Source organism: Plecotus auritus (assembly GCF_963455305.1).
Source record: "Plecotus auritus genome assembly, chromosome: 2".
NCBI classification, from domain to species: Eukaryota; Metazoa; Chordata; class Mammalia; order Chiroptera; family Vespertilionidae; genus Plecotus; species Plecotus auritus.
The window spans coordinates 142,935,770-143,007,858 of NC_137771.1; the positions used below are offsets into that span (position 1 = coordinate 142,935,770).

The 72,089-nt window shown below is 37.2% G+C and overlaps 1 pseudogene across 1 annotated transcript; it reads right to left on the bottom strand.

The window, feature by feature from the left end:
- Window positions 1-10,093: 10,093 nt before the first annotated feature.
- Window positions 10,094-12,530, bottom strand: LOC308241219 (heat shock cognate 71 kDa protein-like; annotated as a pseudogene). The gene is made up of 3 exons: window positions 12,492-12,530; window positions 11,439-11,702; window positions 10,094-11,187 (listed from the first exon to the last, which is right to left on the bottom strand). The product of its transcript is annotated as a heat shock cognate 71 kDa protein-like (transcript).
- Window positions 12,531-72,089: the final 59,559 nt, after the last annotated feature.

A 72,089-nucleotide genomic window follows, 5' to 3' on the forward strand; every position in this document is an offset into this window, starting at 1 on the left:
TTGTGATAGAAACAACCTTCTCCAGACAATAAGTTTTCTTGGGGGTTGTGATCCTTGTAGATAACTCTGTCTAAGGTATTAGACCCTTACTTTTCTGGGAAATAGTTATGGAAACCCCAAGAGAAAGAGAAAGTGGCATATCATAGAGGTCAACAGCAGATTGGAGATAGCTCATATCATTGTTAAGACTCACTCTAACTTAAAATATTCTAGCATTTAAAAAAAATAGGTCAACTGATTTTTAAAAAAATACATGGCAAATTTCCACAAACTTTCTATACTTTTTCTCAATCTTTGCCAACACCTTAGTGTTTATGCAATAGAAATTATAATATTTACAGTAGAAAGGAACCTAACAAGTCATATCATACTGATTTGATTTTAAAAATTACATTGCCTTTTTAAAAAAATATATTTTATTGATTTTTTACAGAGAGGAAGGGAAAAGGATAGAGAGTTAGAAACATCGATGAGAGAGAAACATCGACCAGCTGCCTCCTGCACACCTCCTACTGGGGATATGCCTGCAACCAAGGTACATGCCCTTGACTGGATTCGAACCTGGGACCTCTCAGTCCGCAGGCCGATGCTCTATCCACTGAGCCAAACGTTGCCTTGTATTATAAAGATGCAAATAACATTTATCATAAACTTTGTAAAGAATTTAGTTGTATCTATAATTAGTTGGTACTTGTATATGATGAATTACTACCAATGAAAAAATTAGTTTGGGAATTACGTATTCTTTAGGAAGTAAAAATCTTCCACAATAAGAATACAATTTTAATGAGAGATATTTAGCAATATACATTTTTGCTAAAGAATGAGTGTGAGAAAAATTGATTAAACAATTAATGTGAATTAAAATAAAATTTAGTACAAGTACATTTAAAACACTGAGTAAAAATCATATAGTATAAATCAATAAAGATTTAAATAATTCAATGTTAAAGGTATATGTCAACAAACTACTAAGTATAGTACTAATAATAGTTAATTGCCAAGGAGAAAGATGACCTAGTAGACATCAATCTCTTTGAAAGCATTTTAGTTTTTCACAAATCATACAGCTAAAAAATAAAAACTTTGGAAGTATATATTTATGGCATAGATTATGATGATGATTTCACATGTATGTACATATCTTCAAACTCATCAAGTTTTATACATAAAATATGTACAAATTTTTGTATGTCAATCATAGTCTCATAAAAGTTTTTTTTTTTTTAAAACCTGGTGGTGGTTGAAACAGTTAACCCTCTCCAGACACATATATCACATAGTTATTTTTTTCACTAATAAGAGATTATTTAGAATCATAAAACATGAATTGTATTTGAAACTTGATGTAAATATTTTTCTGTGCACAGTTTGAGTATCCTGCAAATTATGGAACATATCTCTGTGCATGAGAACATTTCAGTATTTATCTAAAGAACCTGAATTTTCAACAAAATAGTGAGCAAATCACCTGGTAAATGTTATTTTAAACAAATGGTACATATTGGCAAATAACATTTATTGAGGTATCAGATTAATGTTACTACTTATAATTTAGTTTTGTCTCAATTCTCAGGATTTTCAAAATTTTCTCCTTTGGTAAGTTAGAACATTTTTCAAAATACAGTCTTATTGATTTCAGAGAGGGAGAGATAGAAACATCAATGATGAGAGAGAATCATTGTTTGCTTGCCTTCTGCACGCCTCGCCCACCCTCCACCCCCCCACCCAGGGATTGAGCTGCAACTGGGGCAAGTGCCCTGACCTGGAATCAAACCATGACCTTTGTAGGTCAACGCTCAACCACTGAGCCATGCCAGCTGGGCTGACATGTTTGCTTTTTTAAAAAAGAAATGTAAACTATTGGACAAAATTCTGTGCCTAAATCTCTGTGGCTACCTCTACTCTCATGATCCAGCCTTCCAGATGCTCACAGCCTGTCTTCTCTTGGTAAGTTGGGACATTTAACAACACAGAAAAAATGAATGTTTATAAAACATAAAATCAACATTAAAATGCTTTTATGAACATAACACTAAAAATTAGTATACAAACAGATAAATATAGTAAAATCCACAAATATATTCTAAGAAAATAATGGATATCCTATCTAATAAAGAGGAAATATACTTATTGACTGCCCCACCCTCAAAGATGGCAGTGCCCACAGCCACAAGATGGCGGCACCCAGTCCCCTCAGCCCCATGAGGGCGGTAGGCACACGGCAAGGCCAGGTGGGCCCAGCCGCTCCATGCGCCTGCCTCCGGAGTCCCCCAGTCCTCTCAGCCCCCCAGACACCCAGGGCTGCCCGAGGCTCAGGTAACCAGGGCTGGCTGAGGCTTGCGCTGCCGGCAGTGGCGGCAGCAGAGGTGTGATTGGACATCGCCTTCCCCTGATCACTGGGTTGCCTCCCGCCCCTAAAGGCTCCTGGACTGTGAGAGGGGGCAGGCTGGGCTGAGGGACCCCCTTCCAGTGCATGAATTTTCACACACTGGGCCTCTAATAGATAAATCAAAAGTTATTTTTGAGCATAAATCTTAGTACTGCTACCTTAAATGAAGAAATGATAAAAATGTTCCTTCCTCTTGATTTATAACAAGAAAATTGTCATTTTTATAGTAAAAAAATCTAAAAATAATTACTATTGCATATATTTTGTTAAATATAATTACTACCAGAAAAGTTATGAAACATAGTAATAAAAATAATTACATGTAATATTACCACACATAGTCTTAAAAAGTGTCAATTGTAAGTTATCAACTGTAATTAAAACATGTGATATAATATATATATATATATATATATATATATATATGGCCTTAATATGCAATTAGACCGAATGGCGGAACAACCAAACAACTAAACAACTGGTCACTATGACATGCGCTGACCACCAGGGGGCGCACACAGAATATGGCAGGCATTGGCAGCAGGTGGCAGAGTGCAAAACATGGTGGGCGTTGGCCGCAGCAGGATGGTGGAGCAGGTAAGCAGGGGCACCAGACCAAGGTGGGGCACTCGTCACTGTCACCTGGGCGAGCCTCTAGTGATTACTGAAAATTCTGTGCTCCCACGCGCCGTGGTCCCACCCAGTGCTTTCACCTGCTGCTGGCGCCGGCCCTACTTGCACCCGCTGCCAGCACCTGAGTCACCGCTCACACCCGCTACCAGTGCCTGGCGCCGGTCCCTATTGCTTGGCACTGTCAGTGGGTGTGAGCCGTGGCTGCTGGCCCTGATCGCCCCTCAGGTCTTCTCCACCTCCCCCTGCTACTGAGGGGTGATCATGCTGGCAGCCACCTCTTGCACCCGCAGCTGGCGCCGGAGCCACCTTTCACACCTGCTGCTGGTGCCTGGCGCCAGTCCAGATCACTAGGCTTCTCCACCTCCCCCTGCTCCTGAGGGGTGATTGGGAGAGCAGCCACTGCTTGCACCCTCTGATGGTGCCAGCCTCACTTGCACCCGCTGCTGGCGCCAGCCCCAATCGCTTTGCGCCGTCAGCGGGTGCAGTGGGGCTGGTGTTGTCAGCATGTGGGAGAGGCGGTGGTGGGAGCAGGCCTGCCGGCAGACAGAGGAACAGGGGCTGTGGCGAGAGGAGCCAGGCGGGAGTGTGGAGGATGGGCTGAGATTCGCCCCTGTGTCCACTGCAGCCTCGAGGCCCACAGTTCCTTCAAGGTGCATGAATTCATGCACTGGGCCCATAATCTATAATAATAAAAGTGTAATATGCTAATTAGACCGAACGTCCTTCCTTCTGGGAGTCATTCTGGACATCCTCCCAGATGAACTCGGGGCCAGAGTGAAACAGCCCGGGTCCTGGGCACCTGCAGGCAGTGGCTGGAGCAAAGCAGCCTGGGTCCCAAGTGCTAGAGGGGAGGCGATGCCAGCAGCCAGGGGAAGAAAGGCCTACTCTTGCATGAATTTCCACGCATCGGGCCTCTAATCTACACTAATAAAAGAGAAACATGCAAATTGACCTTACCTCATAACACCTACCAGCCACGCCCACCAGCCAATCAGGAGCGAGTATGAAAATTAACCCAACAAAGATGGTGGCGGCCACGGAGCTGGAGCGAGCAGGAGGCTTGGGTTGCCCCCGGCAATGGAGGAAGCCAAGCTTCCCACCCACCCTGGCCAGCCCTGGCCTCCACTCAAGGCTACAAAGTCAATTATAGAAGATAAATAAATCCCAGATACCTGCTTCCAGCTGGCCCTGGCCTCCATTCAAGGAGGCACTGAAAAAAAAAAAAAAAAAAAAAGAAAGGGCTGGGAGCCTGGATCACTGGGGTGTGTGACCAGCTTGAAAACAGCCCTCAGCTCCTCACCCAGGCTGGCCACACCCTCATGGGGTGAGGGTCCCCACTGGGGGGCTTGACCACCCTGAAAATGGCCCTCAGCCCCTCACCCAGGCCCCACGCCCCAAGGGAACCCCCAGCCTGATCCGGGACACCCTTCAGGGCAAACCAGATGGCCCCCACCCGTGCACCAGGCCTCTATCTATACTAATAAAAGGGTAATATGCTAATTAGACTGGGAGACCTTTCAGGAGACTTTCTGGACGTTCTTCTGGACAAAGCCATGGTGGTGGGACTGAGGTAGAGGCAGTTAGAGGCCAAGAGGGGAGGGCAGTTGTGAGTGATCAGGCTGGTGGGGGATGGGGCCGTTGGTGGTAAGCAGACCAGCAGGGGGGCCAGTTGGGGGCGAGAAGGACATCAGTGGGGGTCAGTTGGAGGTGATCAGGATAGCAGGGGGGGGAAGTTTGGAGTGAGCAGGCCAGCAAGGGGGTAGTTGGGGGCAAGCAGGCCAGTGGGGAGGGGAGGTGGGGGTGAGCAGGCCAGCAGGGGGGACAGTTGGGGGTGAGCACACTGGCACGGGGGATAATTGGGGGTGATCAGGCTGGTGGGGGGCATTTGGGGGTGAGCAGGCCAGTGGCAGGGGGCAGTTGGGGGCGACAGGCCAGCAGGCAGAGTGGTTAGGGGCAATCAGGCAGGCAGGCAGGCAGGTGAGCGGTTAGGAGCCAGCAGTCCCGGATTATGAGAGGGATGTCCGACTGCCAGTTAAGGTCCAATCCCTGTAAACCGGCAGTAAGACATCCTTCGAGGGGTCCCAGATTGGAGAGGGTGCAGGCCGGGCTGAGGGACACCCCTCCCCCCCATTCACAAATTTTGTGCACAGGGCCACTAGAATATATATAAACACACACACATGTTTATTTTAAATTGATCATTTTTTATATTTTATATTATAGTGGCATTTCTCTTTGAAACATAGTATCAAAAATATGACCATCCTATATAATAAAAGCCCAGCGACAGTTACGGTGTAACAACCAATGACCAGACCACCAGCCAGTAGCTATGACAAGTACTAACCCATACCTTGCTGTCAGAGCCCTGACAGCCCTGAGTCCCATTCACCCACACTCCTGACCCTGACAAGAGGGAGGAGGAAGCCGGATACCCACACCCCGGACCCTCACAGCAGGGAGGTGGGAGCCCCATTCCTCCCAGAATCGGCCGTGGTCAGCTTGCTGTTGGCACCCTGACAGCACTGAATCCTGTTCATCTGCATCCCAAACCCTGTCAGCAGGGAGGCAGGAGCCCCATTCCTTGCAGAATCGGCCTTGGTCAGCAGATCAGAGGATTCTGCTTATAGTGAATGGTTAGTAAAACTTGGAGATGGCAAACTTGATAGCAGTTTTCATTTAGGAATGGATATTATTGAAATCTCCTGTGAAATGATTTGTAACAGATCTATTATTAAAGCTACCTTTGGAAATAGTATATCTATAGATAATATTAAAAATATATATAAACATGTAATTCTTTGTCCTAAAAATTAGCACATTCATAAATTAAATGAAGAAATTTTGGATATACTCAATAGAGATTTTCATACTTACTTGAGTGATGATTCAACGGATGATGCTGAAAAGGAAACTTTTCTCATTAAATTTCTTAATGGTATTACACCTTTGGGAATGCCGTGTCATAAATAAAAATTGAAAGTAGGTGCAATCATAATGCTACTGAAAAATCTTAATAGTAAATGGGGTCTTTGTAATGGTACTAGATTTATTATGAAAAGATTGTGACCTAACATAATTGAAGCTGAAGTATTAACAGGATCTGCAGGAGAGGTTGTTCTGATTCCAAGAATTGCTTTGTCCCCATCAGACACTGGCCTCCCATTTAAATTAATTCAAAGACAGTTTCCTGTGATGCCAGCATTTGCAATGACAATTAATAAATCACAAGGACAAACTCTAGACAGAGTAGGAATATTCCTACCTGAACCCATTTTCAGACATGGTCAGTTATATGTTGCTTTCTCTTGAGTTCAAAGAGTGTGTGACATTAAAGTTAAAGTTGTAAATACTTCATCACAAGGGAAATTAGTCAAGCACTCTGAAAGTGTTTTCACTCTTAATGTGGTATACTAGTACAGGGAGATATTAGAATAAGTTTAATCAATCTATCAGTCATTTTTGCATCAATTTTGTTTTTATATCATGTTTTGTTGTTTTTATATCATGTTTTTGTTGTTATTGTTTATTTATTAATAAATTTATATATTATTTTATTATACATTTTACTATTTTTCTTTAATCTCTTACACTTCTATTATAGTGAAAGAGTGATATTAAAATATTTTTTCTAACTAATTCCCTTTCAATGTGCACAAATTCATGCACCAGGCCACTAGTACTTATAAATATACCTACACAGTGCTATTTTAATATTTGTTTAATAAATAGTAAATTTATTCAACTAATTCTGTTTTCTATTCTTACATTCTTTTGTTTTCACTACTCTCCTATCTAATAAAGAGGGAATATGCTAATTGACCCTCACACCGTCACAAAGATGGCGGCACCCACAGCCAATAAGGAGGGAATATGCTAATTGACTGCCCCACCCTCAAAGATGGAGGCGTCCACAGCCAATAAGGAGGGAATATGCTAATTGACTGCCATGCCCTCAAAGATGGTGGCGCCCACAACCACAAGATGGCAGCGCCCAGTCTCCTCAGCCCTGCCAGGGCGCCTGCCTCTGGAGTCCCCCAGTCCCCTCAGCCCCCCAGCTGCCCAGGGCTGGCCCAAGGCACAGGCAAGCCTCAGATGGCGGTTGCCCAGCCGCCCAGGGTGGACCTAAGGTGCAGGCAAGCCTCGGATGGCAGCTGCCCAGCTGCCCAGGGCTGCCCCGAGGTACAGGCAAGCCTTGGATGGCGGCGGCTGCCCAGCCATCCAGGGCCACCTGAGGCTCAGGTAACCAGGGCTGGCCGAGGCTTGCGCTGCCAGCAGTGGCAGCAGCAGGGGTGTGATGGGGCATCGCCTTCCCCTGATTACTGGGTTGCCTCCCACCCCTGAGGGCTCCCCAACTGTGAGAGGGGGCAGGCCAGGATGAGGGACCCCCCTCCCGCAAGTGCATGAATTTTCATGCGCCGAACCTCTAGTTAAAAATAATTATTCTTTGAGACAGCGTGGAGGGACCTGGAGAGTATTATGCTAAGTGAAATGAGTCAGTCAGAGAAATATAAGTACCACATGATCTCACTTATATGTGGAATCTAATAGACAAAATAAATCCAGAGACATGGAAGCAGGCAACAGCCTGAGAATCCTCAGAGTAGGTTGTGGCAATGAGATCAACCAAAGAACTTACACGCATAACCAATAGACACAGACAATAGTGGGTGAAGGTTTGGAGGGGGAGTGGGAAAGAGAGGGGACAATGGGCAAAAAAGGGGGACATCTGTAATAATTTCTATAATAAAGATATTTTTTTTAAAAAAAGTAATAGTATCACAGCTAAACTGTGATTGTTGACATTCATTACTTTTTTCCTAGGATGTTAATCTAAAGCAAAGGAAGTAGTTGATAGAGTGGAATTATCATATTTTTATTGTGTTCATGTGTGTGAGAGAAAGAGAGTGCAAGAGAGAGATAGGAAGATAGTGAGAGTAAAAAAGACAAATAGAAACAGAAGAGATAAAGACAGAGAGAAACATATTATTTTATTTGAGCCCTAAATTATTTATCTAAAATATTTTTCTTTATCACTTTATTTTATGAAATAGGGCTAAGTGATTGATCATTAAATTTATGAAAATGTAATTTTTCTTTTAAAATATTTGATTTGTGGGAATACAGAATACAGATTTTTAAAAATAGATTTTATACATTTGTGTTTTGGCAGTTTTTCAAAATTTATCTTCTGTTGGAATTATTTTTTTCTGAAAATAAAAGTAGACATCTGGCTATGGAAGCTGTCTTTGTAAATAAGTACATTAAAATGTACTGACTTTGAAGGCTTGTGAGTAATTATAGGATTAATGGTAGTAATTATTTTAAAACAAAGAACTGATATTTATTATGCTTGTTACATGAGATATTCTGGTCCATTATTAGTATCTTAACAAGCATGATTTTATACTACTGCACATTAAAAGGAAAAGTGACACTTTTGCAAGTTAATTCTGTCATCTAAAAAAACTTGTAATGGGTTACACTGTTATGTAAGCATTGTGTTATTTATAACTCTGTAGAGTTATTTTATCATACAATAGGAATTAAGATTTATACTTTTCCATATGTAAAACAGAATCCTTCTATAGTTATTTAGCACATAACCACACAGATTGCATATATGGTGGTGTTTCCATAGATTATAATAGACCTGAAAATTTCCCATCACCTGGTGAACTTGTAGCAGTGGTAACATGATAGCCCAAATGCATTACTCACATAATTGTAGTGATGTCGGTATAAATAAATCTACTGTGCTGCTAGTAATATGAAAGTATCGCACATAAAATTACATATAGTACATAATACTTGATAAAGATAATAAATGCCTGTTATTGGTTTATGTATTTACTATACTATTAACCATTGTTTTTGAGTGAACTCTTTTAACTTATTAAAAACAAGTTTGCTGTAAGACAGTGTGATATATTACCCTGGAAGCATCCTCATACATAGGAGACAGATTTACCATGTCTCTTGTTCCATAATTTTCTCTTGTGTTTGATTCAATCTGTTGTTTTGTCCATCGTGGCTCTTGAAATCTACTGATAATGTTGCCACTAAGAAGCCACATGAAGTGATTAATCTGTAAACAAAATTAAAAGTGATTAAGGATTATGAAGGCAGTAAATCAGTAATAGTTATTGCTCACCAGTCAGGCATGTCCCATTCCATCATAGCTACAATCATGAAGAGCAAGAACAAAGTAATGAAAGCTGTTAGGGATCTGCTTTATTGAAGGCAACAAGACTAACAAAACTTCTTTTAAAAAACTTATATCAGACATGGAAAAACTTCTAATTATTCCGGATTGAAGACTAGACACAAAAGTGTATTACTCTCAGTGCCCTGACAATCACGACCAAAGTACAGTGCTTGTCTGTGATGTTTAAAGAAAAGGCTGGACCTGACTATGATGTTGAATTTACTGCAGCTTTGAGGTGATTTGAGTGATTTAAACAATTCAAGAATTGTTACTTAGTACATGATGTGACAAGTAAATGGTGAGTCTGTGAGTGCTGACGTAACAATTTTTAGAAATTCTAGATATGTTGATTATGGAGGAATATTTCTTGCCAGAGCAAATATTCAATATGGGTGAAACAGATGACTGAAAGGTCTTTCACCCATAAGGATGCCAAGTCAGTGCCAGGTTTCAAGGCCTTTAAGGACAGGATAACAGTCTTGCTTGTGGACAAAGTTGAAATCTAAAATTTGAAATCCTTTCTGATCTGTCTCCGTGAGAACCCCGGGTCTTCAAGCACATCAATAAGCACACACTGCCAGTGAACAGCAGGAGCACGAAGAAGTCATGAATGACCCAAGCTCTCTTCCAAGAAGCCCTTTTGAGTTGACATGTCAGGTAAATGGCAAAATACTATTTGGAGAATGACATACTTTCATTTTTTTATTTTTTAAAATATTTTTATTAAATATATGTTGCCAATTTTAAATAGTTTTATTTAAGACGTCGCATTTTCCACTTTACAATACAGTTATAAAATGCATTATATTTCCTTTCCCTGTGCACAGTCCATATTCAAGTATCAAGAATGCCCAGTTATTTACTATACAGCAGCTCAACTTTTAAAACTGCCATGGAATTTGCTACAAATTTGGGTCCTTCAATATTTTGTGGAACAATGCTAGATCTATGCTCAAAGCTGGCTTAATCAACCTCTTCAATGGTGGGCCCAGAGGAGGCACCGCCAGATGGAGGAGCTCCGCCCCCAGGGAAGCCCCCATGCCTCCTGCACTCTGGTACAACTTGGTAATGATGGGGTTGCAGACCTTTTCCAACTCTTTCTGCTGGTGATCAAATTCTTCCTTTTCTGCAGTCTGGTTCTTATCAAGCCAGTTGATGATTTCATTGCACTTGTCCAGAATCTTCTGTTTGTCCTCATCATTGATCTTGCCTTGAAGTTTTTCATCTTCAACAGTTGCTTTCATGTTGAATGCATAGGATTCAAGTGAATTCTTGGAAGACACCTTGTCCCGCTGCTTCTCATCTTCAGCTTTGTACTTCTCAGCTTCTTGAACCATGCACTCGATGTCTTCCTTGCTCAGATGACCCTTGTCATTAGTGATGGTAATCTTGTTCTTTTCCCTGTACTCTTATCCACAGCAGAGACATTGAGGATGCCATTGGCATCAATATCAAAAGTGACTTAAATCTGAGGAACACCACGAGGTGCAGGAGGTATGCCTGTGAGTTCAAACTTGCCAAGCAGGTTGTTGTCCTTGGTCATGGCATGCTCACCTTCATAAACCTGGATGAGCACGCCTGGCTGGTTGTCAGAGTAGGTGGTGAAGGTCTGCGTCTGCTTGGTGGGGATGGTGGTGTTGCGCTTGATCTGGACCGTCATGACGCCGCCAGCCATCTCAGTGCCAAGGGAAAGAGGTGTGACATCCAGCAACAGCAGATCTTGGACACTTTCAGATTTGTCTCCAGAGAGAATGGCTGCCTGGACAGCTGCACCATAAGCGACAGCCTCATCAGGGTTGATGCTCTCATTAAACTCTTTTCCATTGAAGAAGTCCTGGAGGAGTTTCTGAATCTTGGGGATACATGTAGAGCCACCCACCAGGACAATATCATAGATCTGGGACTTGTCAAGGTTGGCATCCCGAAGGGCTTTCTCTACAGGGAGAATGACATACTTTTAAATTTTTTCTTATTATTGATAATTCTCCCTAAAATCCTCCTTTTATTGGTAATTTTTAGGTTAATATCTAAGTAGTGTTCTTTTCCCTCCAAAAACTACCTCTTTGATCCAACAAAGGGATTAAGAAGTTATAGCAGATTTTGAGGCCTCCTATCTGAGCAGGACCTTTGCCTGGGCTTTTGATGCAACGGAGGAAAACACCGAGAAGACACTGATACAATTCTGGAAGGATTACAACATCTGACTGCATCAAGAACCTTGCTTGGGCTCGGAGTGACGTCACCACAGAGTGTATAAATATCACCTGGAAGAAGACATCCAAGAGGTTTGTCCATGACTTCAAAGGGTTTTCCCAAGATGAGGAGGTTGCAAAAATCAGCAAGGCTGTGGTTGAGATAGCAAACAACTTTAACCTGGGTGTAGATGAAGATGACATTGAATAGTTCCTTCAGGGGCTTAATCACAAGGAACAACAACAGCCTGTAACTATTGGAATCTTTAGGTGGATTCTGAAAAATTTAATAATGGAGAGTTGTTGGAACTGGAACAGGAACACATAGCTGTAGACAAGAGAAAAGGAAACTGCAGGAGAAGGAAAAGAAGAACCCTCAAAAAATTCACAGTAAAGGTTTAGCAGACACTTTTTGAGACCTCAACAAAATTCTTAAAGTTTGAAAACATGGACCCCAACACCGAAAGGTATTCATTACTAGAAAGGGATGTTCATGGTGTATTATCTTCTTACAAGCAAATCTATGATTTAAAAAAGGAACAAACCAAACAAACTATTGTGAACATATTTCTGAAAACAGTGAGACCTCCTCTAGGAGGCAGGTCCTCCAGAAGGTATTCCAGAAGAGAGCATTATCTTAGGAAATGACAGCTCCATGAACATTATTGTTGTGAAGACATTTCAGTGAGACAATATGTGGAGGTGAAAGAGATATTGGTCATATTGACTCTGTGTAGGCTTAGGCTAATGTGTGTGTTTGTGCCTCAGTTTTTAACAAAAAAAGTTTAAAAATAAAAAATTTAAAACAGATAAAACTTATAAAATAAGAATGTAAGGAATGAAAATATTTTTGTCCAGCTGCACAATGTTTGTTTTGAGCTAAGTGTTATTATTAGAGTCAAAAAGTTTCTAAAGTAAAAATGTTATAGTAAGCTAAAGTTAATTTGTTATTGAAAAAAGAAACTTTTAAAATAAATTTTTGTAGCCTAAGAATACACTAAATGTTTATAAATTTTACAATAGTGTAAAATATGTAGGCTTTTACATTCACATACCACTTACTCACTGACTCATGTGGAACAACTTCTAGTTCTATAAGCTCCATTCATGGTAAGTGCCCTGTAGAGGTGGACCATTATTTACCTTGTACACTGTATTTTTACTGTACCTTTTCTGTTTAGATACACAAATACTCACCTTTGTGTTACAATTGCCTACAATATTCAGTACAGAAACATGCTGTACAGGTTTGCAGTATGGGAACAATAGGTTATACCATATAGGTTAGGTGTGTAGTAAGGCTATAAAACCTAATTAATTTTGTGTAAAGGCACTCTGTTATGTTTGCACAACCATAAAATAACATAATAATGTTTTTCTCAGAATGTATCCCTGTTGTTAAGTAATGAATGGTATAAGTTCTCTCTAAAATTTGAACATTTGTTCAAACCCATTAGAAATAACAGTACTTTACTCAATTATTCATTATTTACTTGGATGTTATTGAAAAGCTTTACTGTATTTTCAAATACTGGAATAGAAACAGGGACATTAGATGAATGGAACAGTAGAAAATTACATTTGTTTTGTGCTTCCAACTCAAGTGACTATAACACACACACATAAAAATGCCATTAATGAGATATTGACTATCAGGAATAAATTAGCATTTTCACCTACCTCTAAGGATATTCCATTGATTGACAAATCAACCAACGAGGACTGCTTTCATCATTAACCATTTCTTTTTAGTAACAGGGCTCCTAGACATTTTTGAGCTATATAGATTTAAAAGGAAGAACCATGGAATTTTATGAAGCAGAAAGAGCACTAAATAATTTGTAAGGAGAATTGAAGTCATTCCAGCTGTGTTCCATATGAGGTTTATGATGTTGGCCTCAATTCATGCATTTTTTTTTGCAGTAATTAAGCTAACATATTAAATAGAAAACCTAATATCTCTGTAGTTATGATGATATAGTGAATGTGAAGCTTTAAAATGTTATGCAGTATTATAATTTATTTCTATGTGTATAGGTACACCTTAAATCTTAGGGGTTTTTGGCAATGTCATTTTTTTATGTTCAATAATAAGCATAATGACTATTAAAATTCATAATAATAGTAGTTAAAAATTATTGTCACACTGTCTATCCAGCTAACAAAGTCTTCCAAATTTAAAGAAATTTCATTCTTACAAACCCATGGCAATATGATGCCATCAAATATAGTTTTGTTGATTCATTATGTGTTCTTACCAATTAAATTAATCATTCATTGTCTAACCTGTCATTGTGGAATGGCAAAAATCACCATTTAATTTTAATAGATGTTTAAGTCAAAAAGGTCATACTAACTTTAAATCAATTTAAAACACATCCACTCTCCAAATAATTCAATAGAAAATTCTGCATGATTATCATTAGACATAAAATGTTTGAGTGAATACTGTAATGTTTTTATATATTTCTTAGCCCTATAAATACAGAACTATAAAATATATTTTAAAACAAATTGGAAATGTTAAAGTAGCAATTTAACATCTGAGACTAAAAGAAAAATGTTACCAAAATCTGTGCCACATGTCCTCCAGAGATAGCATCAAAATACAAAAAGACTTTTTTTCCCATAGCCCCTAAACATCATTATTCTATTATCATTTGTATGTATTTTATAAACATATTTATTTTATTTTCAGTTATGTAAAAATATCAATATCCCTTGACCATGTCAACATAATATATCCATTCTGCACCAAATTCATTTTTAAATTGTATTTCAAAAACAAAACAAAACAGAAACAAAAACAACAACAACAAAACACAATGAATGTAAGTATCAACCTCCAAAATCTAGAATGCATTCATTATCATATTACAGGGGTAGGGGAATAAAAATTTGTTTCTGTAAGTTCTAATTGTTCTACCTATTTAATATTTTGTTTTACTAAATATTTTTGTTGGCTCAATATAAATTAATTCAAGCCAAATGATAAGCATTTAATTTTGACTTCTAAATAAAAAACGCAAATCAGTTTTTATTAAAATTTTCTGTAAATCAATAAGAATGTCCAAACATGCAGGAAAAATTAGCAATATGAAAACATATTTGACTATTCTTATTTATTAAAATGAAAATAATCCATATGTACAATGCTAATTTCTGTTATATATGTATACATGAACATGTATACACATAGACATAAAGTACACTTATATATGCATTATTAACTCATAATATTTATGTAAAATACTTTTATATTTCATAAATTATAAGGCAAAATACTGGTAATTTAACTACTTAGTTCCTATTATGATTCTCTTTTTAACAGTTTTTCTTCCCCTCAAATCTTAAATGCTTGAATATTTCTGCAATTATATCTAACAACACAGCAATAGGCTCTTAAGTGTTGTCTTCTTTAAAATTAATAAAGAAAAATTAAGTGAAAAATGTTCATGGGGCTAAAGTGTGAAGCAGTAAGAAACACCTCTTCTTTTTCATAGTACCCTATGTAATAAAAGCGTAGTATGCAAATTGTCCCCTGGACCGGGAGTTCATCCTGGAGTTTGACCAGGGGGTAAGGCCAGCCAGTGGAAGGGAGGGAGGCCCCAGCTGGTAGCTGGCAGCCACTAGGGACCCTACCAAGTGCACGAATTTCATGCACTGTGCCTATAGTAATTTGTATTTGTTAAACTTCATGCCAAAGTTGAGGCACATGTAAAAGTTTGTGTTTTGGCTAAGCAAAAACATACTGATTGCAAAAAGACTACTGTTCCTCACAGTAATTTTTAATAGTATCTATCTTTTGGATGGTAAGATATACAGATCTCAGAAAATTTTCATCAGAGATGTTTTTTACATTTAATGCCTATAGTCTGACAATTTAATTATCTGTTAAAGACTTTCTGATTAAAACCTGAATAAAATATAAGATAAAACATACCCAATTATGCTTCTTTTTAAATCATTTAAATTCACATGTCATGAGTTAAAAGTTCCTTTTAACCTCATGAATATATGTCAGCTTCTCAGAGACAATTTCAGAATACTTATGATTAAATTCACACTTTAAATAATCTAGTAGTATATATAAATTTCTAGTAGTATATTTAAGTTAAAATTTTGACATGATATATTTCTTGTCACATGTTTCTTTTGGTTTGGAAGAGGATTTATCTTATCAGAAAGGTAGGGAAAAGTACATGAGAAAATTCCATTTTTTCTAATCATGCCATTTCATGTTATGTTTAAAGTACTTAAAAATTATATTTAGCAAAATAAACAAGAAACAATTTGCTACTTATATAGAAGTCAGACTTAAAATTTAGGAAAATATCCCTTTCTAAGTAATCTGAAAATATATATATGAATAATTTAATCCCATAACCATTATGTCAGAATATAAAACAATTATTTGAATCTTTACTACACCTATTTTAAACTAAATTTAGTCACATGCCCTAATCTCACTTTGTTTAAATTCATCTGGCTTGAACAAAGGAGAACAACTTTTGTAAAAAAGATATTATTATAGGAAGGAAGGATGAATAGGTAAAGTACAGATAATTTTTAGGGGGGGTGTAAGTGCTCTGTATGACACTATAATGAAGAACACATGTCATTATATGTTTTTTCAAACCCATAGACATTCAACACTACCAAGAGTAATCCCTAGTGTAAACTATGGAATATGGATTTTGAGTTATTATGGTATGTCAATGTAGGTTAATCAGTTGTAACAAGTGTTCCCCTTTGGTGGTGGATGTTGGTAATTGGGGAGCTTATGGATGTGTAGGAACAGGGGGTACATGTGAAGTCTCTGTACCCTCTTCTCAATTTTGCTGTGACCCTAAACCCACTCTAAAAAGTCATTTAAAAATAATCCATATACAGTATAAAAAGAAATATATCTAAAGGAATAATTATCAAAATATTAGTAGTTGTGTCCTGGCCAGTGTGGCTCAGTTGGTTGGAGCATCATCCCATGCACTGAAGAGTCACAGGTTCAATTCTGGGTCAGGGCATATACCCAGGCTGCAGGTCCGATCCCTGGTCAAGGGTGCATACAGGAGCAACCAACTGATGTTTCTTTCATCAATGTTTCTCTCTCTCTCAACCTCTCCCTTACTCTCTCTCTAAAATCAATGAAACAATATCCTTAGGTGATATTTATATGTTATATAATCCCATTTATATATATATATATATATATATATATATATATATATATATATACACACACACACACACAAGTAGTTCTTATCATGGCTCTCTCTTTCAATAATTTTCTTCCCTTCAAATCCTAAATGCTTGAATATTTCTATGAGAAATAAAATATATATAACCAAAGTCAAAAGCTTAAATTATTTAATGATTATACAATTAATAAAGATAAATTATCACTCCCCCAAAAAAGATTTATTATAATGGATAATTCCTGTTACTGAAAGGTTTATCTATGTCATTTCCTATATTAGAATATATAGGAATGTCAGATCTCATGCTAGTCTACTGTGTCAAAAAGGCCACATTATTTGTTTTATTGAGAAATGTATTTACTATCCAAAGTATATTTATGAGGTTTCTATACACAGTTAGTAAAAATATTTGACAAAACTCATAATTAGTATTTCAAAAAATTTTCTCTTTGATCTTAAAATATGTACTTTTCAAGGAATTGTTTCACTTGCAGTGTTGATCAGACATAAATGTTAAGATAACTCATCATTTGAGGTATATATTTATTTCCATTTAAATAGTAATAAGAATACCATTTCATTATTTCATACTTTCTTTGTTGCTTAGGTTTTATAAACTTGTTTGTGAAATGTTGAACATAAACACATGCTCATATGTTTCATCTCATTTTCTAATGAAGACACAGAAAAAGCTGCAGTGCCTTGTATTGACACTTATGTACAGATCACGGGATAATTACTAACATGATACTGTGGCATCATCATAATTGTAAATTCCTGAAATATCTCAAATTATTTTGAACACATGTCATCAGACAGCTCTTTTGTGATATGGCCTTTATGGAAGCATTATTTGAAAATAAAGACCAGACTAAAAAACTTCTATATAAGAAAAGAAACAATCAAAAATGAAAAGGCAACCTACAGAATGGGAGAACACATTTGTCACACATATATTGGGCAAGGGTGTAAGGGTTTAGTATCCACAGTATGTGAATGTAATGTGGATAATGCATAAAACTGTGTAACAAAAAATCTAATGAAAATTAGACAAAGGAACTAAATATACATTTTTCCAAAGAAGACATCCTATTGGCCAACAGGTACATGAAAAGATATTCAATATCACTAATCATCAACAAAATACCAAACAAAACCACAATAAGATGTTACCTCACACCCATTAGAATAGCTGCATTAAAAAGACAAGAAATAACAAGTGTTGACAAGAATGTGGAGGTAAGGGAACCTTTGTACACTGTTGGTGAGAATTTAAATTGATTCACCCACAATGGAAAACAGTACGGAAGTTCTTCAAAAAATTAAAAATACAACTAACTACCATATAATCCAGCAATTCTCATTGCTCTTTATCCTCAAATGCTGTATAGGAAATGCCCTAAAGCAGTGGTCGGCAAACTGCGGCTCGTGAGCCACATGTAGCTCTTTGGCCCCTTGAGTGTGGCTCTTCCACAAAATACCACAGCCTGAGCGAGTCTATTTTGAAGAAGTGGTGTTAGAAAAAGTTTAAGTTTAAAAAATTTGGCTCTCAAAAGAAATTTCAATCGTTGTACTGTTGATATTTGGCTCTGTTGACTAATGAGTTTGCCGACCACTGACCTAAAGTAATACCAACTTCTGGTACTCATTCCTTTTCCTAGGCTCTTCCCCTTGAATGTGGGTGGAATCTGTGGTGATTTCTAACTAGGTGATATGGCAAAGATGATGGAAGTGCACTCCCATGATTATGCTAAATATGTACATTTTTACATTGGTAGTAGATTCACTTGTATTATAGATTTTCTCCCTTGCCAGTTTTGTAGAAACAATTTTCTTTGTCATGAGAGTGCCTAGGGAGAGGCCATGTGGCAAAACACACACACAAACACACACACACAAAACAAAGAAACAGACACACACACAATAAACGTACACACACACACGCAAAACAAACAAACAAACAAACAAACACACACACACACACAAAAAAAACACACACCACAAAACAAAACAAAAACCTGGTGGTTTCTGATTGCTGAAGATGCCTTCTAGGTGCAGAGAGCACTCTGCAGCCAAAATTCAGCAAGAACTAGCACCCTCAGGCCTGAAGCTACAGTTAAAGTAATTCTCTCAGCAATTCAAGTGAGCTTGGAGGTAGATCCTCTGCTAGTCAAGCCTCTAAATGAAAGGCTGACATCTTGGTTGCAGTCTTATGAGATGCAGAAGACTGAAGCAAATCATGCCCAGACTCTTCACTCACAGAAACTGTGAGATAATAGCTATATTGTCTTAAGGCATCATTTGTAGTAATTTGTAGGACAAATATAGAAAACTAATACAAATGCTGTTTCTCACATATTTGTATTATTCAATTTTTCTCCTAGTATTTTTATTCTGTGTATTTTACTTTTTTTCTACCTGCTTGTCTAAGCAAATTTAAATTTTCTTGGATTTAAATCAGTTATTTCAATGAAATATTTTCTTTGCATTAAATTTATTTCCTAAAGATATTGATGAATGATTTTTAAACTTTTACTTCTCAAATAATTTTACCAACATGGTAACACAGCATGACTTCCTATTTCAGTGCAACCTCCAGTCACCTATATATGTAGCTTACTTTCTGCTCTGCTGATCAGTCTTCTAAAGTAATCTAATTTTCTGCTTTGGTGAATAAGCGAACTAAACAAAATCTCTCCTTCCCAGACAAGCTTTAAAAAAGCAGCATTCCTGATGGAATGTAATCAAAAGTTCAACTATTACCCAAAAGGGTGGGAAAGTAACTACATTTTTAGATTTATTCATTCTACTTATGTCACCTTTCATAACAATTTATTACAAAAAGTGATAATGGAAGAAATGATGCTTGAACATGTACCTTCTTTATAACTTGTATTAAAATCTACCTGAAATAATTGGGACCACAAAAGTCTGTCACTTTTTAAGTCAAACACTAATTATAGTCAATGCTTTTTCTTTAATTTTGTGATCTAGAAAATATAGCACAAAATACGAATATGAATTCATTATACGGGTACATGAAATGATCTAGAAAACATGAACAGGGCATAATAATCACCCTGAGGAAGTTTACAGATTAAGAGAAAAACCATGACACAATAATGGCAAAATGTACAGCAAAAGCGGAAGCCTCAAAGAAGATATGAACAAAATTTTCCAAGATTAAAAATAAACCTAATTTACAGATAAAATCATACTATAAAAATATAATAGCAATAAAAATTGTTAGAGAAATAGGAATACACTCTAAGTAAATGTAAAATTTTTTTCAGCCTAAGAACCATCTTATCTTTATGCAAAAATAATGTTGAGATCTATATGGTAATGGCACTATGTATATCATAAAACCTTAATTGTGGGTGTGTGTGCATGTTTTAATTTCAGGTTTGTAATATACAACTCTATTTAAAAAATAACCAATTTTTTGGTTGACAATAACAATTTAAATTATTTTTAGTAAATTGCCAAAATATAATTTAAAATATTATATTGAGATAATAAAGAGGCATACATAGTTGATAATTCCTCTACAGTAATTATCAGTAATATCTACCACTATTATCTATCAATATCCAAGGACTATTTTAATTGATAAAATGTTCCTATTACTAATTAACAAGTATTTCATCCAACTTTATATATGCTTATTGATTAAAATTAAGTTGTTTACTGGTGATATTTATTTATCTCCAAAAAGGTTTATTAGAATCATGATTTATGTTTATTTTAAATAACATTGGACAGACTATTTTAAAAGTTATTTAAAATCATTTGTATGTGAGCAAAGATTTCCATCCCTTTAGGCTTTCCAGCTTTTAGGACTATAATACGGTTGTTATTAAATTAGGAAAGCTTCCTTAATTCAAAATGATTGTATTATATAGTACTTATGTTCTGAAATAGAATTGTCTTCCACCCCTTTCCAACACACATGCAGATACTGTACATATGTCTTTTAATATTGGTGGTTTTTTCAACTTATTTTTCAAGTATCTGGATGCCTGTGTTTGTGTGCAGGTAGACAATGAAATTTGGACCATGAGAAGTTAACATATTCAAATCAAAACCTAAATGTTTTTATCTCTATTACATTTAATCCCAATGAGAGGGACTATTTTTTTGCAGGTTCATAAAACATTTATTCTTTAATACTTATCATATATAGTAAGTGAAAACAAGGAAATCCAAAATAATCCATATTTTTAAACTGTATTTAAATAAAACATATATATGTATGTTTCAATAAAACATACACAGGGACAATGTTTGGCCAGTTAAACATCAAAATGTTATTAGTGGTTACCTGTGAGTGATAAAATTTTAGATTTTTTTTTTATTGTTTACACTATTACAGATGTTCCCCATTCCTTCCCCACCCCCCTCCGCCCATCTCCACTGTCTTTGCCCACTCCCTGGGGCTTTACCACACTATTGTCTGTGTCCCTGGGCTTTGCATACATGTTCTTTGGCTAATCTCTTCACCTTTTTTTTACCCAGTCCCTACACTCTCCTCTCCTCTGAGATCTGTCAGTCGGTTCCCTGTACCCATGCCTCTGGTTCTATTTTGTTTGTCAGTTTATTTTGTTCTTTTGATTCCACATATAAGTGAGATATACGGTATTTGTCTTTCTCTGACTGACTTATTTCACTTAGCTGGGGATGCTAGTTTTTAACCTATGTGGTGTTATTGTTTTTTATTACAGCCATTCCAGTGGGTATGGAATAGTATCTCATTGTTATTATGATTTATATTTCTCTTATATTGACACTCTTCTGTCAAAAGAGGTGATGCAGGTGCCCTCACCTTGAACTTTTGCAATGAAGTTGAGAAATAAAATGTGGCAGGTAAGACACTGAATGATTTACAAATATAGGTCACTTGATTATCTCTCCACTTGATTGTCTCTCTTGGGACACATGTCATGGGTGCTCTGAGATGACATATAAAAAATACCAGTATTTAGAACAGTGGTCAGCAAACTCATTAGTCAACAGAGCCCAATATCAACAGTACAACGATTGAAATTTCTTTTGAGAGCCAAATTTTTTAAACTTAAACTTCTTCTAACGCCACTTCTTCAAAATAGACTCGCCCAGGCCGTGGTATTTTTCGAGCCACAGTTTGCCGACCACTGATTTAGAAGATACCATGCTGGAGATAACACTTTGAGACACCACATAGTGATTGAAAGAGTTGCCTAAGGAGCAACAGCTGTGTCAGGCCTCAGATTTTTTAAACTTCCTTGCATCAATGTCAGATATGTGAGGCAAGTAGCCTTCAAATATTTCAACCTCACACTTGGAGATGTCCAATTGAGTCACTAGGCATTAAAAGTAGGGTGGAGTCATCCTTACTGTGTCAAGTAAAAGTTCTAACTCATAAACTCATGATATAATGTGTTGTATTATACAGTTACAATTTGGATTAAGATATTACACAGAATACAAATTATTTTCATCATAAATCTAAAATAAATATAATAAAACTATTTGTTAAATTTAAAACAAATATTTGGGGAATATTGGTACTAAATTAGAAATTAGTAGACATAGTTATAGTATGGTTACTATCATTGAGTAACTTGTGACCTTGTACAAGTCATTTAATTTGGAAGATTTTGCTATCCTATCTAATAAAAGAGTAATATGCAAATTAACCATCACTCCGCTACACCCACAAGCCACGCCCACCAGCCAATCAGGAGCGAATATGCAAATAAACCCAACCAAGATGGCTGCAGCCACAGAGAGCAGGAGGGAGGCTTGGGTTTCCCTGGCAATGGAGGAAGCCAAGCTTTCTGCCTGCCCTTGCGGGCCCAGGCCTCCACTCAATGCTACAAAGTTTCAATTATAGAAGATAAATAAATACCAACAGAAATGGCGGCAGCCACGGAGCTGGAGAGAGCAGGAGGCTAGGGTTGCCCGCGGCGATGGAGGAAGCCAAGCTTCTGCAGCCCTGGCCTGCTTTGGCCTCCACTTAAGGCTACAAAGTTCAATTATAGAAGATACATAAATCCCACCAGAAATAGCTGCTGCCATGGAGCGAGCAGAAGGCTTGGCTCTACTCCAGGCTACAAAGTTTCAATTGTAGAAGATAAATAAACCCCAGATACCAGGGCCTCTGCTTGGGTTACCAGGGGGCGTGGCCGGCCTGCAAACCACCACAGGCCCCTCGCCCAGGCCACCCAACACCCCAAGGGAACCCCCACCCTGATCCAGGACACCCTTCAAGGCAAATCAGCTGGCCCCCACCCATGCACCAGGCCTCTATCTTATCTAATAAAAGAGTAATATGCAGATTGACCATCACTCCAACACACAAGATGGCTGCCCCCATGTGGACGAAGATCCTGCCCCCATGTGGACACAAGATGGCCACCACAAGATGGCCAGCAAGGGAGGGCAGTTGGGAGGAACCAGGCCTGCAAGGAAGCACAGTTGTGGGCGATCAGGCCAGCAGGGGAGGGCAGTTGGGAGGGACCAGGCCTGCAAGGGAGGGCAGTTGGGGGTGATCAAGCCTGCTGGGGAGGGCAGTTAGGGGTGACCAGGCTGGCAGAGGAGGGAAGTTGGGGGTGACTGGTTCTGCAGGGAAGGGCAGTTGTGGGGGACCCAGGCCTGCAGGGGAGAGCAGTTGGGGGGTACCAGGCCTGCAGGGCAGGGCAGTTAGGGGTGACCAGGCCTGTAGGGGAGGGAAGTTAGGGGTGATCAGGCTAGCAGGGGAGCAGTTAGGCATCAATCAGGCTGGCAGGGGAGTGGTTAGGGGGTGATCAGGCTGGCAGGCAGAAGCGGTTAGGGGCAATCAGGAAAGCAAGTAGGCAAGCAGTTGGGAGCCAGCAGTCTTGGATTGTGAGAGGGATGTTCAACTGCCCGTTTAGGCCCAATCCCGGGCCTAAACGGGCAGTCGGACATCCCTCTCGGGGTCCCAATTTGGAAAGGGTACAGGCTGGGCTGAGGGACACCTCCCCTCCCCCCCGTGCACGAATTTCATGCACAGGGCCTCTAGTATTCTCTATAAAAGGGAAAAAATAAACTAAACAACAGTACAGCTAATTCCTAGAACCCCTTGTATAATGAAACATTTAAAAGCTTTTCCAAGGTTAACATTGTACATAGCCAAATATGGAACAGGACACTGCAAAACATGAATATTATTTGATAAGAATATGTGATTGCCAAAAGAAGAAGTAATTGATTTATAATTATGGCAACTGGCAATTATAAAAAAACCCCACTTAGGTTAATTGATTTTAAATAAAGTCATAATTATATAACTGAAGAACTTGTTTCAGCTACAGAGATCCCTAAGACCATGCCTATGTCCATATCACTAGTGCAAATGGGCATTTTAATACGAAGAATCAGAAGATCCAGATTAATGCTAGATTACATCCTTTATATGATTCATGCAAAGAAGACAGACTAGGGTTGCCCTCAATGGAGGTGTTTTTGCCTAAAGGGTAGAAAAACATTCCAGAAAACTATTTATTCTACAGAATAAGTCTAGGTGGTTCTGTTAGTGGCAGAAAAATGGCACAAGGTGTTACCTTGGTTTGGCAAGCTCAGTTCTTGAGTTCTGGCTAAGACAAGAATTCAGAACCAAGACTCCAATGATAAGATAAAGTTTATTTAGAAAGTCACAGAGAAGAAATGAGTCATAGTAAAAATGGGCTTAGGAAACAAGTTACATCAAAACAGGGTCCTTGGAGCTTAGGAGGGAGAGAGAGAGAGAGAGAGAGAGAGAGAGAGAGAGGCCTTGAAAGATGAAAGAGGGAGGAGAGTAGTTTTGGGCATGCTTCAGGGGAGAGAGACAGAGACAAAGGGATGGAGAGCCCTTGGAAAAGAAGGAAAGTGGGGGGGTGGAGAAAGGGTCAGGCATGCCCCATAGAGAAAGTCAGGCTGGGTCTTCCAACCTGAGGCTTTTATCTGAGCTTTCAGGAGAGGATCTCAAAAGAATATTCATCAATTTCCCCCATGTGTCTCCTCAGGATAGTAGTCTCCATTTATTGGTCAGCACCAGGGAAGAGAGTCATTGGTCACTGCAGCTGGTCCTGATGTCAGTGGCTCCTTTGGTTTTGCTGCTATTCTGGGCCTGGATGTCATCTCCAGGGACTAAAGCTTAAGGGAGTGGTCATGCAAGGGCTTATAGTTTTGCTTGTAGTTCTGCCCTGGTGACCCTCTGCACCTGGTCCCTGGTCCCTGCACTGCTCATGGCATCTAACTCCCTGCTACAGTTCAAACTGAGTGTCCCATTGTTAGGAAAAGGAGTTTCAATGCAACTTATAGTATTTTACTTAAACATCTACAAATTTAGCCTTCATGGCATAGTAGCACCTCTCAGTTATGGGACATCAAACCTTGCCTCATTATAGTGAAGGTATGCAATTATTCAATTATTGATAGGAGTTCCTTTATAGAATCTTTTGGGGAAAGCACATTAGGTAACAACAAAAATAGGAGTACAAAATGTTGGGAGGAAGGGGATAAAGTCAAGAAAGTTCTTTTCATTTTCAACATAATCTATTGTTTTCAGTTCGAAACTGTTCTCTTGGGAAATTTTTTCTAGATAGGCTTGATTACATGTGATTATTAGAAACATTTGCAACTGATATCAACTAATTTGTTATAAATTCAACTCATGATTATTGAATCCGATATAGATAAACATTCTCTGATCCTCAAGTCAAAGCTTGTGATTTAACAAATATAATGTATGCATGTGGAGGAAATTGAATATAACATTTGAAATTAATACTTTACTGTCGTTATGACAGTATTTTTTTTCTTGTCCATGAGATAGGAGCCATTTTATCCTTGAGATATCTATAATCAACATAAATTTTATAAAACTATTCTAAGTACTTGACATGATATTTTATTTAAAACACTTTTATTATTCTAGAACTAATGCATGGCTGTTCACAATTATGCTTAGAGCTCTAGAGAGTAGAATGATTAAACTACCTATTTCAGATGTCTATTATAGTTTTGCTTGTCTGAAGCATACTAATCAATCATGGCAACCTTTTCTACTGAGGTTTAAAGAGGCTTCACATATTTCTCAACACACCACGCTGGGCAATTGCTATCAACCTATCCAAGCTAGTACTGGAAATGAAATATATTTCTCCATGCCTAGGCTAGAGCTACAAAATCTCAGTTAATAGCTAATCTCCTGATTTAACAATACAGATACAGGATATGTAAAAAAAAAAGGCATAAAAAAGCAAATTTGATAGCCTGTCTACTTCCTAACATGAATGATTCAATACACAAATTGTTCAAATTTTGGGAATATAATTCCATCAACTTTTGTTTTAAGTTCTCTTTTCTCAGGGTCACATAATAGTATTGCAATTTCCTGTCTCTTTGGAATTTGGTCTTACACATATGACTTGATTTGCCAATGAAATGCAAGCATACGTAGTATATATCTCTGAGCAAGTAATCCCCCAGCCACACACACACACCCTGGTCAGTCTTCAATTACTTGTTGAGATGAAGCTTCCATCAGATTACCATGAGAGCTCCTTCTGTCATACTTTGGGAGGAGTAGAAGAGAAACAAAAACTTACTGTTTTATGCCATTGAGACTGGAGATCATTTGTCAAGGATAATAAGTTAACAAGAAGTCTATCATAACTACTCCAGTAACTGGTGACTAGGAGTTCATTGCTGCCATTAAAACAATAACATTTATAACTAAGGCATGACATAGGTGGCTTGTAAGAAACAGAAAGATGGCAATTCAGAACACCCAGTGGGGAAATGCTTCAAGTGTCACCAGTAACTTTGAAGTAGAATGTATGATTAATTAATTAACATTTTTAGGGAAAGAGATTAGAAAACAGAATTCTTAAGCATATTTCTTGTTTATGTCAACTATATTTGCAATCTATTAGAAAAGAGATTACCAAAGTAGGGTGAGACTTGCAGAAGTTAAAGTGATGCTATCTGTGAATTCACTCTCTTGCATAAAAAATAAGATAACAAATACTGCCAAGTTATGATTATCAAACACTTCAAAACTTTTGAAATTAACAAAAGGCACAAAATAAAACTGAAAAGCATTTGTTTGAGAAATAACGACTAAATCCTGGGAAAAGCAGTGTGCCTTTGGTATTTTTCAAGGAGTTATTCCCATCTCCCATCCCCAACTCCATGAGGGCTGGCTGACATACAGACAACAGAAGGAACTTGCCTGTTTTGGAGCTTGGTTAAAAGCCCATCCTCAGAAACAGGTAATATTTTGAACTTTGAAAAGTCCCACTCCCAATCTTGTTGCTTTTTGATCTTATTCCAAGCTCAACTCTCAGGCAAAAAAACCCAGGGGCTTATTGAAAACAACTCTGATTAGCTAGAATAGTTAACATCACAGCTGAAAACTCTTTGTTAACCTTTTCTGTGATTGGTTATTACAATGAGGGTTTCCAGATGGCAGAGATTGGTGAAAAGTGTTTTTCTTACATCATTTTAGGAAGATGACAAGTTTCCTTTATGATTGTCAGAGGCATTTACAAGAAAAATCAAAACAAAACGTAGGTTAAACTTCATTTACATTTATGAAATAACGTAGATTTAGTTTTGCTTACATATCTTAAATGGTTTTTGTCTGCCTAAGAAATTCTCAAGTCCAGTGTTTATTTGCTATTTCATTTTAACAGTGCTTATAAAAAATCATTTCCTAAATGTTAGTTTACGTAGTACTTTTATTTTCACTTGATGCTTGTTTTAGTAAGTTGTATTTCTCAAGAAATTTGTTCATGTCAAATATACAATTACTGCCCTGGTCCAGTGACTCAGTTGATTGGAGCATCTATCAAAGGTAATGGCTTTGATTCCCAGTTAGGTACACACCCAGGTTTTGATCTCTAATTGGGACAGGTGGGGGAGGCAACCTGTAAAATGTTTCTCTCTCTCTCTCTCTCTCTCTCTCTCTCTCTCTCTCTCTCTCTCTTTCTTCTTCTTCTCCTTCTCCTCCTCCTCCTCCTTCTTTTTCTCCTTCTCTCTAAAATTAAAAAAATTAGTCTTTTTAAAAAATACATTTTTATTGATTTCAGAAAGAGGAAGGAGAGGGAGAGAAAGATAGAAACATCAATGATGAGAGAGAGTCACTGATCAGCTGCCCTCTGCATGCCTCCAACTGGGGATCAAGCCTACAACCCAGGCATGTGCCCTGACTAGGAATCAAACCATAACCTCCTGGTTCATGGATCAATTCTCAATTACTGAGCCACACCAACCAGGCTGTCTAGACAGTCTTGATCCAGATGTGGATTCTATTTAAAAAAAAAACACACACACACACAAATAATGACTAATTTGTGATTATTGATAACCAAGTCATTTGGTTAAATGAGTAAGTGTAGACTATGTAGTGCTCATTTACATTACACACCAAAGTTGAAAGAAAGGTAATTTATAGTCAAGAGCATAATTTGTCAACAGCGTTTTAACTTCAGTAAATTTAAAAGAACTCTCTCTTTGAAAAGATTTTATAATTTAAAAACTTGTTATAAACAGTCTTACAACATGAGGAAGGACTTTCTTGGAAAATTTCCAAAGAATCTATTCTCATAGCTTGTTGACATAAACACCAATGAAAGGAATATTCTATACTGAATAAGTATATTCCAGTGGATACCTGATTGTAATAGATGAAAAATATTCCTGTCGCCCTAACCGGTTTGGCTCAGTGGATAGATCATCAGCCTGCTGACTCAAGGGTCCGAGGTTCAATTCCGGTCAAGGGCATGTACCTTGGTTGCGGGCACATACCCAGGAGGGAGTGTGCAGGAGGCAGCTGATTGATATTTATCTCTCATCTATGTTCCTAACTCTCTATCCCTCTCTCTCTGTAAAAAATTAATAAAATATATTTTAAAAAAACATACCTGCCAACTTTCAATATTTCAGGCTTCAAGAATGCTAATTACTAGAATTTGTATTTGTTATTTTTGTATAATAGAAGCTATAATTTTATATTCAGTTGCATAGCTAGGAAATAAGAAGACTCATACCAACCTATATAATTATGATTCACACACACAAAATCTTTTATCCAAAAGTACTAATAATATCTTTTTGAGGACAGTCTCACACCTTAAAATGTTGTTTTGAATTTTCATAACTACTTATTTCTTATAAATTATCAATAGTGAGGCTTTAGCTGGTTTGATATTGCACAAGTGATGCCAGGAAAAGAGTATAGGCCTTTAAAGTGGCATTTCCCAAGAGTCTGCTAAAAATATAACAGGTATAGTAGATAAAGCTAATGATCCATCCAATGCGGTATTTTCTATTTTATAGTCACTAAAGGTATTTTAATTGTTTTATGAGCTCTAAGCTAAATGATCTTCCATGAGTATCTGCTATGGTAACAATCTCTCATCTCATAAGGCAGGACTAATGTGCATTAATGACAATCATATGTCCAGGATAGATGACAAATTCATTTATTCAATGAAGATCTTCTAGTTCAGATTATTTCTCTCTAATAATATTTAATTTTATAAGAACTCATTTCTAGTCAGCAACATTATGTTTAAACTAATGGGTTTTCTTTAAATATTTCCTTCAAGTTACTACTATTTATTAGGCATGTGTAACTTTCATTGTTTGCAATTTTATTACAATAATTATATTTGTTAAAGTCTCCTACCTTAGTTTATATTTGTCAGTTGAAGGTCTCTTTTAGAAGGGCTTCATAACAATGTTTTTTTTTGGCAGTTTCATTCCAATGAAATGTACACTTTTCTCTATTATAAACATTATTGACTATAAAATGAACTATTACTCAAACTTTAAAATAATGGACTTTTTGAGAAGTAAGTTTAAAGTAACAAGGTCCAAAAACATAGGAATGGTTAGATAAATAGATGCTTTGATGATAGATAGATGGCAGATGATAGATAGATAGATAGATAGATAGATGATAGATATTTAGATAGATAGATAGATAGATAGATAGATAGATAGATAGATAGATAATAGATAAATGAGAGAAAAAAAGGGGGAAAGGGAGAGAGGATGGAAGGAAAGAAGGGAGGGAGGGAGGAAAAAGAAATGTAGGAAGCAAGGATGAAAGGAGGGAAGGAGGAAATAAAATTCACCATGAAATAAATTGTAATTGTGTTCAGGTAATAGGTAATAAAATATCATAATTCTGCTTTTATTTTTATCTTGATATGTTCTCAAATTGGATATCATCAGCATTTTTATAATTTGTAATTTAAAATTAATGCTAAAAAAAGCATTTTTAGATATTAGGGCAAAAAATTAAAAGTATATGGCATATAAGTATGATTCAGATAGTTAAATTTTATTTAAAATAACTTTAAAAATAACTAATGTTCAACATTGGGAGGTCAAAAGTAAACTGAAACACTTTTATGTTGGAGTGTAGAATAAAATAAGCTAAAATCATTAACTTACCTTACAAAAACAATTACTGTTCATATTAGGTTCTATTTCTCCAAAGGGAATAACCAAAGAAATTTTTAGAGATTTAAAAAAAAAAAAAATCTGATGAATCTAGGGTTCAGACATCCAGATGCTAAGATAAATCCATTAGGAAGTATTGTTTGACCATAACTACAAATAAACTCCTACCCTCAGCTTTCTAATTTAAAAAAATGAAGAAATTGGAGCATATGACTAATGTTCTTATCAGCACCACTGTCTCATCAGCAGCCATTCTCAACATTCTATGCTTTTAGTCTGGTGGTGATGGGCTAATATCATCTTGAAAATATCTCAAAGTAAAATTTTATAAAGAATAAAAACATCTACACAGTACTGTGAAAACCCATCTACTGTAAAGACAACTTCAATATTTCACCCTGTAGAAACTGTGTATTTTGACTAAAACAAACATTAAATTTAATGAGAGAATGTCAGTATCCATGCTGTGGTGAAAACTGATGATGCTTACACCAACTGGGAGAATGATGGACAGTACACATTATTATAATATTTGTTTTGATGTTAAATATTCAGTTTAACTCTTTAAATTAGGTCAGAGACAACAATTTATGCACACCCATGTTTCTCTGTTCTGTCTGTCATTATCTCTACATTTTAATGTTTGGCATCCAGCATTTAACTGAATTTCTAAAAGGGAATAATTAATCATGAGATAGGTTTTAACCAGGTTTTCAGGTTTAAACTCATTTATGCCATATCTACTTGAAAGCAAAAGATTATACCTGACTGGAAAATGAGCTATGCTATTATCTCATTAGAGTATTATGCAGTTAGGTGTCATTCTCTTGAAACAGCAGGGATTCCTTCAAACATATGTTCATGATTAATATAAAGTTCTGTTTAGCGTGGAAGCTGTGAATAACACATTAGTACTCCTTTCTTCATAAAATATTTCTATTTTAATATTTAGGATTAAAGAATATTTTATTTCAGGAGATTGCATTTTTATTAAAGTACATTGTTTGATATAATTGAGAATTTTTAGTGGAAGGGCGAGGAACTTTTGCCCTGGTTTCTAAATATAGAGGTAAAAGTATAAATAGAATCGATTAGGCCAATTCCTTTCCATCAGATGATCTAGCTGTATTTACCTTACACGTGTGTGTGTGAAGCCTGGAGGGAAGGTTTAGCTGCCCTATGCCTTTCCAAATTAACTGTGGAGGACAGGAATGAACCCTAAGGTGATGAAATTACAAATAAATTGCATATGAAATGTTAAATTTTGAAACATATTCTACCCCTCTTCTTGCACTTACTTATCAAAAAGAAGCACAGAGGGAATTTTGTTTGAATGTGAAAAGTTTAAAATTGCAATTCCTTCCTTCCCCTGGCTTCACTCCCAGCCACCCAGGAGCCGGCAAGTCCCCGCTCCCCGCTCGCCGGGCAGCTGGCAAGTCCCCACTCTGTGGCCGCCGGGGAGCCGGCACCTCCTCGATCCCAGGCCGCCTGGAGCTGCAAGTCCTCACTTCTGTCTGAAGCACCACTACAGTAGCTTCCTCCGCAGCCCCCTTTCCCCTCATAGCAGGCTTCACTCCACTCTGCTCCTCGCCTGCATATGCAAATTAACCTCCATCTTTGTTGGGTTAATTTGCATACTCACTCTGATTGGCTGTGGGCGTAGCGGAGTGATGGTTAATTTGCATGTTTCTCTTTTATTAGGTAAGATAGTAAACTTAACAAATACACAAAATAAAATAGGGAACCTGGCCAGCATGGCTCAGTAGTTGTATGTTGACCTGAGAACTGGGAGGTCACGGTTCGATTCCTGGTCAAGGCCATGCCCAGGTTGTGGGCTTGATCCCCAGTGTGGCATGCAGAAGGCAGCTGATCAATGATTCTCTCTCATCATTGATGTCTCCCACTGAAGTCAGTAAAAACATATATTTTTTAAAATAGAGGAAATAAGTAACAATATGACCAATAGCCAAACTTGGTTATTAACATTTTGTTAAATGCCTTATCACTATATTTTATGACTTACTTTGGGAATTTATTTTTTTCATTTATAAAAATACTCTTATTCAGTTGATGACATTTTACAGTCTGTTTGTTATAATTTACCATAAACATGCCCACTTCTTAAAACATTTTCTGTAAGATGTCTGCAAAATATTCCATGAAAGTGATATTAAAATTTTTACTTAAAGATTTATGACATGTTTTTAAATATTTAGACATTTCTATTTACTCACTACTAAAATATAATATAACTTTAATATCTCTGATTAATACTCTAGATTAATTTGTAAGTAGTATGACTGTGTCAAAGACATACAGATATTTGATGATTTTGATATATATCTGCATTAATTTTTAGAACATACATTAGTCTCACATTGACATTTGATTTTATGCTTTCAATTTGTAGGGGACATCAATGTCATGGATTGTATAAGAGCTTCAATCTCTCCTGCCTGCCAATCAAATGAATGTCCAAAGGCCACATATTCTCGAGAATTAAATTAAATTTAATCAATGAGATCTGGTATAAATTATAATCCCCAGTTCACATTTTAGATTTAGTGCTGAAAGAAAATAGCTAATTAAAATGATTTCATTAGACAGATTCTGGAACAGTTAAAAAGTCTGAACAAAATAGTTATTCCATGGCCAGGAAAATAAATTCATGAGCATGTCCCAGATAAAACCACTGCTCAAAAATCTACTGTACTAATTTACAGTATAATTGTCCAAAGAAAAATGTGCAAGATTAAAGAAAAAATTTTAAATTATTAAATGAGTAAATTTATATTAAAACTTAATGAAACATTAATAATGAGGTGGGTTTTTTTGGAGGCAAGGGCAAAGGGGAACTAAAATACAAAACAATAATAAGGGTAAAGTATTCTGCAAACATTTTCCCAGAGTAGGATAGTGGTTTTGGTTGAATTTGGAGATTGTTAAGTGAACATTTTAAATTTGTTTCAGCTACTGAAAAATAGCAGGGATAAGATATAGTGCTTGCTTTCCCCAGGCCTTAACATGACTCTCCTCTTTCTTTCATGAGGTTTTCCTTGAAGTATTCCCTCACCATTTTAACTTTAAATTTTCACCACTTTCCACCAGAGTCTTCTTTAGCTACTTTATTTCTTTTCATAGCACTTGCAACCACCTTAACTTATATCTCATATTTAATGGTTTTCTCCACCATGAGAATGCTCTTGATTTTCTCATGTTGCTCCTTATTTTCACTACTTACAACGCTTCAGGGCAAACAAAATGTTCAGAGTTAGTTTGCTATTGAGACAAAGGATGCATGCATGATTAAACAATCAATTTTCTCTTTAATAATATTAATTATTTGCTTTTTATCTCTGGTTTCTGTATTTCCCCCCTCAAATTTGCATTTATAATGCAGAATCAGGATTCAGCAGTGTTAATTTGGTTGAAGTCTTTTTTTGTTTTATTTGCAATATCAAGGTTTATTTTTCTTGCTTTGTATTATAAAGTCTCTCAGCTGACTATTTTAAATCTAATTTCGATTTTTAACCATATCCAATATCACAAAATTAATTCTCTCCATTAAATACTAGGAATAATTCTTGCAAATACTTTATTTCCAAATATCCTAGCTAATAAAGAGGAAATATGCTAATTGACCATCACACCCTCACAAAGATGGAAGCGCCCAATAAGGAGGGAATATGCTAATTGAATGACATGCCCTAAAAAATGGCAATGCCCACAGCCACAAGATGGTGGCACCCAGTCCCTTCAGCCCCACCAGGGCAGCAGGCGTGCGGCACAGCTGGGCCTGCTGCCAGGCAGGTCCAGCCGGTCTGCACACCTGCCTCCAGAGTCCCTCAGTCCCCTCAGCCCCCTAGCCACCCAGGGCCAGCCCAAGGTGCAGGCAAGCCTCAGATGGCGGCTGCCCAGACACGCAGGGCCGCCCAAGGCTCAGGTAACCAGGGCTGGCCAAGGCTTGTGCTGCTGGCAGTGGCAGCAGCAGGGGTTTGAAGGGGCATCGCCTTACCCTGATCGCCGGGTCACCTCCTGCACCTGAGGGCTCCTGGACTGTGAGAGGGGGCAGGCCTGGCTGAGGGACTGCCCTTCCAGTGCATGAATTTTCATGCACCGGGCCTCTAGTTTTGAATGAATTCTTAATACTTCAAACTTAGATTTTTCATAAAATCAATAATTTTTTGTAGGCTGATGTATTATTTTTTTTTGGGGGGGAGCTGATGTTTTGTTGATAATTTTCCCCTTTCTAAAAGTGATGCACAAATAATTTTACATTAAAGATTAAAAAATTATCAACATCACTAATTATCAGAGAGATGTTAATTAAAACCACAATGAGCTATCACCTACACCTGTCAGAATGACTATCCTATCTAATAAAGAGGGAATATACAAATTGACTGTCACGCCATCACAAAGATGGCTGCACCCACAGCAGAGGCTGAGTTCCCGTAAGGAACCTTAACGAGCAATCAGCAGGGACCTGAGGCTGCGTGGCGCTAGGCCATGGCAGGGGACCTGAGGCTGCACCCCTGCCTGGTGGGGCTTGATAGGAGACCTTAGGTCATGCCCCCAGCCCCAGCACCAGGCCAGGGGACCTCAGGCTGTGCCCCCCACCCAGCAGGGTTTGACGGGGGACCTGAGGCTGCTCACCCTGCCCCAGTGCTGGGCCAGGGGACCTGAGGCCGCACCCCCTGCCTCAGCACCTGGCCAGGGGACTTGAGGCCATGCCCCCCACCCAGCAGAGCTTTACAGGGGAGCTCAGGCCATGCCCCCTGCCTAGCGGGGCTTGATGGGGAACCTCAAGGTACGCCCCCACCTCGGTTCTTGACCAGAGGACCTCAGGCTGTGCCCCCTACCCCAGCTCCAGAAGACCTGGGCCTGTACCGCCCCTCCCAGCAGAGCTAGATGGGAGCCCTGAGGCTGTGCCCCCTACCTGGAAGGGCTTGATGGGGGACCTGAGGCTGCACCCCCCACCCGGCGGGGCTTGATGGGGGACCTGGGGCTGCACCCCCCCCCCTGCCTGGCACCAAGCCAGGGGACCTGAGGGTGCACTGGGGACCTGAGCCTGCGTCCCCCACCTGGCGCTGGGTCAGGGGACCTGAGGCTGTGCCCCTTGCCCAGTAGGGCTTGATGGGAGACCTGAGGCTGCTTCCCATGCCCAGCAAGGCTTGACCGGGGACCTGAGGCTGTGTCCCCCACCCGGTGCCAGGCCCTGGGACCTGAGGCTGCACCCCCTGCCCGGCAGAGCTTGACAACGGTGGGGACAGCCGGGTCTGGATCTTTCCCAATGGGGGTGAGGCTGGCTGGGTCTGGGTCTCACCCAAGGTCGGCGGGGACTTGACTCTGGGTCCCATGGCGCAACCCAGACTCTGACAGGAGGAAGGTTTTCATATACATTTTACTAATTTTCTTTCATTTCTGACACTTCTATTATAGATAAAGGGAAAATAGCAATATTAAAATATTTCCTCTAATCCCCTTTTAATGTGCTCGAATTTTGTGCACTGGGCCACTAGTCTATAGATATAAAAGCCTAAGCGACCAGCTGACCAGATGGTAGCTATGACATGCACTGACCACCAGAGGGCAGATGCTCAATGCAGGAGCAGAAACCACAGGCATGTAAACATGGAACAGACTGATGAATCTCAGAGGGCAGGGAGAACAGACTTATGAATCTGAGAGGGACTGCTGGGGTCCCTCAGCCTTGCCTCTTGCAATCCGGGACCCCTCAGGGGATGTCGGACTGCCGGTTTCACCCCGATCCCCGCAGGCCAGGCCAAGGGACCCCAGCGGTGCATGAATATGATGCATTAATGAAAGGCATCCATGAGGAAAAAAGGCCAACATTAAACTAATTTTCCTTATAAAGTTGACAACAAACTTATCTGATGTTAGAGAGATGCTGTGTTTGCAAAGTCGTGTTCTCACTGTAAGAGTGCAAATAGTGAATAGCAAATTATTATTTCTGATGTTTGCTGGGCCTGAAGCAGTAATTTAAATTTTCTAAGGTCATTGCTATGCAAGATTTTGGACATTATTCTAAGAAATTGAACCTTGAACTTGGTTCTATTGCAGGGGTGGGCAAACTTTTTGACTTGAGGGCCACAATGGGTTCTTAAACTGGACCGGAGGGCCGGAACAAAAGCATGGATGGAGTGTTTGTGTGAACTAATATAAATTCAAAGTAAAGGAGCGAAGGGGAGAGCAAGAGAACCGGATAGAACAGCCGGATCTGGCCCGCGGGCCATAGTTTGCCCACGGCTGTTCTATTGCCTTCATAATTCTCTGAGATACCCAATGAGATGTTTCTCCTTAATTAGTGTCAGCTTCTTTCACTTGTATCTATAAATAAAATCCTAAAAAAAAATATGTTCTTTCATTTTTCATATACTTCTGTATTTTGGAATATGTTTTCTGACACTTATGTCTGATGAATAACTAATTTTATTAATGATTACTATTATTATTTCAAAAATACTGGTGGGAATATAAAATTCAGAGTTTTTCACTTTATTTTTATTATTGCCACTATTACAGATGTCCTCATTTCCCCCCACCCTCTTTGCCCAGCCCCCACCACCCCTTCACACTCTGAATTGCTTGTGGAATTACTGAAGTGTGAAAAAGTGAACTGTACCATAACTACACTCCTAATTAAAAATGAACAAAGGAGATTAATATGAACACAATGATTGGAAAATATTTTCAGTAGTATCCTCTAAATGGCTAATCAGAGAGAAAGTGGAGGTGATAGCAAGTTGGAAGAGTTGCTCAGAGTGATTATTAATATCACATGTTTCTGTTTATTTGTTCCTCTGTTACCCAGTCAAATATAAATCCATGAAGACATTATATATGTACACACACACACACACACACACACACACACACACACACACACACACATATACGAACTTTGTATCACATTTGTATACATTATGCTGGGTACATTGCAATCACTTCAGTGTTTGTTACATGAATGAAAACAAATATGTTCTAGACCCTTATCCAGAGTGCTTAATTGTAGGCACTTAATTGTAGGCACTTCTATGATGAATAACTTATTTAAAGTGCCAGGTGTTTCCATATTGAAACCTTTGGTATAGAACAGCTTACAGCAGAACAGACAGAGAGATGCTTTCAAGGCTAGCTCTGAGCAACTGTTAGCCACAGTAATTGCTTTGTGAAATAGTACAGAACCAGTTTATTTTAGATGTGCAACCGACAGCACTTTACTCTTCTCCTGGAGTATTGCAAGATAACAAAGAGATTTTGACGACCTGAGAAAAATAAAAAGTAACAGCAATGCAACAGAGTGGGGAAACATTTTTAAAGAAACATTTCAAATAAAATAAAAAGAGAAGAATGTCAAAACATTTTCCTATTATAACCAGTTCAAATTAAGAAAGTTATATCAATAAAGGAAAACATGAAATATTTATATTTATTTGTAAAGTACAAATTGCAGTCTAATGCACGAACAGTGGCATTCAGTCCCATAGACAGAGCATTGGAATGATATTCCCTGATTCTGAGCAAGAACAACGATTAACTTTATTTTTTATTGCAGTACAATTGACATACAATATAATATTAGTTTAGGTGCACACCATAATATCAAGATCTGTATATATTACAAAATGATCACCATAATGAATCTTGTTATTATCTGTCACCATACAAATTTAATACACTATTATTCACTATATTCCCCATGCTGTATTTATATGCCCATGACATTTATTTTGTATTTGGAAGTTTGTGTCTCTTGATTCCCTTCACCTATTTTTTTTTTTTTAATCCTGGAGGATATTTTTCCATGGATTTTTTTAGAGAGCGTGAAAGAGGGAGAGGAAGGGAGGAGAGAGAGAGACATCCATGTGAGAGAGACACATCAATTGGTTGCTCCCCGCACATGCCCCAATAAGGGCCAGGGAACGAACCTGCAACCCACCGGGATACATACTCTTGACTGGGAATGGAACCTGTGATCCATTGGTTGGTAGGCCAATGCTCTAACCATCTAGCAATACCTGCCAGGGTCCCCCATCACCCATTTTTCCCACAAGCTCCAACCTCCCTCCCCTCCTCTCTGGCAAGCACCAAAGTATATTCTGTATCTAGGAGTCTGGTTTTGTTTAGTTTAGTTTTTTAGATTCCATATATAAGAGAAATCATGCAGCATTTGTCTCTCTGTTTGATTTATTTTACTTTGCATATTCCCTCCAGGTCCATCCATATTATCACAAATGGCAAGATTTCATTCTTACTTATGCCCTAGTAGTATTCTGTTATATGTATATATCACATTGTTATCCATTCATCCATTGATGGGCAAAGGTTCTTTTCTCCCCATATATTTGTTACTAGAGGCCTGGTGCATGAAATTCGTGCATTGCGGGGGGTGAGGGGGTTCCCTCAGCCCAGCCTGCACCCTCTCCAATCTGGGACCCCTTGGGGGATGTCTGACTGCTGGTTCAGATCCTGGGGATCAGGCCTAAATCAGCAGTCGGACATCCCTCTCACAATCCTGGACCGCTGGCTCCTAATCACTCATCTGCCTGCCTGCCTGGTTGACCCTAACTGCCCCCCCACTGGCCTGATTGCCCCTCACTGCCTCTGCGTGCCGGCCTGATCGCCCCTAACTGCCCCCCTTGCCAGCCTGATTGCCCCTAACTGCCCTCTGCTACTGGCCATGTTGTCCCCAACTGCCCCCTCCCTGCCGGCCTGGTCGCTCCTAACTGCCCTCCCCCGCCAGCATGGTCACTCCTTACTGCCCCCCTGCCAGCCTGGTCACCTCCAACTGTACCCCTGCCGGCCTAGTCTCCCCTCACTGCCCCCTTGCCAGCCTAATCGCCTCCAACTGCCCCCCCCCCGCTGGCCGGGTCACCCCCAACTGCACCCCCCCACTGGCCTGTTCACTCTTAACTGCCCCCCCGCTGGCCTGGTTACCCCTAACTGCCCCCCCGACTGGCCTGGTCGCCTCTTACTGCCCCCCCTGCTGGCCTGGTCACCCCTAACTGCCCTCTTGCTGGCGTGGTTGCCCCCAACTGCCCCCGCCCCGCTGTCCTGGTTGCCCCTCACAGACCGCCTGCTGGCCTGGTCGCCCTACACAGCCTGCTGTTCAGTCATTTGGTCATCCCTCTCTAACCCCCCTGCTGGCCTGGTCATAGGCAGCCATCTTGTGATGGTGTGAGGGTTAATTTGCATATTACCTCTTTATTATATAGGATTGTAAATTAACACAGAGGCACATATCTCTTTTCATATTAGTGTTTTTATTTTCTTTCATTAGGTACCTGGAAGTGGAATTGACATATGATATGGTAGTTCCAGTTTCTATTTTAGTAACCTCCATGCTGTTATCCATGTTGTTATTCAATGCACCAATTGCCATTTTCACCAACAGTGCAAAGGATTCACTTTTCTCCACATCCTCACCAGCAAAATTCTTTTCTTTTTTTATTGAATTTATTGGCCTGGCATCAGTTAATACAATTATATAGGTTTGAATGTACATTTCTATGATAATTGATCTTCATATTGCATTGTATGCCCACCACTTAAAGTCAAATATTCTATCACCATATATTTGACCCCCTTTACTCTTTACTATTCCCCATCCTCTTCCTTCTGGTAACCACCATACTGTTGTCTGTATCTATAAGTTTTTGTTTGCTCATTTGTTGCCTTTGGTTTTATATCCCACAAATGAGTGAAATCATATGGTTCTTAGCTTTTGCTGACTGTCTTATTTTGCTTAATATCATATTCTCAAGATCTATTCCTGTTGTTGCAAATAGCAGTAATTCATCTCTTCTTTTGTCTGTTTAGTATTCATTGTATATATGTACCACAACTCCTTTACCCAATCATCTATCCAAGGACACTCCCATTGTTTGCATGTCTTGGCCACCATGAATAATGCTGCAGTGAACCTGGGGATGCATACATCTTTGAGAATAAATCTTTTCAATTTTTTCAGGTTGATATCCAGAAGAGGATTTACTGAGTCATATGGTATCATATTCTTTTTTTTTTTTTTTAGAAGCCTCCATATAGTTTTCCAAAGTGGCTCTACCAGTTTACACTCCTGCTAGTGGTGAATAAGGGTTTCTTTTTCTCCACAACCTCTCCAACAGTTGTTATTACCTGTCTTGTTGATAATAGCTATTCTGACTGGTTTGAGATGATATCTCATAGTGGTTTTGATTTGAATTTCCCTCATGATTAGTGATGTTGAACATTTCATCTGCCTATGGCCATTTGTATGTGTTCATTGAAAAAAAAAGTCTATACAGATCCTCTGCTTATCTTTTAATTGGATTGTTTGTTTTTAGTTATTGAACTGTATGAGTTTTTACATATTTTGAATATTAACCTTTTATCAGCTATATGATTTACAAATATTTTCTCCCATTCAGTAGGTTGCTTTTCATTTTCTGAAGCTTTTATTTTAATACTAGAGGCCCGATGCACAAAGATTCGTGCAAGAATGGGCCTTCCTTCCCCTGGCTGCTGGCACTGCCTTCACTCCAGCCGAAGGATGTAGAGGGCCCCGTGGGAAGGCACATGGGCATTCTTTAATTATTGTCAGCTGAACCCAGTGACGTTGGCAAAGCCACGCCCTGGGAACACACCTTGCCAAAAGGGCAAGGGTGTTGTCAGCTTGACCTTCTTTTCAGCCCATGGTGTGGGGAAGTGGATTTTGGTATCTAAATCCAGCCTAGCACCAGAAATGCTCAGGGCCTACTCAAGAATGCAAATAATCTCCTTTGTCTTGACCTTTTGGTGAAATTTCCTGGTATTTGGGGGTATAAAATAAACACGCTGTATTGGCTCTGGATCACTGTCTCTCCATCAGTAGAGGGCAGTGGTCCACCCGGCCCCAGCTTTTCTTTCTATCTCTGTGTCTTATCTCTTTCTTTTATTTCTCAATCCCCAGCCGCCTCTACTCAGTGCTTGGACCCGATCTCTAGCCGTGCTGGACGCGTAAAAGAGAGAAAATAGTTACGGATGCCGCCTTTTATCTCTGGCCTGGAGCCGCCTTTCCACCTTCCCACACTGCCCAGAGGCCCGGAGCAGCTGGGGAGGTGCAGAACGCCTGTGTCATCACCATGGCGACAATGCAAGCGACCCGCCCCGCCCACTCGGCGCCTGTGTATGCAAATTAACCCACCATCTTTGTTGTGTTGATTTGCATACTCACTCCTGATTGGCTGGTGGCCTCGCGAAGGTATTGTCAATTTGCATCTTACTCTTTTATTAGTGTAGATAGTTCAATTTGTTATTTTTACTTTTGTTGTTCTAGCCTTTGGAGTCTTATCCAAAAACACATTTCTGGGACCAATGTAATTTTTAATCCAATTTGAGTTAATTTTTGTGTAAAGTAGTGGGCCTGTTTCATTCTTTTGCATGTGGCTCTCCCATTTTTCCAGTATCATTTATTGAAGAGACCATCTTTATACCATTGTATATTCTTGTTTCTTTATTATAAATTACTTGACCACATGTCTGTTGGTTAATTTCTGGGCTTTCTATTCTGTTCCATTGATTTATGTGTCTGCTTTTATACCAATACCATACTGTTTTGTTTGCTATAGCTATTTATTATAGTTTGAACTCTGGGAGCATGATATATCTGGCTTTGTTCTTCTTTCTCAAAATTGCTTTGCCTGATTCGGTTCTTTTGTGGGTTTATATAAATTTTAGGATTATTCTAGTTTTATGGAAAATGCTATAGCAATTTTGAAAGAGATTGCATTTAATGTATAGATTGCTTTGAGTAACATAGACATTTTTAAATATTAATTTTTCCAATTCATGAGCCTGAAATATCTTTTCATTTATTTGTGTCTGTAATTTCTTGTATCGATGTCTTATAGTTTTCGATGTACATGTCTTTCATCACTTTGTTTAGATTTATTCATAGGTATTTTATTTTTCAATACAATTTTAAATGGAATTGCTTTTTAATTTCTTTCTGATTGTTAATTATTAGTGCATAACAACACAACATATTTTTTATACTGATTTTATATCATGCAACTTTACTGAATTTTTTATTAGTTTTAACAATTTTTTGGTGGAGTCCATAGGTTTCCTCTATATAGTATGTTCTCTGCAAATAGTAACAGTGGTACTTCTTCTTTTGCAATTGGAATGCCTTTTTTGTTTGTTTTCTTGCCTAAATCTAGTGACTAGGTCTTCCAATCGTATGTTGAATAAAAGTGGTGGGAAGGAGCGTTAGGCCTTGTTCCTAATCTTAGAGGAAAAGCTTTCTACTTTTCACTATTGGGAAAGATGTTAGCTGTGGGCTTGTCATATGTGACATTTATTATGTTGAGGTACATTCTCTCTGCACATATTATGTTAGAGTTTTTGTCATAATGGAGGTTAACAATGTACATTAGTTCAGAGTATACAAAGATTAATGGTAGCAACAGAAGAGGTGTGATAACTGGTTACTCAACATTTCTTTTTTATTTTTGCCAACAACAATCTATCTTTTATCCCCAAGACTTTTCTATAGTTGTAAATTTACTTTCTTTATGTATTATATTTGTAATAATCATGTACATATAACTTAAAATTATTTTTTAATTTATAATAACAGGGCAGCTACTTTTTCAAAAGTATTTTCATGCATAATATTCTGTCAAATATCATCATCTGTTTATATTTAAGTTGTTTACTCATTATCATAAAATCTAAAATGAACTTCACAAAATATTTAAAATGTTCAGGATCACTACTTCAGTTTGATTTCTAGATGTAAAGTTATACAAAATATATGCAAAATTGTAAAACGTATATATTGTTAAATTGCTTTCATACAGAAAAGAAAGTAAAGATGCGCTAAACCTGAAACCAACATAATATTGGGTTAGATCATAAATGTCTTACTTAGGAAATTTCTCTACTTACCAGTTTAATTTTAATGATTCATGACATAAATTGATTATTTCAGCTTTATACAATTATTATCTGTCCTCAAAACTTTCCTCATCTCAAAAATATTGGATTATTAATGAAGCAAAAAAGAAAAAAATGGCATTTATGATATATATATTGTTTGCCAGGCTCTAATCCTCACAAGAAACCTGAAGAATTGTTATAGCTGTATTAATTATACAGAACATATAAATCATGGTCAATGAGATTAAAGCTGTTGTTCAAAATATCAACATTGATGGCAAATGTCAGAGCTTAGGTTTCTATCCAGGTACATGTGAACCTACTTTATCTTTTCTCAGGCACAGAAAGAAAAGAAAAATCCATAATGTGGTGAATAGGAACTGGGGTGCCCACATCATGCTAAAACACTCAGAGTACAACCCTCTCACTGAAAGGGATAACTATTTGATAAAACAAACCGAAAAGCCCTGTTTTAAAAACTACTTTTTTAAAAACTACTTTTAAAACAGCAATTCTCTCTTGAACTGACAGCAAGTGGGCAAAACAGTAGTACATCCTGAACATTTGATACAAAACTTTTCCCAAGAGTTTTGTTTTTGAAATCTGAAGCCAATTAATAAAACTAAAATACTTCCATACTGCAAACAGTGATAAGCATGTTTTGGAGGAATAGATTCTATTGTAAACTCTGAATTCTTAGCTATTGACATCCATAAAGTACAAATTTATATTAAATACAATGGCCAATTAGTATATGAATGGGCCTTCAACAAAGAGGCAAGGAGGAGAAAAATAAAGAAAAGACAGAAGAAAACTTATTTAATTGAAAATGTATTTTAGATTTTAGAGAATACTTATTACTCATGCTAATGTATTTTCAATGAGATACTCCACTCCAGAAATAAAATTTCTGTACAGTCACTACACCAAATTTAATATACAGTGTGAACTGCTCACTATTTTATGGGGCTCACCTGCAACTTCAATGTCTGGCTCAGTAGAACTAAACCTTGTTGGAACTAACATATTTTTTCATAACAAATACTGTGTAATACTTTCTTTACTAATTCAAAGATAATATAACCCATAACAAACATTTTAAAATATAACTATGTATATGTGAATATAAACTATATATGTATATAATATTCTATATTGTATAATAAAAAACATTAATTTTAGTAAAACCATGTATAGCTCATTTTATAACTGTTGGATCAAATTATTAGTGAAAACATAATAACAGGTTCATAACCTACATGTGGAATCACTGTGCAAATACATATCCAAATGTAGATTGACACAGGTATATTCTATTGGTGACACAAAGCAAAAAGACATTTGACACTAGTGTTGTGATTTATTTTTAAACTAAACATCTCTAGGTAAATGCAAACACAGGAAATACAGACTTTACTTAGTTTTAATTAAGATGGTTGTTGCTTTCTATTACATTTTATTAAACTGCATTCAAATCAACAAACTGGTGCTAGTTCTAATTCCAAATGCATTCTTACTTTCAGTTCCAAATGAGCTTCAGGGAATCTACCATTGATTTAATGTTTAAGAACCACACCAGTTATTGCAGCAAATAATCCCCATTCTTCATATAAAACAATTTATAAAATACTCACTTGGTATTGACAAAGAACTGTTGGAGAACCACTGGCCCAGAAATATATTTGATGATTATTTAAACATGTGATCAAATATATACCTGATCATTTCACTTCCTTTTACTTTGAATTTTTTTTCTAAAAATGAAGAAAACTTTAGGGTAGGTATTGGACTATAGCCCTCTTGCTATTCTATTTTGTTGTGAAATACTCTTTGATTTGTTAATAAGCCAAACATTAAGACATTTCAGGAAGAAAACTTTAAAAATTATAATCAATAACATTTGGTTACTGACAATTATTGAAAACAAAGATCATGCTTACTATTAATCTAGATGACAGAACTCCTGACCAAATCATTCTTGAAAGTGTCTGTCAAAATGTCACTTATTAAAATTTAATGTTTTTATGGGAAACTGGTATATCTCATCTCAATCACTTTGTATGAAATAAACACACAAGTGCAATATGAATTAATCATTGTGTTTCACAAATTACTTCATATAATAAAAACAATCTGATTTTTTTTTACTGAATCAGTTTATTCTTATTTCAAAATATTTTTGTTTTCTAAATAGTGAAAAATAAAAATCTCCTTGATTGTCTTTGCCAGTAATAGGCATGTTTCAAATAACTATCAAATTCTTTAAAATATCAGCTATAGAAGAACATAAAGAAGTAATAGCTTTATAGTTTAGAATCCACCAACCTAAAACACACAGTTCATTGATTCAGTCAACCAGACAGTTTCCTAGAAGTTGAAAATATAAGTGCAAAAAAATAACTTGGCTCATACTATTGAAGTTTATAGTCTTGTGGAAGATAGAGAAATAGAAATTAAGATTCTTGTAGTAAAAGGTTTTATTTTTTGTCTCATCAAAAGCTAGCACTAAAATCATATTGGTACATAAATCAGATGTGAACAGGTAATGCATAATTGGATAATTTATAAAAGTCAGAACAAAATACATTTTTGGTATTAAAGAATAAAGCATACTGTGCAAGTGACTTCAACCTTTTTAGAAATGTCATAAAATAATTAATATTTTGATATATGCAAATGACCAATCCCTAATTGTCAATTCAATTTACTCATTCATTCATGAAAAGCTATTAATTTTACAGTATGTTCAATAATTATGTAAGACAGTGTACCCATGAAGAAAATAATATGTGCAATCATATGGAAGTTTCACAGTTGAGAGTATGAAAATAGTTTTGTGATGTTTTATAGGAATGGGTGTGGAACAAGGAGAGAAATGAAAGATGGGGCAAATGAGATCCTGACCATAATGTATTCTGTAAGTTATTTTGGTAGTTGGAAATTTATCCTGAAGATGTTAAAGGAATTGAGGAATGTTAACTAACAAAATGGCATGATAAAATTTTATTTTAAAATATAACTATTAGCAATACGGAGAAGAAACAGAATGGAAAATCCACATAGAAAAAATACCCCCCCCATGGAGATAATTTTATGAAATGGAAACAACATTTTCAGAACCAACATGAGGAAAAGAGGAAGATATTTGTAATAGAACCATTTACAAGAGAATCTAAACTCTGTTCCCTGTAGCTGCCAGAAATTCAAGCTACTGTTCAACAACAATGTAAATATGACTGTCCATTGGTTTTAATTGCCATATACATATTGAATTCCAAATATCAACTCTGAGAATTATAAATTATATTGAATCATGATTTCATGTTGCTATTTAAGAAAAATAATTGCTAGCTTAATTATAATATAGTGCTAAACTGACATTGATTGTAGAAGGATTCCAGTATCACAGATTATAAAATGAGAAAAATGTGCACCTTAGAATTGATAAAGTATGTATTTTTTTAAATTTCATAATGTTATTTCAAGTCATCTCAAAAATAGTTTGTTTTGATAAAGCTCGTTTGAAAAACACACACACATTTGGAATTGATAAAGGACAGTACAGGTGTGGGGAAGGCCATGGAATTTTAATGACCAAAATGTGGAGGGCAGGCCTCCGGGAATAAGAGAGCCAGAGCATAATCCCTCCCTCTGATAGCTCCACAGAATGGAGAAGCAGCGATGGCCCTGCCTATTGTTACCACCTCTGTTTGTATGTGTGTCCTCTTATCTTTCAACTTCTAGTTTATATTTAAAAGAGAACAAAATGTTATATTTGCCTTCAATTTATTTCTAATTAAACTTTACAACTTTTGACATTTTATTATCTAATAATTTTAATAAATTAATTTATTTTGTAAATCTCACACCGATTTCATATGCCTGTTTGTATGGGCCATGGTATGTTATACTATGGCTTTTATATAGTCATCTCAAAAATTGCTTGTTTAATAAATTAATTAATGACTTTTGATTCCTAGAGATTTCAATAAACAATGAACCTCATTTTAATTAAGTAAACATTCAAATTCACGAGTGTTAATTTTCCTCAGGATGTCCCTGTGAATTAAAATGTTTTAGCCTGTGGAGGAGAGTTTGTTCCAGGACATGACTGCTGCAGGACCTGAGAACTAGACCCGGGCAAGAACTGCGATTGCTTCCCGTAAACCCCTCACAGAAGCTGTCATATCCCAAATCCATGCTTTCCTTCCAGCATAAACCAGTGCCTGTCCCCGTGTCCCGTGGAGTCTGGGTCCTGGAACTGGCTATTGTCAGGACCTGATCAAGCATGTGAGGCATTTTTCAGGACCTGGGAATCGCCATGTACAGACCCCCTGTCCTTTGTCCTGTTCTGTGTAATTCTTAGACACTTGTCAAGCGGTGCAGAGTACACCCACTGTGACTTGCAGCTGTCCAGGACTTGCCTAATATGTGAGTTTTCCTTATTAAACTCTGTCGACTGCCAGCCTGACGTGGCCAGCTTCTTTCTTCGTCTCTCTCTGACCTCCGCATATAGAGGTAGATTTTCAGTCTCAGAGCTTTTCCCTGGGTCTGTGCGCACTAACATAGCCATTTCAAATTCTTTGTGAAATAAAGTAAAAGTAAGAAGAGATAAAAAGTGCAGAATCTAAATTATAAATTTCAAAATTCAATAGCTGCTCTCACCTTACTGTCTTTTTCAAATATACTATAGTAGTACTCAAATATTATAAGGATTTTTCATAGCATAAATATACTTAGTGGGAAATGATGAGAAAATATAATAAGTGACTTTTGGAGAAACCAAAGCTATTGCAATAAAATTCTCTAGCTTTTTTATTATAATGACCTGGGAAAACAAAGTTTTTAGTAGCATAAACAATAATGATTCCAGGAATTAATAGCTAGATTATTCCCAAGCAAATAATTCTTATAGCTTTAAGACAATACATATTTATGAAATGAAATCTTTCAGCTCAGCTATTCAAGGTCTGCAGATCAGTCTGATGTTCATAAAGATGCCTTTTAAGTTTCTTTCTCTAGTTAGCCAACATATGCTTCCCCAACCACAGTTTCCTGACAATTAGTCCAGTATTTACAGTTATGTGTTCAAACTCATCTGTACTTGTAGGAATTTTCACAATGGAAAACATCACTGATTTCATTCTCACATCTGTGAAAAGACCTAAGTTTCATATTAATTTATTTTCATGATATCTCATTTCAAACTGGACCCCACAGTATATTTTACTTTTACTTTGAGAAGCATAATAGACCACTGATGAAAGAGGAATCATCCAATTACTATGAGCAAAGTAGCTTTAACTTTCTTTAGATATCCGCTAGCAAGATATAAAATGACACTTCCCGGACACATCAGTAGCACAAGAGGGTCTTTATTGATTTTCATATCATGTTCTTCAGTCTGAGATGGCTCTCTTGAGGACTCCACTTCCCAGCAGGAAAAAATTGCCTTTTCTACGTTTGAATTCTCAGGTCTATTAATGCATCCCTTGCTGGAGACAGTGTCATTTTAGTTCTATTTCTTTGTAGTTGATGTGTCTACACCTTGCTATTGTAGTGCCCTAATGGATGGATCCTAGGGTTGTAGGTCAAAGTATGAAAACAAAAAAAATGAAATTGCTTAGCCTGTGAATCAATAAAAAAGACTCTTAACACTTTTTCTAAGTATAAATGTGTAACCAATGAAGTGTGATAAGTGCATTCAACCTTGTACTAAAACTATAAATAGAATATTTCTCACAGCCATTTATGTACTCAAAATGAAAATAAATGGTTACTATTACTGCTCAGTGTGTAATATCGAGATCAAGAAGAGCAACCTAGGAGCCTTTGTTATGTTGACTGAATGTTCTATACTAATCTTTTCCACTTACCTCAAAATGACATTGGATACCCTATTATCATTATCCTTTAATTATCTAATTTAGTTTAAAATACTGTGAAATAAAAGCATGAAAGGGAACTATCCTCATCTTTTAAACTGACCTCCCTTGGAAGGGTTTAATCACAAGGAACAACAACAGCCTGTAATTATTGGAATCGAGAGTCTAGGTCAGTGGTCGGCAAACTCACTAGTCAACAGAGCGGCAAACCGTGGCTCGCAAGCCGCATGTGGCTCGCGAGCCGCAGTTTGCTGACCACTGCCCTAGCCAGTTAGGCTCAGTGGATAGAGCGTCAGCCTGTGGGCTAAAGGGTCCCAGGTTCAATTCCGATCAAGGGCACATGAGCGGGTTATAAGCTCGATCCCCAGTACGGGGTATGCAGGAGTCAGCCAATCAATGATTCTCTCGATTCTCTCATCATTGATGTTTCTATCTCTCTCTCTCCCTCTCCTTTCCCCTCTAAAATCAATAAAAATATATATATTTTTAAAAATAATAATAATAAATAAATTGACCACCCTTGCCCTGGTTGGTGTAGCGCACTCAGTTGGTTGAGTGTTGTCTCATGCACTGAAAGGTCTCAGGTTTGATTCTTGTTCAGGACACAAGCCAGGGTTGTGGGCTCAATCCCCAGTACTTCTCTCTCTACCCTCTCTCTTTCTCTAAAATCAATAAAAACATATTTTTAAAAATAATAATAAAAATAAATTGATCTTTCTAAAATTATCTCTTTGATTATTAAAATTGCTTTTAGTGATTACTATATAATAAATTTCAGTTTGAAATTATATAAAATATAGAAAGTAGAAATAGCACTATAGTATTTGAAAGAGAACAAAATGTTTTGTATTTGTCTTCAATTTATTTCTTATAAATTAAACTTTCACAGCTTTTGACATTTTATTATCTAATATTTTTACAAATTAATTTATTATGTAACCACTCTATCCCTAGAAATGACCCACAAATTATTACTAAAGGGACAACTATACTGGTTATTTCAGGAAATAATCTATTTTTCAGCCAATTCAAGTTCCATAATAATCTTTTTTAGAATAGTTATTAAAAATAAATACTCAGATTTTAATTTCTGTTCTTTCCATTTCTAGTTTATTTTTACTTAGTCAAAATAATCAGATTAGAGATACGTTCACTCAGTAACGCTTTTTCATGCTTTAAGAAGTTTTCTATGGCTCTTTACAATAATAACCATATAACTTTTGTTGCCTTTTAATAATCTGAATCTTCATTGACCACCATAAAAAGAACGTCCTTAGTGGAATGGTAATAAATATTATAAAGTTTTACATGATTGCTTCAGTAATTGCATGCCAGCCATGTAAAGCTCATGAGATGTTAGAGATAGATAACTTTATAAATTAATGATCCAAACAATGACTTTTAAAAATAATAGGATTTTTTATCAACTGTTAGTTAATTATTTAATTTTCACAACTATTTTATAATAGTGTTTAGTTTAGGGAATTGAATTGAGGTTTTTTGGTTAAAATAGTCTATGTAGAACTGTATCTAGAATGTGTGTCTGCTTATAATATATCTACACTAGAAAACATCACTTAGATGGCTAGAATGAATTTTTAATACCACTGTTCTAACTGTGAAACTTATAGGAAGAAAGTATATTTGAGAATCTCAAGAGAAGTAAATGGAAAAAGAAAACATTTTTTCATCAATGGAGCATATAAATATTATTCCATTAGAAATGCATTTTCCCCTACAGAAATTTTGAAAATAAATAGAAAATAACTTAATTGGCCACTAAAATACTCATAGCCATTCAGGCATAGATGTAAGTATTGCATTTGAAGACAATTACTCATTTCCATTTAAGTATAATTTCCTTTTCAATATGGTAAAGTAAAACTTTAACTTATAGGTGTATATAAACAGCACACACAAAGTGCTAAATATGATAGTTCAAACATTTCATGCATTCTTAATGACAAAAACCCAAAGGTTCTAGGAAAGATATATAAATGTTACTATTAGTTTCAGACAAATTATGAGGGAAGAAAAGTTGTTGCTTTATATGCTTTCTAAAAATAAACTTTTCAAAACAGTGAATATCAAATTTTGTGCAAGCATCTAAACTGTTGTTTTTTTTTGTTTTTTTTTAAAGTAGCTACAGAAAAGTAATGGAAAGACTGTACAGCTGTTATATCAAAATGCTGATAGTGCCAAATGGCACTAAACAGTGACCTCAACCCTGACCAGTTGGGCAAAATCCACAAAGCAATGAATGCTTTTCGGTTCTGTGCTTTGCCATGCAGAGTATAAACTTCAGAATGCCATAAGATATGTTTCTTTTTGAAAAATGACCCTAAAAAACAAAGGAAAAGCATTGTTGATGACATAGTTAAGAGAAAGTGAATAATTCTGAAATAGTAAGGATACTTATTTAAAAAAGAGTCTTGTTTAATATATAGAGTGGAATGTCAAATTTGAGGAAGATTCAAATCACATCTTTAACTTAAACATTTCCACATTATGCTTTTTATAGAAATCATTACATCATGGAAATATTATTCTTTGTAGCAATTTATCCTGAAGAATTCAGGGTGTGAGGCTAGTTGCAAATTTAAAATATTTGAAAAGGTGCATTTTCTTATTTAATTGAATGTGATAATGTTATCAGATGTCTCTGTTTTGCACTGTTAGCCATGGTAATTGTTTTAAATTTGCTGAGGTATAATTGGCAAATAAAGATGTTATTTACTTAAGGTATACAAATTAGCAAAACCCACGAAATTGTTATATTTTATATTGGATGACTATAAATTTCCATATTTTTGTTTTGGCAAAAATTTTAAATTTAACTATACATACACCAGTAAAACTGATTACTATAAAAGGGGAAAAAAGATTTAAATAGCCTGATAGTTGAGGCACAAAGTATATGCTATTATATTTTTTAAAAATTAAATTAAATGCAACTTTATGATCTTATTGTAAATCTTTATGTAGAGGTATGAAATCTGTGGTATATGTGTATGAATGTATGTATGTGTAATGTTCTCTCTTAGATCATAAAGTTGTCCTGGGTTGATAACAATAAACTACTTGCCTCAGGAAAGTACAACCAGCTATTCTGTTTTCCAACGACACAATGTCAGGGTTATTTGCAAATAGCTTCCCAATGGAAAAGGCTTGTCTCTTAAATTTTCTTGGCACTGACAAAGAATTGCATCTAGGGATGAGAATTTTTTTTTCCATTTTGTATCTTTCTTGATAATCTTAGGAAATGATGTAGCCATACTGGTCAAAAGTTGAATGAAATGTGGGTGAGGGGTCTATCATTATTTGCAATTCTAACATACTTTCTAAAATTATATGGAAAAACACACACTGTATGGGAACATTTTTTTCTGTCCTATTAGCAATCCTTTTACTTAACCTGAGAAGCATGCACACACACTCAAAAAAAGAGAGACATGGTTTGTTTCAAAAATCCCTAACATAAGTATATTTTCACCTTGGAAAAAGTAAAGTAGTTGTCTTAAAACTATAATTAGGTGTTTACATGCTTTTGGTTAGTGTGAATCAGAGACATTTGGGTGGCAGGACCTCAAAAAATCCACTTTGATTTCTCCCCCAATCAACATGTAAAATACTTGGCCCTGATTTTTATTTTAATCTAAATAGACATTGAAGGAAATAATCCAAAAAAGAACAAGTCTCTGCATCTTGTAACAGCCTCGAGGTAAAAAGATCAAATAAGTGTAGTTTTCCATCCAATTAGAAATAGACCGAGAGAGGTGATAGAGCCTTTTCATGCAGATTAAAAATATAGGTGTCACAGGGGTGCTATATTCCTTTTCTTAGATGATGCCATGAGACCAAAATCAACCCAAGTAATTGTTCCTGTAAAATTATGCAAAATAATTACATATAAATGTATAGATTGGCTAAGTTATACTCCAAAATGAATCACTCAATCTGTCATAAGAACTGTTTCAGTCTCATTCACTGTCATTCTTAATCTATTAAATACATCATTGTAAACAAAGTGCTGGAGTTTACACATATCTCTGTGGAATGTAATCTTATTATTTGACTTTATCCTTCCTCGTGTTTGAGAGCCATTTTGGTTGCCGTGGTTTGCTTTTGTTTGCTTCCTGTTTTTCTTTCACTTATTCCATCCTACAATGAGTTTGTACCTGTCCTAGATGCATCTGTTCTGAGCCATCTGTGTCTCTTACTGCCATGTAGCCTATGCCTTTGTGCAAGTCATTCCTATAAATATTGAACAAGCCCATCCCCAGGACATATGGTTAGGGACTTTCACCAAAGTAGATATTGAATCCAAACATCTAAACTTTAGTTACAGCAGCTTAACAAGAGATGACACCATGAAATCATTATCGCATAATGCATAGTTTTTAAAAATCTTTTTTCAAACAAACGCACCAACACCATCACACACACAAAAAAAGAAACTAGCTGTTATAATCAAAGTCCCATTTTCCAAAAGTGCCGTCTGTATTACACCTTCAAGAGACATTTTGAAACTCAACCGGAAGAATTTGTCTTTGTTGTTATATATAATCTCTTAATTTGAGGTGAGTGGATGAGGAGGGAATTTACTGTTTCATGAAGAGTGGAGAGAGAATACTCAATAAAAAATTTAATTGGACAAATAAACCTATATTACTATCTTGAAATAGTGCATATTCTATCTGTAGAGACAGATGACAGAAAATAAAGAGACTAATTGCAAAGGATGACAATGATAAGTTGATCCCAAGGTATGTTATAAAGTGTTTTGTGAGTTACCATAAAGCATTCTAGCTTTACAATCAACATTGTTAGAAGCTATGAATTTTAGATAAAAGCAATGAGTTTTAAATTATAGAAGTATGATTTTTTTCTCCCATATAGGGGATATAATTACAGGAGAATAAGGCATAACTATAGTGCTCAAAGCTTGCCTCAGTAATTCAAGAGTAGGATGATTAGGACCTGTTAATTAGAGTCTGTGGCAATGGGAGAAGTAATAAAATTAGAGATTTATTTACAAAACTAGAGGCCCACTACACGAATTCATGCACCAGTGGGGTACCTCTGCCTGGCCTGTGGGATTGAGCTGAAACCAGCTCTCCGACATCCCCAGAGGGGTCCCGGATTGCGAGAGGGTGCAGGCCAGGCCAAGGGGCCCCACTGGTGCACAATCGAGGCTAGGGAGAGATGCGGGAGGTTGGCCAGCCAGGGAGGGGCTGTGGGAGGGCTCCAGGGCATGTCCAGTCCAGTCCATTTTGTTCAGTCCCGATCAGCCGGACCCCAGCAGCAAGCTAACCTACCAGTTGGAGTGTCTGCCCCCTGGTGGTCAATGCATGTCATAGAGAGCTGTTGAGTGGCCTTAGCATATCATTAGCATACTATGCTTTGATTGGTTGAATGGCCAACCAGTTGACTGGACACTTAGCATATTAGGCTTTTATTATATAGGATAGACAACATCTGACTTAGTGATTGATTGAATAAGGATTGATATGTAAGGAAAAGAGGTCAAGGATAATGAAGATTTCAAGCCTTCATAAATGAAGGAATGATAATACCATTTACTAAGATAGGCAACATTGAAAGAATTGCAATATTACAAGATGAGGAGGGGATGATGGGACTGGAGATATGGAAACCGTATACATTGCTTATCCTTTGCTTCTATAAGCATTGCTTCCCTCCCTGTCTACAAAGTTAGTTTCTCCTTGCCAGTAGAATCTATAATGGCCTCTGCTGAAGTAGCTAACCTGCAAGGAACTGCTGTCAGCATCCATGTTCAGTTCTATGGTAGCTATTCTCCATTGTCAGTTAAACTGCTAACATCAAACTGCTTCCTGAAGTCAATGGGCAAAATGCAATTCTGAGCTTTCTTCACTGGATTTTTAGTCTTTAAATCCTACTGCCTTGGAAGCTCTCTGAGAAATTTCAACAGATGACATTTTAAATAATTTTCTATATCATGCTTAGTTGCATTCATTGGGAGCCTTGGTCTGCTACAAAATACTGCCGTAGCCACACAAGGATATTTTATTTAATTTTAATATACATATTCACAATTCATACCATTTTTAGTCACACTTCAGAGCAGAAACAAGTCAATTCAGTATTAGACTTCTCACCTATACCTTAAAGTTTGCTTTAATATAAAAATCCATTCTTATCTATTATATACACCTTCAATGTACTGGCTTGACTTTTATTTTTCCTCTGATTAATATCCAGTGTTGAAATTTTTCTAGTTCCCATTAACATTCTAATAAATTGGACATGTACAACCAATAATAATTACCAATAAACATTTCCATTTATATATTTGTGGGTTTTTTATGTGTATCAAAGTTAAAAAATTATTCTTTTACTTTTATTCACACATAAAATACTTTATCTTACCCAATTTATTATAGCCCTATATATAAGGCAATAACCGTTTGCTACATTATTTCCTCTCCCTGCTCCATTAACTTATCAGTCCTTATTCATACTAATACTAGAAAGCCTATTTCTAGGCTAGATTCCAAAAAAGAATGCGTGTGTATGTTAAAGGGAATTGCACTTGACTTGTGTAAATACTTAAAGAGCTTACAGTTAACTTTATTTGAATACTTTAAGTATAGCGGGGAACCACATGATTAACTCAAAAAGAAATAAATAAAATGTGAGAAGGTATCAAGAAGTAGTGTTCATTGCGTAAGTGTAACAACAAAGTATGAATTGGTTGGTGAATATTCATGCAAATTAGTATTTTCTTATCAAACTTATAACTTTTAAATTGCCATGATTCATTCCTAGTTAACCATACATATTTTAATCTTTGATTATATTCCACATTCAAAGCACTCATGAAGAAATTGCAGGAATAATCTTTGAAAACAATAAAAATGGTTTTGTTTTCTTTCAGTTTTTGAACATTTTAAAATCTATATGGATATCAAAGAAAGATGTGTGGTGTATTTTTGTGTGTGTGTATATATATATATATATATATATATATATATATATATATATATATATATTTTTTTTTTTTTTTTTTTTTTTTTTTTTGCCTGACTGTTGTGGCTCAGTTGGTTGAGCATCATCCCATGACCCAGGAGGTCGCAGGTTCTATTCCTGGTCGGGCACATGCCTGGGTTGTGGGCTCTATCTCCAGTAGGGGGCATGCAGGATGCAGTTGATGGATGTTTTTCAGCTGTTTTTATCTCTCTCTCCATCTCCCTTCATCTCTCTGAAATTAATAAAAAACATATTAAAATAATGATAATACATAATAAATAATAAAAAAGATGTTCCTTTTCATTTTAGAGGAAAATGTAGCAGGGCATTGTGTGTCATTGTAACAAAAAATTGGTGTTGCAGATTTTGAAATACTGACATATTCTTTTCCAGGTCTTTCAAGTTCTACCTCAATACCAATTCTCCTGACTCAGGGACCTGGTGTCAGTCCTTGATTGTTTTCGGGTTCTTGCAAATCAACAAAATGAATTCAATTTTCAGCAGTCAGAACAGACTTTGTGTGTGTGTGTTTGCTTTCAATTTTCTATGGCTCCCTGACCATTTAATCATGCAAGTAAGGGCATTACTTGCAATGCGATAAGGGCCATGACAAGCTGCTGTGGCCTAGCAGGAATCATGTCACATGTCATCACCATAATTTATAAGGATCACTCCATGCTCGCTGGTGTTGTTGCTGCACACCAATTGGACTGTGCTGGAATGTTTAAGTAAATATTTGCACGCAACCCAAAGCAATTGAGAATTTTCACTTGAGCCAGAGACCCCTTCTTATGAAATATTCAATGCATGAAATGTCTCCAGTGGTGCAGAGTGGTGGGTTTTCTCTCTGATTTGATTAGCAGATTATTCTTTCATGAGCTATGAATGTCCTTCTAGATTAACATCATCAAGTTTCTTTGGTCTTGTCACGGAAGAAGAGGATGGGGAGGATTGTTGCTTATGAACAGGTTTAAAGCATGTCTTTAACAATCTATGAATTGTTTCCAAATAAGATTTTAAATATCATTCAAATAAGTTTAAATATAGTCCATTCCAATTAATAATGTTATTACAAATCTGAAACCTAATGTTATTGGAAGCACATAGAAACTCAAGACCTAGAAATGATACAAATTATGACATTGGTATAATTTAATTTAATGTGTGGATGATTTTTAAACCTGATACACAGTTGTAAAAATTATAAAATTTTATTTCATCATAATGTGTGAGTTGCAGTGATTTATTCTTGGTACTTTAAGGATTATTATGTAAAGTAATACTGAAATTAAAAGAAACAAACCTGCTAATGGAAGCCTCAAATACTCTAAATAAAATGCCTAGAATCAATACCAAATAAACTATAGTTTTATTATCTAAAAGAAACCATTAAGTATATGGCTTAGTAGTATTCCATAGCATATATGTTCTACATCTTCTTTATCCAATCCTCTATCTAAAGACACTTTGCTTTTCTCCATGTCTTGGCCACTGTAAATAATGCTGCAATGAACACAAGGGTGAATATATAGAGTGTCCCAAAAATATATGCATACAGTTTGACTAATTATAAAGGAAGTGATTATTAAAAATAAATTTCATTTTCAAAATTGAGCTATCAGCTGTTAAAATGGATATACGGTTTTTTGGCACACCCTGTATATTTGTAAATATATGTTTTTGAGTTTTCAGCTAGGTACTACTCAGCTATAAGAAAAGATGAAATATTACCATTTGTGACAAAATGGGTGGACCTTGAGTTTATTATGCTAAGCAAAATAATTCAGTCAGAGAAAGCTATGAACCATATAATTTTACTCATATTCAGGATATAAAGCTGAAACTCATAGATAAAGACAATAAATAGAATGATGGCTACAAAAGAAAGGGGTGGGGTGGTAGTAAAGGGTATCAAGGGTTACAGGAGATTATTTGACTTTGGGTGGTAGGCATACAATTCAATGTACAAATCAAGTCTCATAGAAATGTATGCTTGAAACCTATATGATCTTATTAATCAATGTCACTCCAATAAATTTAATTTTTTTAAAAGATGGGAAAATAAAAATTGTGAAAAAGAAAACCAGTAAATTTTACATATGTGTGTATGTATTACATAAATAATATTAATATGGATACACATAGATATCAATTACATAAATTTATTTTCAGTAGTGTAGAAAATACAATCATATGAAGCATTAATGTACCAAATAATTCTATTGTCAGATATATGTGTGCTTCCTCATCTCTGCTTCTCTCATTCCCAAATAAGGAAAATGTATTTCTTTAGTTAATGGGAGAAGACTCTCACTAAATTTAAGATTCATTCAATTTGTATCTTATGCAATTTTACTTATAAAGCAAAAAAATTACCAGAGCTGAGAGTATATCTGAAATAAAAAACATATTCGGTTGCTTCAATGAATTATTCACATGATGCCAAATTATTTATTTAAAAAATTCCTACATTTATCTTTTTAATGCTTGTACACTTATATATTCTAGCTAAAAACTAATAATATAATAAGAAATATTTACTTCTAGCTAAATTTGTGGTTGAAGAGACTATCTCTACTTTACATAATGGTTATAATGTCTCTATTATATATTACCAGAGGCCCGGTGCACGAAATTGGGTCCCTCAGCCAAGCCTGCCCCCTCTCACAGACTGGGAGCCCTCAGGAGATGTCCTATTGACGGGGAGCGGGCCTAAGCTGCAGTCCGGCTTTCCTCTGCGGGAGGTGACTGGGCTGATCAGGGGAAGGCGCCAGCCCCATCATCCCACTGCTGCTGCTGCCACTGTCGCAGCCGCCAAGGTGTTTTCATCAACACGGATTCCAGTCCCTGCATCATGAAAAAATGACAAATTTCTTCAGGCATTTTCAAGATATGTCTTTCATAGGATATGACTTTCTTTCTTTTTTATCCTCACCTGAGGATATGTTTCCATTGATTTTTAGAGAGCTTGGAAGAGAGAGGGAAAGACAGAGAGAAACATCAATGTGAGAGGAACACTTTGATTGGTTGCCTCCTGCATGAGCCCTGACCTGGACCTCAGCCAGGGAGGAGCCTGCAACCTAGGTACATGCCCTTGATCAGAACTGAACCTGGACCCTGCAGTTGGCAGGCCGAGGCTCTATCCACTGAGCCAAACCGGCTAGGGCATGATATGACATTTCTTAGCCCCTCCATCAGCAGACCTTCGTTTTTTCCTCCAGGAGTGAGGTGGAAAAACCCTAGATCACCTTCTTGGATTCTGATTACCCAAGTTACCAAGAACACTGTGAGAGGCAGCTTACAGGGAGCTTAACCAATGAGCCTTCAGAAAAGGTGTTTCCTCTGCAGCTCATGTGCAGAGGACCCCCTGCATTGGGTCCGCAGGGCTTCTGTCCACTGGGCTGGGGGCATGCCCCAAGCCACACTGCGGGGGCTGCCAGGGGCATTCCCCCAGCCCAGCGGCCCGGGTTCTGTCAGCTGGGCTTCTGTCTGCTGGGCCAGGGGCATGTCCCAAGCTGTGCAGTGGTGGCTCGGAGCACGCCCCGGCCCAGCGGCCCCGGGTTCTGTCAGCTGGGCTTCTGTCTGCTGGGCCAGGGGCATGTCCCAAGCTGTGCAGTGGTGGCTCGGAGCACGCCCCGGCCCAGCGGCCTGTGTTCTGTCTGCTGGGTGTTTGTCTGCTTGGTGTGTCCCAAGCCGTGTGTCGGCGGCTCAGAGCTCAACCCCGGCCCAGCACCCGCTTTCTGTCAGCTGGGCTTCTGTCAGTGGCCCAGCGTTCTGTCGGCAGCCCTTCCTCCCTCCACAGCCTGGGTGTGGGACGCTAGCGTCGTCACCAAGGTCCCACCCTGGCGCTATGGGCACCGCCATCTTTGTCGCAGAGTGACAGTTAATTTGCATATTGCTCTTTTATTAGATAGGATAAGTAGTTGTTCAGTACCAACAGAGATGCAGCCATAAACTGAAGTATAATCGTACATACTGCACACATTTTACAATAAAATATTCAAGCCCTAACCAGTTTTGCTGTGGATAGAGCATTGGCTTGCGGACTGAAGGGTCCCAGGTTCAATTCCAGTCAAGGACATGTACCTTGGTTGTGGGCACATCCCCAGTAGGGGTGTACAGAAGGCAGCTGATCGATGTTTCTCTCTCATTGATGTTTCTAACTCTCTATCCCTCTCCCTTCCTCTCTGTAAAAAATCAATAAAATATATTTTTTTAAAAAGTTCAAGTTTTCTATTAAACTACTATTGTAATCACTTTATATGGTAACAGATGGTAACTAGAGTTATCATGGAGATCATTTTAATATATATACAATTACTAGAGGCCCGGTGCATGAAATTCGTGCACCTTTATAATCCAGGAGCTCTCAGGGGATGTCCTACTGATGGCTTAGGCCCACTCCCATGGTTCTCTGCTCTCTGCGGGGCCTGGGGGTTTTGCTGCAGCCATGGAGATGAAGCCCCCATACCCTGCTGTCCACTCTCTGCCTGCGGCCGCCATGTGCCATGAGAAGGAAGCCCCAATGCCCTGCAGGGTGCTCTGTCTGCCAGGCCTGGGGGCTTCGCCGATACTGACACACTAAGGAAGCCCCCAAGCCCTGCTGTCCAGGCTCTGTCTGCCCGGCCTGGGGCTTCCCCGCCATCACCCTGGGAATGAAGCCCCCAAGCCCTGCTGTCCGGGCTCTGTCTGCTGTGTCTGGGGCTTCCCCGCCATCACCCTGCGAATGAAGCCCCCAAGCCCTGCTGTCCGGGCTCTGTCTGCTGTGTCTGGGGGCAGATCCAGCCTCGCCGCTTGGTCCCTGCGAACCCTGGTGGGGCTGACAGGCCTAGATGCTGCAGCAGCGGTGGAGCAGGGAGGCTGGATCAGCCCCCTCTGGCGGTGGATCCAGCCTCACTGCTCTGGCGGACAAGCCTGGACACTCCAGCAGCAGGGCTGAGGGGACTGGGCGCTGCCATCTTGTGGCTATGGGGGCTGCCATTTTTGTCACAGAGTGATGGTTAATTTGCATATTACTCTTTTATTAGATAGGATCAAATCACTAAGATGTACACCTAAAAATAATAGTATATTATATGTCAATTATACATCAATAAACAATTAAATCAATAAATAAAATAAAAATTACACAACATATAATAGTAACATGCCAGACCTGTTTGTTTTTAAAATTGAACATTCCAGGGTCATTTCATAATTACCTAAACATATTAGAGAGTGGGCTCCTCATTGAATATGGAAATAATCTGAATGAGAACTATAAAGTTTCCTTATCTTCTGTCTGGGTGATAAGTTTGCCTGTAAAGAAGGCCCCATTCCACACTGTGGCAAACAAATTGTCAGAGTTGTTGTAAATACCCTGGAAATCAGCTTACATGTCACATATATGCTGTAAAAGTTATATCAACATTTTCAAGGACATATAGTAGGTTTTTTATAAAGAGCTGGTCCTGGATTTGTTTGTTGTTGTTGTTGTTTGTATTTTACTTCTAGTTGCTAGTATAATTAATAAGTTAAAAATATTGTATTGCCCTGACTGGTTTGGCTCAGTGGATAGAGCATCGGCCTGTGGACTGAAGAGTCCCAGGTTCAATTCCGGTCAAGGGCATATACCTTGGTTGCGGGCACATCCCCAGTAGGGGATGTGCAGGAGGCAGCTGATCTGTGCTTCTCTCTCATTGATGTTTCTAACTCTCTATCCTTCTCCCTTCCTCTCTTAAAAAAAAATCAATAAAATATAAAAAAATATTGTATTTATTCAACATTTTATAATTTCTAATGAACTATTTAAAATGGATTAAAATGAACACTTAGGAGTGATTCAAACATGTATTTTATTGATAAAGGGACAAAATCATAACTTGTTTACACATTTGTCTTTTATTTTAAAACCCCATCTGTGGAAAATTTGATAGCTAGAATGGTTACTTGTTCTCAATGGACTAAAGGATATTTTCAAGTTTGGCATATGCCAGCCATTTTTAGTTGCACTTCCATTATTTTTGTTGTGTTGATTTTTTCTCTAATGAACACATACAACTATTAACAGTAATGTGAGATAAATTCATCAGACCACAGTTGATTTCAATCATGAACTTATTATTCCCTAAAATTATTTTTGTTTGAATAATCTAAATAAAATTTTCAAAGAATATACTTCACCAAATTGATTTGATTTCTGACAAATGGTACTTTTGTCATCTTAAAGTGATAAAGAATAATATGAAAGACAATTTTTACATGTGGCAAATTCTATGTGTACATACCATGAAAAAAATCAAACTTCTGGGATCAATTTTTTTCTTTAAACATTACAATGCACATGTCTAAGTATAATCAGTCAAATTCTCCTAGGGTATGATTTCCCACTGGAGAGAGAGGACTAATAATTTGGGATGGCACATTAGTGTGTGGAGTTAATGCAGCATTCCCATGTGCTTAACTCTCTCCCGGGGAGTAATTTTAGCTCTAGGAGAATTGGTTCATTATATCCTAATATGAATTAAGTGACATTTTCAAATTATTTACTTTATCTTAACTATTTCCATCACTGATATTGTAGATACATCCTTAGGAGTGAAAATAGCCACTCTCTCACAATAACTTAAAATTTTTACATTTATTGAAAGGGTTCTATTATGTTTTTGTTGTCAGATCCACAGTTTACTGATTGCATATCTTTGATCCTCTAGATTTTTTTTCATAGACTCCTCTCTGGCACTTCACTCCACCCCCAACCCCCTCTGTCTGCTGATTTCAGTATTGGCTGCTCATCACTGGATCATCTGAGGGGAAGCAGTGGAATACAACACTATTAGGGAAACAGACCAACAAATCCCATAGTACTGCCAAGGAATTTTATTAGTAAACGGTCTATGCCTCCCACCTTACTCCATCTTTTCCCCACAAAACTCCCTTAGACAAAATCCAAAATATGATTTTGGTAGGAAACATTAAAAAGTCTGAATATATATATTAATATGAAATATAGTTGCAACCCAATTGTGTTTTGGCAGGAAGTATTAAAGTACTTTGAGATTTTCTAAAAGGATAAAAACAGTTTAAATGTGACTCAGACTTTAACATAGTAAATATGACTATTTTGTCCCCATGAAAGAAACATTAGTTTTCATAGCTGAAATAGAAAAGATTCATGAAAAGAATAAAAGGAGTTTGATATTTATAAGGGCAAAAACTAGGAAAAATATAGGAAAAATAGTAACAGCAACTAATATTTACAGAGCAATTCTATTAGACAGACTCAGTGTTAGGTGTCTGTCATATAACGTAAGCAATATATTATTACTTACAATACATTACAAGGCAATATACTATTAGTTTCCTAGGATGCTATAACAAATTAGTCTAAACTGGGTGACTTAAAACAATAGGAAGCTTTTGTCTCTTAACTGTTGTTTCTGGAATTATATTTGCACATAAATGTGGTTTCTAAATATTTTAGTTACACTCCAAATTCCGTTTTGCATTTCCTAGCAATGAAGTAGACAGGATAGAAAAATGCACTAAAAAACACACAAAACAAACAAGAAAAATAATCTGTTATCATTCAAAAGAACTTCAGATACATTTTCACTCTCCATTCCTGTAATCTACCAATTCCTCTCCTCCTCTAGGTTTGAAGCTCTCTACTGTTACCTAACTGAAAGTTGCAACCACAGGACCATCATGATTCTGTATCTCAGCACAGAAAGATAGCTCTATTGAAAGCCATATAAAATAAATTTACTCTTTATTATCAGATGCACGGTTGACACCTTAATGTGTTTTTCAGTGTTTAGTGAGGCAATTCACTAAATTGCTGCTATTCAAAGATATTCCACTACTAGTAGGCCCCTACTGGTATTTATATCTCATAAAATCATTCTTATCGATGTCCATTTAAGATAGTTGTTGTTATCATGAGGCCAGAAAGATGTAGAATTTACTAAATATTGTGATGAATAATACTCATTACATCATTGCCTTATTGCAATGCAGAGATTATGATTGTTGGGTGAAAATCCCCAACAAATATTAACACACCTGATGTTGCATCTAAGATGGGGAGCTGAGTGCCTAGCACAGTGCCTAATTTTAGACTACATGTGAAGATGACAGACAGGTAGCAGAAAATTTTAAAATTAAAAGTAAAAATTAATTTTGGAATTCATATGCATAATATATTGGATAAAAAGAACATAAAATACCATTTAATAATTGAATACAAGACATTAGGTAAGGATGCCTTTTAGAAATGTTTACTTATGGGTAAAAATGGGATGATAGTATTCAGATTTACACCCTCCATGAAACAAACAAACAAATATACACTGAGTGGCCAGATTATTATGATCTCTGAACGCATAATAATCTGGCCACTCAGTGTATATCCTATATAATAAAAGGCTAATATGCAAATTGTCCCCTTGACCAGGAGTTCGAACAGCAAGCAGGTTGGCCAACCGCCCATGTCCCCTCCCCCTGGCCAGGCTGGCCGGACCCCACCCATGCACGAATTCATGCACTAGGCCTCATATATATATATATATATATATATATATATATATATATATACACTGAGTGACCAGATTATTATGCATTCAGAGATCATAATAATCTGGCCACTCAGTGTAGATGTATAAAAATCATGGTTCTCCTGGTGTTGAACATCAGGCAACAAGCCCAGTGATTCATGAGAAACAAAAATAAATAAATGAATGAGAATTACTATATTGGCCTATATTAATTCCTGAAGAGAGTTTCCTGAGCACCTCCCAGGAGGCGACACCAGGCAGAGCTTAGTGGTCTCCCTGAAATGTGGAGATAGAGCTAGAAGTCTAGGGAGAACATGACAGCAAGAGTACACAGAGCACTAAAGAGAAATAGGTTATAAGTAAATGGATGGGAAAAATACGCCATGGTAATACTAACCACAAGAGAGCTAGAAAGATTGACACCAAAAAAATAGATTTCAGAGCAAAGCATTTTGAATAAAAAGGATCATTATCTATTTTAAAAACATGCATTTTTTAAAAGAGAACTTAAAAACCCTAAACATCTGAATCTTAAAGCAAAAGTCTGTACATAGGATGCAAATACTTACAAAAGAAATGCAAGTATCAAGAGAAATATATAAATCCGAAATTATAGTCAAAAATGTCAACACTCCTCTCTCCATAGTTGATAGAACAAATAAACCACAATCAACAAAGATATATTAGACATAAATAACACTATCAACAAACTTGACTTAATTGGAATATATTGAAAAAGTCTCAAATCAATTATCTTAGCTTGTACCTTAAGAAACTAAGAAAAGAAGAAAAAATTAAAATAAACAGAAGAAACAAACAAAAGTCAATGCGTAAAACCAAAAACTAGATTATAAGGAAATAGTATGCACAGCTAGTCTATAAATTCAACTTAACTAAAATGGCAAATTCATTAAAAAACACCAACTACTAATATTACTCAAAAAATAGCACCTGATTATCTCTATATCTCTTAAGTAAACTGAATTTTAACACCTTCCATTCACTAGTGAATCTTATTAAACATTCAAGGAAAACATAAAACAAATACACAAAATATTAAAAACATTGAAGAGGAGAAAATGATAAATTTTTATAAGGTCTGCATTAACTTCATAACAAAAGCAAAAGAAATGTACAGGAAAAGAAAATTAAATACCAATATGCTTTATGAACATAAAAACAAAAATACTCACCAAGTTGCTAACAAATTTAATATGACAGCAAATAAAAATGACAATAAATCATGATCAAGTTGGGTTCATCCTAGGAATTCAGGGTTAGTTTAACATTCTAATATGATACTATGTAAATGAACATATTTATAATAATAAAAGCGTAATATGCTAATTAGACCGGACGGCTAAACAGAGGAATGACCATCTGGATGACCATCCGGGACCACACTATGACATCCACTGGCACCAGGCCAGCCATGGCAGGTGTGATGCGATTGGTTGGGGGCCCGGTCATCAACCCCTGATTGCCCCAAAGAGGGAGGCCCAGGCCCCCGACCAGCAGGCTACAGCGGGTGGGCGTGGCCTCTCTCTGCAAGGGAAGCCCAGGTTCTATGTGCCAGAAGGAAGCCGGTGCTGGCAGCCAGGAGAAGGAAGGCCTACCCTTGCATGAATTTCATGCATCGGGCTTCTAGTTTACATATAAAGGAAAAACATGGTAATCTCAATTGGTGCAGAAAAGGCATTTGATGAATCCAACATAATATCCTAATAAAACTGAGCAAACTGAAAATAAAAAGGAACTTATTTAATCTAATAAAGGATATCTATTGAAATTTCCAGCTAACATTATACTTAGCAATAAAAGAATAAATGATTTTTCTTAAGATTCAAAACAAGGCAAAGATATACACTCATCACTTTTCTTCAGTATTGTACTAGAGATTCTAACCAGTACAATAGAGCAAGAAAAAGAAACAAAGGTATACAGATATGAGCCAAAGATAAAAAATTTATTTACAGATGACATGATAAGCAGCTTAAACCTAAGGATGGGAGGAAGATCAGAACAAATCAGTGGACATAGCTAGCTTACAGCATGCATATCAATAAATCAGCTGTGTTACTACAGTATATATCAGAAATTTAATTAATATTAAAATATTGACATAAAATACAAAGCTATTTACAATAGCACTAGAAAATATGACTGAATAAACATCTTACAAACAATGTACAAAACTGGTAAACTGAAAATATAAAATACTAGAGGCCTGGTACACAAATTTGTGCATGGATGGGCTCCTTCTGGGTAGCCTGCAGGGATTGGGCCAAAACCCACAATCCAAAGCTGCCTGTAGTTCCTACCTGCTGCTCCTGCTCACCCCAACTGTGCCTGCCGCCAGCTCGCTCCCAATCAGTCCCAATAGGGAGAGGATCACACTGCCACAGCAGCACTCTCCAGCAACGAGTCCTGCATCGGGCGCCCTCCCAAGGGCAGTGGCCTGTGGGATCAGGCTGAAACCAGCTCTCTGACATCCCCCAAGGGTTCCTGGATTGCAAAAGGGTGCAGGCCAGGCTGAGGGACCCCACCGGTGCATGATCGGGCCGGGAGGAACCGTGGGAGGACTCTAGGGCATGTCTGGCCTGTCTCACTCAGTCCCGATCAGCTGGACCCCAGCAGCAAGCTAATCTACCAGTCAGAGCATCTACCCCCTGATGGTCAGTGCATGTCATAGTGACTGGTTGACTGGTCACCTGGCTGCCCCCTGGTGGTCAGTGCATGTCACAGCGACTGGTCGACCAGTTGACTTTCTGCCCCCTGGTGGTCAGTGCCCATCATAGCGAGTGGTTGAGCAGCCTTAGCATATCATTAGCATATTATGCTTTGATTGGTTGTTCGGTTGTTCCGCTGTTTGGTCTATTTGCATATTACCCTTTTATTATATAGGATACCCTAGCCAGTTTGGCTCAATGGATAGAACGTCGGCCTATGGACTGAAGGGTCCCAGGTTCAATTGCAATCAAGGGCACATGCCTAGGTTGCAGGCTTGATCCCCAGCGGGGGGCATGCAGGAGGCAGCTGATCAATGATTCTCTCTCATCATTGATGTTTCTCTCTCTCCCTCCTTCTCCCTTCCTCTCTGAAATCAATAAAAATATTTTAAAAGAGAAAATATAAAATAATGTGGATGTAAATTAATACTCATTGTAGCCAGTTTATCAGCAAAAAAGAAAAAGCACATCAAAATCTGAATGATAAACAAATTGTAAAGAATTGATACAATAGATTACTACTTATATTAAAAATAAATGTACTGCTAATACATGTAACAACATGTGTGAATATAAAATATTTATGCTGAGTACAAAAATAAAAAAGTAAGAGTAAATATCATTTTGTTGTAAAATTGCTTTTAATTCTATGAAATTATTAAGAAAAAATGTCTTAAAAATGTAAGTAGAACTTTCAATATTCTGACCTTTAGACTAAACTTTGCTAAATATATTCATTTTGACCAAATATTAACTTTTTTCCCCCAGTTGTTAATGCTAGCAAACAGAGAGTCACCCTGAAGGCTCTTTACCACCACATCCAGTTGGTCATATATATTTTCTTTGCTAAATATTTTCTTTATTGTCTTAGACTTTATTGAGTTTTCAGCTTTACTTCATTCTGATCCTTATTATTCACTGGACAATGTTAGCTCAAAATATGTGGATTTTCTATCATCAATAACAAAAGTTCTATCAGAGTATTTTTCTAAAACATGAATCTGATGTTATTTTCTACTTAATACTTCTTAAGAAACTTGCTAAGACAAAATTATAAAATTGAAGAGCATTAGTACAGTAAATAAGCTCATTATAATATAGTAACTGCCTTTTCTATTTTTACTCATCCACTTTTCAACAAATATTTATGGAGCAATGTGGTAGGTAAAATTCTATCTCTATGACCTGGCATTATATCCTGTCTAACCACCCCACTTTGAGTGTAGATGGAACATGTAAGCATTCTGGCCAATAGAATTTGGTAAAAAAGGAGAAATTTTGCAGGTGTGATTCAGGTTGCAAGGTCATTGAGTCTGAGTTAGTGAAAAGTGAGAAAATTCTTGATGGGCGTGAATACCTTAAGAGAAAGACATGGTTCAGCTGAAGTTGAAGGAACAAGCCACCATGAGTTCTACAACCAAGAACAGATGAATTATACCAACAACCTGAATATGACTAGAAGTGGATAATTCTCTAGTTGAGCCTGCAGATGAAGGTACACTCCTGTTGACACTTTGACTTCAAATCTTGTTAGACTATAAGCCAAAAAAACAGTTAAGATACGCCTAGACTTCTGACCTGCAAAAATTGAGATAGTAATGGGTGTTGTCTAAACCAGGAAAATTTTGGTGATCTTTTGCACAGAAATAGGAAACTAATACAAGAAACTATCCTGCCCCTTCCACTATATTCTAAAGTCTATAGAAACAAAGGTAATAAGGAAAAATGTTTATAATCCCTAAGGGGTGAGTTCAGACAGCTACAGAGAGAAAAGAGAAGAGGGCCAAACATTACATCACAGGACACTCCAAACTTAGGAGAGGATGAGGTAGAAGATGTAAGAAAAGACAGTTAAAAGTAGAAAGAAGTGAAAGGTCTACCAATAGTTAAAAGTAGGAGTTATTGACATACTCAGCAAAGATGCAAAGCAGTGTTTCAGAATCTATATGAAGATATAATTTGAAAAAAAAATAAACAACAGTTTCAAAATTCTACTGATAGGTCAAGAAAGATGAGGAGTTTTGTAATGTGAACATAATTAATGACTGGGAATAGAGCTTTTAAAATGAATTAATGGAGATTAAATCATGATTAGAATGGGTTCAAAGGAGGATAGAAGGATGAGGAGTAGAAAGGAAAAGTAAATGCTTTCATATATTTTAAATGCATTTGCCTTAATAAATAATACTAGAAGCAATTATTGGAAAGATTCTTCTTTTTTGTCTTATGATGAAATTATTCAAAGCTTTAACATGGGAATCTCTAACCTCATAATTTAATATACACTTGATTCACCCTTCAAAAATGAAGGCAAACTAAATAAAATTTCAGTTAAATAAAAACTAAAATAATTTGTTGCCAGCAGATTTCCATTACAAAAACATATTACATCATGTTTGTAGTCTGAAGAGAAATGACAAAAGATGGAAATTGAAGTCTTTAGGAAGTAGTGAACAGCAAAAATGAAAAAATTTAAAAGCATAGACTGCTCAGTTTTCTTTTTGCATATTTTTAAAGAACATAGGACTCTTAAAAAACAAAAATTGTAACACTATTGAATGATTTATAGTGTATAGAGATATAACATATGATAATAATTCTACAAAAAAACAGAATTAGGTGAGTAAAACCACACTATTGCAAAATGTTCACATTTTACATGAGGCTGAATTATATTAAGTGTAAATACTACCTTATAAAATAATAAACAGCTAAAATATAATTGTGGCTTATTAAAAAATATTAGAAAAAGTTGTGGTTTATACAAATAAACACATGAAACTAGGAGAAAAAAGACTAATGATAGAATGGAAGGAAAATAGCAAAACACACAAATCTAATTTTATAAATAATTACATTTCCTGTAAATTTAGTCCTATTAAATGGAAAGATTGTGAGAGAGATAAAAACACACGTACTTGCTAGGGAATATCTATACAAGATAAATGTATTACACAAGAACACAGAAATTTTGAAAGTTAAAATCAGGTTAGGAAATTTAAGACAATAAGCATTACTAGAAGTAACAGAAAGTAATTATGTGTTCAACAAAATAATTTTACAGTAATAAATGTGTTTTGGCTAACCACAGAGCTTTAAATATATATTTTTATTTATTACAGAGAGGAAGGGAGAGGAAGAGAGAGCTAGAAACATCAATGATGAGAAAGAATTGTTGATCAGCTGCCTCCTGCACGCTCCACACTAGGGATTGAGCCTGCAACCCGGGCATGTGCCTTAACCTGGATCAAACCGTGACCTTCTGGTTCATAGGTGGACATTCAATCAGTGAGCCATGTCAGCAGGGCAAAAACAGAGTTTTAAAATACAAAATGCAAAAAATAAAATACAAGATGCAATTAGATATCCATTTGGCAAAAAAGTGAATTTCAACCCTAAACTCACTTTATTCAATAACTAACTTATAACAACATTAAAGCTTAAACTATAAAACTTAAAGAAGAGAACATGAAAGAAAATCAGGGCTTATAAAATAAATAAATGAATCTGAAAATAAATATAAGCAATATAGTCTAATATATTGATATATAATATTATATTTATAATATATATTGAATAAATGTAATATAAATATAGTATACTTATAAAAATACATTATATTCATATTTTATAACATAAATATAAATAATGTATAAATCATTCTAATACCTCAATGGTAAGATGACAAATCATTTAAATGAATAATACATTTAAAAAATTTACAAAGGAAGATATTTAAATGGTTAAAATATATATAAAAATTCTCAACAACATTAAGCACCACAAAAATAAAAATTATATTAGGAGGCACTAATATATATCTATTAAAAATTCCAAAGTTTAAAACAGCTGAAAATGCAAATGTTGCCCAATATGTGAAGTGACTGGAAATCTCACACATGGAGAATAAGAATCAAAATGCCACAACTATTTGGAAAAGAGTTAGGTAACTTTTATAAAGTTTACTAGATGCCCGGTGCACAGTGGGAAGCCCCCTCAGCCCAACCTGCACCCTGGATCAGGCCAAAACTGGTAGTCTGACATCCCACTCACAATCCGGGACTGCTGGCTCCTAACTGCTCACCTGCCTGCCTGCACCTAACTGCCCCCCTGCTAGCGTGGTCGCCCCCAACTGTGCCCCCGCTGTGGGCCTAGTAGCCCCATGCAGCCTGCAGCTCAGTCCTTTGGTCGCCCCTCACTAACCCCCTGCTGGCCTAGTCACCCCACGCAGCCTGCTGCTCAGTCATTTGGTTGTCCCTCACTAACCCCCTGCTGACCTAGTCACCCCACGCAGCCTGCTGCTCAGTCATTTGGTTGTCCCTCACTAACCCCCCTGCCAGCCTGGTCACCCCACACAGCCTGTTCGGTCATCCATTCGGTTGTTTCAGATGTGATGGTCGCTTAGCCTTTTATATAGATACTAGAGGCCCGATGCATGAATTCATGCATGGGTTGGGTCCCTCTGGGTGGCCTGCAGGGATCGGGACAAAACCTGCAGTCCAATGCCTCCTGCAGCTCCTACCTGCTACTCCCACTCATCCCGGCCCCACTGTGCCTGCCACAGGCTCACACCCAGTCAGTCCCGATCGGGAGAGGCTGCCACAGCAGCACTCACCAACCATGAGCCCTGCACCTAGTGCTATCCCAAGGGGAGTGGCCTGCAGGATTGGGCTGAAACCAGCTCTCGAACATTCCCCAAGGGGTCCTGGATTGTGAGAGGGCACAGGCCAGGCTGAGGGACCCCACTGGTTGGAGCATCTGCCCCCTGGTGGTCAGTACACATCATAGTGAGTGGTTGAGCAGCCTTAGCATATCATTAGCATATTATGCTTTGATTGGTTGTTCGGTTGTTCTGCCGTTCGGTCTATTTGCATATTGCCCTTTTATTATATAGGATATAGATTATCCACTTACATATA